At 46.0% G+C, this 72,089-nt stretch overlaps 1 protein-coding gene across 3 annotated transcripts; it reads left to right on the top strand.

Annotated features, from left to right (window-relative positions):
- The first annotated feature begins 26,601 nt into the window (after positions 1-26,601).
- Positions 26,602-67,543, top strand: LOC142498666 (cytochrome P450 2G1-like). 3 transcript variants are annotated; one of them, XM_075606922.1, is made up of 9 exons: positions 26,608-26,950; positions 42,650-42,812; positions 43,465-43,614; positions 50,664-50,824; positions 51,658-51,834; positions 52,836-52,977; positions 53,229-53,416; positions 54,002-54,143; positions 67,340-67,543. In XM_075606922.1, the coding sequence occupies exons 1-9, from the start codon at positions 26,768-26,770 to the stop codon at positions 67,519-67,521; spliced, it is 1,488 nt and encodes a 495-aa protein (XP_075463037.1). In that variant the 5' UTR covers positions 26,608-26,767; the 3' UTR covers positions 67,522-67,543. The 3 variants fall into 3 exon arrangements, with proteins under 3 accessions (XP_075463038.1, XP_075463037.1, XP_075463039.1); XM_075606924.1 differs by lacking the exon at positions 26,608-26,950 and adding an exon at positions 27,363-27,495; XM_075606923.1 differs by lacking the exon at positions 50,664-50,824 and having other exon boundaries at positions 26,602-26,950; positions 43,465-43,670.
- Positions 67,544-72,089: the final 4,546 nt, after the last annotated feature.

Below are 72,089 nucleotides of genomic sequence, written 5' to 3'. Positions count from 1 at the left end.
TAAACACCAAAAATAAAAATGTATATCTTTTATTCTATACAGTATGTATTATTTATAATTCAATGCTTTCAACTTTTGCAACAGTACTACTGTTTTTCTTTTACTGGTATGCGCATGCGTGTACTGTGCTGTGCTGTGCTATACTGTACTGTGCTGTATGTCTCATTTTGACATTTTTTTTAATAACAGGTAAGAGAAATGCCCTTGCATTACATTACAGAAGTTCATAAGAATTTCAGGTCTGCAATAGTGGGTCGGTAAAAAATAAATTTTATTTTTTTAATTCAAGTTTTACAAATACAGTATCTATTTTTTGGGGTTATCGCCATGGGCTTGCATAGCAATTATAGATATTATGAGAATCAAACAGTACTGTTGCTTTTAATTTCACACTAGTCATGTACGTTCTTTCTGAGGTGGGTGGCATACTGTAGTACTGTGATTTTTATTTGGGGGTGTGGGGATCAAAACATTATGATGACGTGTTGAGAATATGTCTTTGAACTACAGTACAAGTAATCCTTCATACAGTTCGCACCCCCTCCCCCCTGCACACACACAAGGCTCAAGGATTTCAACTTCTTATCAACACCTCTCACAAACCATGCCACGCATGCGCAAGTGCGATAAACTAAGCCCTTCTAAACTTGCCTTTTCTTAAACACAACACTCCCCCCCCCCCCCCCCACTAGTAATAAGATTGACATGTTGTGTGATATACAGGCAGAGCTAAGCCTTTCTAAAACTGCTATTGTACTGTAACAAAATAAGTCAACTTGAAGTTCAAAGCTTAACAACACCGCAACAGAGCCATTCACGTAAATGTACTGTAGCGTGATTATCATGAGCTGGGCAGAAGACATGTTGGATAATCCTTAATGCAGGAAATAGTATTTTTCTATAGAATTGTATTGCATTATTAACAGAAATTATTGATTAAACAATAAAAATATAATAATTTTTATTAAACATTTTTTGTTTTTATATATATTTTTTCCCAAACTAATGTGAAGTGCAATGCTTTGTTTGTTGAACAGTTCATAAGAATTTCAGGTCTGCAATAAGGGGTCAGTTTAAAAAATATATTTTATTTTTAATGCATAATACAGTACAAAAATACAATACAGTAGCTCTTGTTTTTCTCTTCGTTATGGCATTGCGAGATGGGGGGAGATCGGGGAGAGAGGAGGCCGCAGGTCTGAAAATACAGTATTTAAAAAAAATTTTTTAAAAACAATATTTTATTTGGCAAAAACGAATTTCTATACAGTAACTACAGAGCACAGTATTGTACAGTATTGTACAACCAGATCCAACGCTGGTTACTTGCTTTGGGATTCGTTTTAGCAAAAAGCACTGTTAGTTACTGTATCATGCGCATGGGAGAGCCAAAAACGTCAAAAGAAATCCGACCGTCACTACTGAGTAAGTACAATACTACTACAGTAGTACTTATTGTCCTCCATACTGTAACTCTAACAACGTCTTGTACTGTTCTGTATGCCTTTGTTTAACTGTGGTAACTAATTATCCTGCATTTACTGTATACACACACCTACAAAGCATCAACAGTACAGTACTGTATGTCACCAGCTTTTATGCCAGTGATTGGGTGGTACAGTAGAAGTGACTGAGTGTGTGACAGTGCAGTCTATTGGGATGCTTTATTGGAACGACGGGCAAATTATTTAATATACTGTATTCATATACTGTACAGTAGCGCTATAATCAGACAATAGGATATCAGTGCGCTATTGGGATGCTTAATTTGCCTACTGTAACAAATTGTTCTGTTTTTCTTTACACTGTAGGGTGACAACTCTTCTGGTGGACAAAATAAGTGAACAGAATGATGAGACGTGTGCCACAAGGGTAAAGAATGCACTAGAGGCAACTCACAAAATAAATGCATCTGTGTCCAGCATCAGGCAGATGAGACGGATTTGGGATGGAAATATGGGAGTGTTAAGTAAGTACTGTACTGTATACTGTACGTCACCCATGTTTTCCTCTTTTTAGTCTGCTGCTTTTTCTTTTTCCACTATGGTTGTTATTCCCCACGTTTTCCCCCCCACCTCCCTCTCCAGACTTGTGATTTCTTGTTTAGCCCTGTATTTTCATGTTAGGCTCCCTCCTAGCCTACTGTACAATAGCGTTGGCCAACTGTACTGTATGTTATACTGTACATACTGTATACTGTATTGTTTCAATACATTACTGTTAGTTTTCTATACAGTAGATGTCTTTGACTTATTTTTTCATTTTTTGAGTGCTGGGAACCATCATACTGTATCTCCAGCATTTTGTGGCTCTAACATTATTCCTTGTCATTACAGAGCGTATCCTATGATAAGGGAAGCCAACAAAATAAAAAGAGTGGACCAGGCACGGGCATGGATCGAAAGTTACGAGACTTTCCAGGATGTCATCTTTACAGACGAGACAACTGTAGCGCTTGAGAGGTTTGCCCGTTTTGGATTCTACAAAAAAGGACGTCTACAGTATCTCTGAAGCCGCGTCCCAAGCACCCAGTGAAGATGCATGTGTGGGGTGCCATCTCTAGACAACGTCCAGGATGCATCATTATCTTTGAGGGTAAAATAATGCACAAATACACATGCTGTGCCTGTGGCCTTGCCTCATGCACTGGACAGCTGTACCGTACAGTATTTTGCACCTTAATGTTACTGTACATTTTTCTTTTCTTGTAAACAGGAATCATGAATAAAGCGTTCTTCCAAGATCACATAATTACACAGGTTGTCGAATACATTAGGAATGATTTCCCATCTGGTCACCGGTTCTTCCAGGACAATGATCTGAAACACATCGCGTCAACAGCTCACATTCTTGCCAGCGGTATCAATTAGGTTAAGACGCCAGCGGAGTAAGTTGGGTTAATCATTTCTCATTGTTTTACACAGTGATATATCTCCTTAAGTAATTCACCTTTTTTCTCCCCTCCTACTGTATTCCAGATCACCAGATTTTAATCCCATCGAAATGGTATGGCATGAGTTGAAGGATTATGGGCTCTATGCAATAAGCGCCGAAAAAGTGCTCTCGGCAAGTGTTCACTATCGGCATGATTTTAGCGATTTGCATTCGCAGTATTCAATAAGGGACGAATCTCTGGCGAATCACTGCGAAAGCAAAACGCCGATTAGCCGGTGGCGAAACAGAATGTCTCCCGATAACCTGCCGATAGGCCGTTTCTGCTGATATGTGTTTGCAGCAGAGAGAGATCCGCCACTCTCTCTGCGCAAACATCGGCAAAATAAAAATCTTTCTAAACAACTTTTACTCACAGTGTACATGTGCAGGGGGTCTCCGGAACTGAACTGCATTGGTTTCAGGTCCGGGGACCCCCTGCTTCCCGAGATACAGGCCCCTTTATGAGGAGCCAGTATCCCTCTGCATTTAAATGTTCCGATCACGTGACCGCGGAATTTAAACAAAGCAAAGGGATACCGGCACCCCATAAAGGGGCCTGTATCTCGGGAAGCAGGGGGTCCACGGACCTAAAACCAAAGCGGTTCAGCTCCGGAGACCCTCTGCACATCTACACTATGAGTAAAACTCACATATAAATAAACAATCATTCCTTACCTTAGCAGGTATCCGCTATGGTAATTAAGCAGCCTTAATGTATTTTTAATAATATTGTGTGGGAGCAGGGGGTCCTCTGAGCTGAACCGCATTGATTTGTGGCTCAGGGATCCCCTGCTTCCAGAGTTACAGGCCCCGGTATGGAGCATCGGGTGCCAGTGTCGCCGCCATCTTTATAGAGCCCACGTCATGTCTATAAAGATGGCGGCGACATTGGCCTCCGATGCCCCATACCGGGGACTGTAACTCGGGAAGCAGGGGGTCCCTGAGCCACAAATCAATGCGGTTCAGCTCAGGGGACCCCCTGCTCCCGCACAATATTATTAAAAAACATTAATGCTGCTTCATTACCATAGCGGCTATCTGCTAAGGCAATGAAGGGGTTAAGGCATAATAGCATGTTTATTGGGGACAATTGCCCCCAATAAACATTGCAATAAACTACATACACCCCCTGAGCCCCCAAACAACCCCTATACCCCCATTACATATATTAATTTTTTGGGATGCACAGCAATGATACTAGAGGCCGGCGGGTGAAGGGTGTGTATCGAGCCAGCGTGGCTTAACCCCTTAATTACCTTTGCGGTTATTATCCAATAAGGTTATTAAGGGGTTAATTGATATCTGAATGTAATTGCAATGTATTGGCTATGTATTGGCGATGTATTCTGTTGGCAACGGAGGACAAGGATTTTGCTGGCGATGGGGGCTTCTTATTGATGAGGTCAGTAGGACGATATTTATTTTATTATGCTAGTTAATGTGGTTAATAATGGGCAAATAATCTATTATCCCTATCTGGATAATAGTTATTTGGCACATTATTGTACTGTATGTGTTGTGGGGGGGGAGGGGAGGGGGGTGGATTTATGTATTTAATGTATAGGTCAGGTTTATTTTTTTTACATACAGGGTTGGTTCCTCAGGTCTGCGAGAGACCTCTGGAGACCACCTGCGGTATCCTCGGGCTTCTCACGGGTATCAGGCTGGCGGGTCAATGGGGGACACCTGCGGGGAAGAACCGGTGGCCCCACATCTGTGGGGGCACCGTGGACCTGTAGGGACCACACGTAGTTCCCCAGACCCCCGTGGGAACCACCCGGGGCCCCTCAGACACCTGTGGGTCTGACCCGGGGCCCCCAGACATCCGCGGGCCTACCGTGGGGACCCAATTGTGGCCCACTGAGACCCGCTGAGACCACCTGGTGGGCCATGGCACCTGGCGGGACCCACCAACAGGCCTCCAGACCCTGTGTGAAACATGATGCTGGTAACCTGTAGGTCTGTGTGCTTACCCGTCAGGCCCACCGGGTAATTACGTGGGCCTGGGGTGTGAACCCTGTATGTAAAATAATAAACATTGTATTTATGGGGGGGGCACAGGGGGTGAGTTATATATTTAATAAATAGAATGATGTTTATTGTGGGGCAGTGTATTGTTTTTATTGTGGGTACTGGGGGTGGGGGGAGGTGGTATGTGGGTAGGCCTCCCGGCTGGGTATTGGGTGAGGGTGATTAGGCCTTACGGGGTGGGGGGGTAGTGGGGGAGGGTATGTAGGCCTCCCGAGTGGTGGATGAGGGTGGGTTAACCCCTTAATGACTGTAGCGGTTAATAACCGCTATGGTGATTAAGGGGTTAGGGGACATTACATTGGCTGTTTATATTCTTGTTTCTGTTTTGCAGCATTAGAGGGGGCATGAACGGTGATGAAGATGAGGATGGCCTTCATTGTGGCAGCCGGAAAAGGGTGAGTGCAATCCGTATTTATTGTTCTTTATGTATTTTAAATGGGCACATTCACTATTATCAATTTGTGGATAATAGTAATTGTGCCCGTTACTATACTGTATGTGTTAGGGGGGGGGGGGGTTATTTCTTTATAAGTATGTATGTGTTTTGACATTAATTGGGGGGGCACAGAATTGGTACTGCAGGCCTGTGGGTAACACCCGAGGGCCCCCGCTGGCCTATAGTATCATTGATGTGCATATATGTGTATGTTAGGGGGGTATAGGGGTTGTTGGGGTAATATATATATATATACATATATATATATATATTTATATATATATATATATATATATTTATTTTTTAAATTTATTTATTAATTTAGTGTGGGGCTGTTGTGTGTGTATTTTTTTTTATTGTGGGTAGCGGGGGTGGGTGAAGGGGGTATTTGACCCCAACGGTGGTTTGTTTAGGGCTTGTGGGCGGGTAGCGGGAGGGCTTAACCCCTTCATGACCGTAGCGCTATTAACCGCCAAATACCCCCTTCACCCACCCCCGCTACACACAATAAACCTGGCACGGCTGGTTAACCCCTTCATTGCCTTAGCGGTTAGCCGCTAAGGTAATGAAGTTGCCTTTAAATGAATTTTTCCTGCCTCGGATGCATGCCGGGGGGCTCCGGTGCAGGTATCAGCTCCAGAGACCCCCGGCATCAATCACAGACAGGAAAAAGGCCTGATTTTTTCTTTGTGTCTCCCTTGCCAATGCTTATACACCATCAGCCCGCCAACTTTAGTTGGCGAACTGGATTGGCGTTCAAATCTTAATTCTAGAGTGCCGATCAGCAGTGAAAAGATGATCGGGGCTACTAGAATACAGCCGATTTAAAAAAGTGCCGAAAAGTGGCTTATCGGCACCCGCATGCCGATAAGTTTTTATCGGGAACAAAAATTGCCGATTTTGGCCACTTTTCGGCGCTTACTGATTTGGGAAGGCATTTTTGGCGAGAAAATGGCGATAAAAAGCCTTTTCGGCGCTTACTGCATGAGGCCCTATATCGGAAAAGTATGGAAACCATCAAAAAAGCATGAATTGGAAAAGGGGATACTGAATTTCTGGAACAATATACTCACCATAGCCAGATGTAATTAATATATCGATCATATTGCGACTGTGTTGCCTATTGTTATACAATGTAATGGCCAGGCCTCGAGAAAGTAATAAGGCACAGTTAAGTATGATACAGGTAAGTATGGCCCTAAAAATAACCATGTCTGCATTTATTGTTTCTTTTCAATTTCAGAACTGCAGCAGTGAAAAAAGGAAGGGAGGGGATGTGTAAGATAATAGTACAGTGTTCATGTACAAACCAGCCTGTATCTTACACAACCCCCCCTCTCCCACCCTCTCTCAGTAGTTACTATATAGAAATTCGTTTTTGAAAAAAAAAATGTTTTTTTTTAAATACTGTATTGTTATTGTTTAATCGTTTATTTCAGTTAATCAGGCACAGGAAGGTATGATACAGGTACTTTACAGCACTGTAAATACTTTATGGCACTCAAACTAACCATGTATGCATTTATTGTTTCTTTTCATTTTCAGAACTGCAGCAGTGAAAAAAGGAAGGGTGGGGATGTGTAAGATAATAGTACGGTGTTCATGTACAAACCAGCCTGTATCTTACACAAACCCCCCTCTCCCATCCTCTCTCAGCAGTTACTGTATAGAAATTCGTTTTTGCCAAAAAAAAATTGTTTTAAAAAAAATCTTTTGAAATACTATATTTTTAGAGCTGCAGCCCCCTCTCTCCACGATCTCCCCCCATCTTGCAATGCCATAACGAAGAGAAAGACAAGAGCTACTGTACTGTATTTTTGTACTGTATTATGCATTAAAAATAAAATCTATTTTTTAAACCGACCCCCTATTGCAGACCTGAAATTCTTATGAACAGTTCAACAAACAAAGCATTGCACTTCACATTAGTTTGGGAAAATATATATAAAAACAAAAAATGTTTTATAAAAAATATTATACTTTTACTGTTTAATCAATCATTTCTATTAATAATGCAATAAAATTCTATAGAAAAATACTATTTCCTGCATTAAGGATTATCCAACATGTCTTCTGCCCAGCTCATGATAATCACGCTACAGTACATTTTCGTGAATGGCTCTGTTGGAGGGCTCTGTTGTTGTGTTGTTGATAAGCTTTGAACTTCAAGTTGACTTGTTTTGTTACAGTACAATAACAGTTTTAGAAGGGCTTAGCTCAGCCTGTATCTCACACAACATGTTAATCTTATTACTAGTGGGGGGGGGGGAGGAGTGTTGTGTTTAAGAAAAAGAAAGTTTAGAAGGGCGTAGCTTATCGCATTTGCGTGGCATAGTTTGTGAGAGGTGTTGATAAGAAGTTGAAATCGTTGAGCCTTGTGTGTGTGCGGGGGGGGGGGGAGGGGGTGCGAGCTGTATGAAGTATTACCTGTACTGTAGTTCAAAGACATATTCTCAACAGGTCATCATAATGTTTTGATCCCCACACCCCCAAATAAAAATCACAGTACTACAGTATGCCATCCACCTCAGAAAGAACGTACATGACTAGTGTGGAATTAAAAATCAACAGTCCTGTTTGATTCTCATAATATCCATAATTGCTATGCAAGCCATGGCGATAACCAAAAAAAAAAAAAAATGTTATATATATTTTTAAAACTTGAACTAACTTCTAAATTAATGGGAAGTTATACACGCATGCGAATTAATAATCAACAAGGTCCCAGGTCCCAAAGAGAATTACACGCAGGCGCAGAACTGTGAGAGCAGGCTCGGGAAGCTTAAACAAAGCCACAAAGCCAACCATTTGAAAATGAATGGTTTGTCAGAGGTGTTGATAAGAAGTTGAAATCCTTGAGCCTTGTGTGTGTGCGGGGGGGAGGGAGGGGGGGAGAGCTGTATGAATGATTACCTGTACTGTACTGTAGTTCAAATTCTCAACAGTGTATCATAATGTTTTGATCCCCACACCCCCAAATAAAAATCACAGTACTACAGTATGCCACCCATCCTCAGAAAGAACGTACATGACTAGTGTGGAATTAAAAAGCAACAGTACTGTTTGATTCTCATAATATCCATAATTGCTATGCAAGCCCATGTAGAGAAAAGAAAAATAAATACTGTAAAAAAAACAAAAACTTTTTTCAGACTTGAACTTCTACTGGGAAGTCATATACGCATGCGCAGGAATGTACTATGAGGTCACGCTTGGGAAGATTCAAGCCAGAAAGCCATCCATTACAAATGAATGGTGTGGGAGAGGTGTAGATACAAAGTTGAATTCCTTGAGCTTTGTGTGTGTGCGGGGGCGAGAGCGCTGTATGATGGATTATCAGTTCAAATAAATATTTTCAAAAGGTCATCATAATGTTTAATGCGCAGAAATGTGAAACTATGGCATGCCTATGCGTTTCACACTGCTCTGTGTATAATACAGATACAGTACACACGCTGCTCTGCGTACTGTATACAACAGATACTGCACAGTACAGTACACATGCTGCTCTGTGTATAATACAGACATTGAATTGCTATTGGAGTTTTAAGACAACAACTCGCGATTGCCAACTTGAGTTTCTCGACGGTATTGCAGACAACGCTAAAATGCCCTATTCTGATCCAGACAAAACAATAAACAAGCCGCGTGTTTGTCAGCACTATTCAAATAAATTGCGCGCCATCGCATGGGTATTCTGATCTACACACCGCGTTAAATGTTCGAATAATGGCGCTCCATCAGTAATGCTGCTAAACTTTCTGAGGTATTCATTCAAGAAATATTCTGACTCCATGGAGCTCCTCAAGTAATCGTGTCGGATCGGGGCTCTCAGGTAATTTCCAAATTCTGCCAGCAACATGAAGTATCCTTACACTTTTCGTCTGCTTATTATCCCCAGTCTAATGGACAAACAGAGCGGACTAATCAGTCCTTGGAACAATATATCCATTGTTTCATCTCGGACACTCAAGACGATTGGGCAGACCTCTCCCATAATAACTTACGGAGCGACTCATTGCAAGAATGACCATTCTTTGCTAATTATGGGTTTCCTACCCTGACCTGGATACACGACAACGAACCTGCACACCGGATGTGGCTTCTCGGCTTTGGGTCAGTGTTTACTAATCCTCACCTCAGCCTTGTGGTCCTGTCTTGTTTGTGGCAAGCACTCGTTACAGAGTAAAAGAGAGCCGGACAAACAAATATAAACAAAAAACGGTAATCAGTGCATTGTAAGTAAAAATAAAAGGTGCACTAAATAAGGAGGTTGAGTATAAAATAATCCAAAGTGGGAGATACCGAGCCGAGCACACCGCCTGATGTCCACTAGGAGGCAAACTCTGAGACCATCCTAGCGAACTCTGCATACGTGTAATCTGTTCAGATACAGGAGTGCAACTGCGCCTGGAACATGGCCACAATGTTTATTGGGACCTTTCCTTCCAAATTCTGCTTTCTGGTCTTACAAATGGTTAGCTTAGCTAATACTAAGTTGACGAGGAAATCCCTAAACTAATTGTCCCAGAGCACCCAGAAATAAAAAGTTGGGGGACAAGTGCAGCCAGAACTGCAGGAGAAGGCCCCTGAAAGTGGGGATACATTCTTGCACAGCAAAAATCAATATGGCACACGGACACCCTTTCGCCACAAAAAGGGTAGGTGGCGGAGGAGTCTGTGAAGTGGGCCAAGTACTTTTCTGTTCTCAGTGCACTATAGAGAACTCTCCAACTCAGATCCCTGGTGGGGCGGGGATCCATCACTGAATAGAGTACCCTCCATCATGGCCTCTAACCCTGCTTTGCTGGTAATACCCACCTCCGGATGGTATCAGGGCAGGCAACAAGAGCGAGATAGTGCACTGTATGGAGAACTAAAGAGTACAGGGGGGACTCATTTAAATATACTTTGTATATCCATTTGCATATCGCACAGGTATGCTCCTTTTTCCGCACAGGCTTATCTCCCTAATTTATTTGGAGGGACATTTGGGGATATATATATAATCAAAAAATAAATAGATGATACCGTTCTGTGGCTAACGAAATGCTTTTATTTGTGCGAGCTTTCGAGATACACTGATCTCTTCTTCCGGCGATGTTACAATGAATGAAGCAAGGATAACTTAAAAACAGTGTCTCTTGGAATGTTATCTGAGCTGGTTCTTCCCCCGTTGTGTATGAGATTTATGGCTGGAGGTGTCAAAGGGTAACTGAAAGCAAGTGATGAAAGAGTGTGTATGTGTATAAGTGTGAATTAACATGAATGGAGAGCCCACAGTATATACAGTGCTTTACAAAAGGTGTGTGGAGTGGGAGCGGATATAAATGGTGTGGGTGGGTGTGGAAATGTGAGAGTTAGTAGCATAACTAAAAGTGTGTGTAGATACTATGTGGTCCCTATTGGTGTATAGGGATGGAAAAACAAGGAGTATAAGAATGTGTGAGAGACAGCTGTGTGTGAATACATATAGCACAGTATGTACAGACATGGCCTATAGCGCTCATGGGAAGAGAGTTCACTTGTGTCAGTAATGACTCATAAAATTTCGATCTCTGTTTAGGCCACTGCTAAGTGTCCCGAACAGTTGCATACATTTGTATTCATGCAACCGTCTCTCTTTCGGTGTTTTAAGATTACCTTTGAGTATGGCAACCCTCAAATCGTTCATCTTATGGCCAGAGTCAGAGAAATGTTCGCCAACAGGACTGTCTCTTGTTCCGCGTGTGATGCTGTGGCGGTGCAGGTTCATTCTCTTGTTTAGCCCCTGCCCTGTCTCACCTATGTAGTAGCAGCCCCCTGGGCATTTCATGCACATGATGAGGTACACGACATTGCTGGAGGAACAGGTGAACCTTCCTCTGATTTTGTATACCCGATTCCTGTGTGGTATTTGTATTGTGTCCACTGTGTAGAGCATCGCGCAGGTTTTGCATCTTGTGTCCTGGCATGGTTTTGTCCCGCATTCAGTTGTACTGCTGAATACTTTATTCCTCACCATAATATTCTTGAGATTATGGGGTTGTCTGTATGATAATAAGGGTGCTTCAGGGAAGACCTGTTGCAGTCTTGTATCTTCCTGGAGGATGGGTTGTAGTTTCCTGGTGATCTTGCGTAGGGCTCCTAGGTGTGGGTTATATGTGACCACCAAAGGTACCCTGTCGCTTGTCTCCTTCTGTTTGTATTCAAGGAGATCAATTCTTGGTATTCTGGTGGCTTTGTGAATTTGCTGGTCTACAATTCTGTGGTTGTACCCACGGTTTATAAAGTCTGATCTCAAGGCTTTAATCCGCTGGTCTCTGTCTGCTGTGTCAGAGCATACCCGGTTGTATCGTATGGCTTGACTGTAGATGGTTGCATGTTTGGTGTGTGTCGTGTGGAAGCTGTTGTCCCTCAAATAGCTGGCTCTGTCTGTAGGTTTGCGGTACTGATACCTCTACATATATATACATTACCAGCAAAGGTAAGGAGACAACAGCACTCAGAAGGTATAACCTGTATTAAAGAAACGCACATATATCCTCAGGGAAAGGTCCCGTTCAGCGGATCGAAACGTTGGATATATGTGCAAGTTTCTTTAATACAGGTTATAGCAGCTTATACCTTCTGAGTGCTGTTGTCTCCTTACCTTTGCTGGTAATTTATGCTTTATTATTTTTTATGACATAAGCAACAGGTCATTATATCACTACAGGAGTGCCAGATATTCATGATTTGTATATATATAATACATAACTGGTGATTGCTAATAAAATTATATAGGTCTATCTCTCTCCCTCCCCTCTCTGATTCTGAATCCGTTTGCAGATTTTCATAAATTTGTTCAGGAACGGATTTTCCTTTTGGAGAGTAATCAACGGATCAAAGGAACTGTCCTATCCTAGGCGGATCCAAATTCACCAAAAAAATGTGCCCATGTCTAATTGCCCTGTGTGTCCTTTGTTTTCTGCTTTTCATAAGAGTATTTTTATGCGGAACTTGCCATAGGGATATACATTATATATATATATATATATAAAGCATAGCACTAGTGACCACATACAACCCTACCCTAGAGGGTATACGAAAAATAATCAAAGATCTGCAACCCATGCGACATTAAAAGAAATCTTTCCCAAACCTCCCATTCTTGCATTCTGGCAACCACCAAACCTCAGCAGAAACTAGTCAGCAAAAAACTTCACAAAGATTTTAAAGACATGGATAATGGCACAAAACCGTGCAGCAACAAACGCTGCAAACTCTGCAAACATATTTGCCAGGATCCCACAGCCAGTCACAACCATATAACATTCAATGTTAAAGTATCACATCCAGGAATTTAGTGTATATGATTAGGTGCAACAAATGTGACCAAGGTTGCTACATTGGGGAAACCAGCCAAAAACTACAAGGAAGAATGAATATGCACAGACACTCTATACTCCATCACAAAGAAGGAAGATACTGCTCACCTGTGGGACATCACTTCTCACAACCAGATCATTCCATAAATGATCTAAAAATCAAAGTCCTCAATGGAATGTTTAAAAGCACCTAAGAACGGAAAACATTTGAATTCAGAATGATAAGACTCTTTGACACCAAAACCAAAGGACTTAATGCGGACATGGGTTTTCTCACACCCTATCAAAATTGCTTGTAATTATCCTGCTTGCCTCTATTCTTATCCACTCTTTCTCTCCCCCCCAGTATCCCTCCCCTCCCCACCTTTCTTTGACACTGTCCCCTGGCTTCAAACACTTAACACCCTACCTTATCTACAGTTAATATCTTTTTTTCCCTCTCTCCACACTGTTTTAGCCATAGATTCCTTTGTATATCAGTATTGCTTGACCTGAAGAAAAGAGGAGAACTCTCGAAAGCTTGTCCTATGACATAAATTGTTAGTCCAATAAAAAAGGTATCACTGAATACTGAAGAACTCATTTATTCTGCACTATATATATATATAGGCAATACGATACCATGTGGACGAATATCAGAGGTAGCACTCCAGAAAGTAGTCAAAAAAGATTTGTTTTAATAAGACATCATATGATTACTTTCTGGAGTGCTGCCTCTGATATTCGTCCACATGGTATCGTATTGCCTATTTTGCTCATATAGGATTTGCACCCACCATTGTTTACCCGACGGAGTACCTATGTTCTCATTTATTTTCAATATATAAATATATATATATTTATATATATATATATATATATATATATATATATATATATATATATATATATATATATAAAGTAGATTTTACCAGATTGGAGTCCGGAAAAAACGAGACAGCACACTGTCCAGTAGTTCCAATGAAGTTGTATTCAAAGTAACATGGCACCACCTCCAACGTTTCGGTCCACTCAACGTGACCTTCCTCAGGGACGTGCAATAAGTGAATGCTAATCCACCACCTTATATACCCAAACTAATCAAAATTAAATTGAACTCTACCGTGTAGGGGAAACATTGCCCGCGAAACCGCGCCGCTGTGACACGCATACAAATGCTGGAACGCATCGCCATCTTGGATTCACTAATATGAAACATCCTATTAAACTATGGTGGCCTCAATGGTCCGCCCGTGGGTACAATCGCGCATGCACGGACTCCTAATGCCGTGACCCGCAGTGTACTGCTGGAACGCATCGCCATATTGTATCCAGAGATGCTATCTCTTTAATCTAGCTACGGTGGCCCAAATGGAGCATATGTCCACCATAGTGGCGGTTCGCGCATGCGCGAAGCTCCCCTGGCGACTTAGTAAGCACAATGCATTGCAATGCAGGATCTTTACTGTCTTTAAGCTAGTAATGGGGAATAAGGGGGGAAAGGATACAGAGCTCTAGCTACTGTCTGTGGTTAGGTGCCAGGGGTGAGAGGGTCATTAATTGTACAGAGAGACTTGCCTAGACAAGTAAGAGTACCCCTTTAGAACAAGCACTCATAACATAATTGATACAAATAATTAAAAAGTGAGTAGGTAACCTTTATTAGTGTCTATGGGTAAAATAAGTGAAATACATAAACACTCAACACAATTAAAACACGTATTAAACTGTTTGTCTCTGAGTCTGAGTCATAGACTAATGAAGCTAGTGTTTGAAGGAATATAGTGTGACTGGCACCCTATGCAATAAAATCAAAACAAGAGAGAGGATTTTAATTATTGCAGTATATTATGTATAGGGTAGGGTGCCTCAGTGTGGTGTGTATATTCTAGATGAAAGGGTCTGAAGTGTGTCACATAAATAGAGTGTAAATCACACTGCTTTCAACCACATCTGATTAATATGTGGTTCTCTGACAGTATATAGATGGTGTAATATATTTGGTACTTTTCTTTCTAGATCAATGTAATTTAATACATGATGTGGCCCGTTTTGAATCGGTTTGTCAGAGAAGCCAACAAGAGGATTAATAAATTTCCTTCAATACAACGCTGGGTGAAGTCAGGTATCAAAAAAGGGAAAGGAAGGCTACTACGTAGCTAGGGGTGGTGAGGCTAAATAGTGGAAACTATTGGTATATAGTAGTACTTATATAGTTTCCCGCTTGTCAGTAATTGTTACAATAAAGATATAGCCTCAAATGAGCTCGACAGAATTTACTTGATAAATAAATAGTGAGATAAATAGCTGCTCATGTCCCCTGTGAAGGTAGCAAGTGTGTTCATAGATAGGCTAGCTGATATCTCTGGAATAATGAAACCAATTATAAAGGGTAAACTTCAGCTGCCTATAGGATAAAAATCACTCTATATCTGCAGACCTCTATATGTGGTATAGGTGGGTGATTAATATATATACTGGCCGCCCTGGTGGATCAGTCCATGTGAAAGTTGTGGATGGGCTGGCTATATTAACATAGATAAATTTGTCACAGTAATCACTTATCATCTAGGGCTAATGCGCCCTGTCTGCTGGTTATAGGTGACTAAATATAATCTTGATGGTGCCCTGCAGCCGCTATGGCGTACCCTCTTCAATTCAAGGGGGCTGTGGGGGGGCTGCTGTCTCGGAGCGTTTAGTTCCTGCTCCCGAGTGGCGGCATCTGTTGAGTCTCCGCCCGGCATGGTGTATTCATAAACACCGCTATGTAATCAAGCAGTTGATTACATAGCGGTGTTTATGAATACACCATGCCGGGCGGAGACTCAACAGATGCCGCCACTCGGGAGCAGGAACTAAACGCTCCGAGACAGCAGCCCCCCCACAGCCCCCTTGAATTGTAGAGGGTACGCCATAGCGGCTGCAGGGCACCATCAAGATTATATTTAGTCACCTATAACCAGCAGACAGGGCGCATTAGCCCTAGATGATAAGTGATTACTGTGACAAATTTATCTATGTTAATATAGCCAGCCCATCCACAACTTTCACATGGACTGATCCACCAGGGCGGCCAGTATATATATTAATCACCCACCTATACCACATATAGAGGTCTGCAGATATAGAGTGATTTTTATCCTATAGGCAGCTGAAGTTTACCCTTTATAATTGGTTTCATTATTCCAGAGATATCAGCTAGCCTATCTATGAACACACTTGCTACCTTCACAGGGGACATGAGCAGCTATTTTTCTCACTATTTATTTATCAAGTAAATTCTGTCGAGCTCATTTGAGGCTATATCTTTATTGTAACAATTACTGACAAGCGGGAAACTATATAAGTACTACTATATACCAATAGTTTCCACTATTTAGCCTCACCACCCCTAGCTACGTAGTAGCCTTCCTTTCCCTTTTTTGATACCTGACTTCACCCAGCGTTGTATTGAAGGAAATTTATTAATCCTCTTGTTGGCTTCTCTGACAAACCGATTCAAAACGGGCCACATCATGTATTAAATTACATTGATCTAGAAAGAAAAGTACCAAATATATTACACCATCTATATACTGTCAGAGAACCACATATTAATCAGATGTGGTTGAAAGCAGTGTGATTTACACTCTATTTATGTGACACACTTCAGACCCTTTCATCTAGAATATACACACCACACTGAGGCACCCTACCCTATACATAATATACTGCAATAATTAAAATCCTCTCTCTTGTTTTGATTTTATTGCATAGGGTGCCAGTCACACTATATTCCTTCAAACACTAGCTTCATTAGTCTATGACTCAGACTCAGAGACAAACAGTTTAATACGTGTTTTAATTGTGTTGAGTGTTTATGTATTTCACTTATTTTACCCATAGACACTAATAAAGGTTACCTACTCACTTTTTAATTATTTGTATCAATTATGTTATGAGTGCTTGTTCTAAAGGGGTACTCTTACTTGTCTAGGCAAGTCTCTCTGTCTTTAAGCTAGCCCCACTATGCGCATAAAGGCACCCTCACACATTAACAACCTCAAGAACATATAGGAGGTTATGCCATAATAAATGCCCAAACACTATAAGGAAGGGCACCTAACAAATGGGACCGTTTGAGAAAGCTCATATACAAAGGCTCAATAAAGCATGTTATGTTATGTGTTGTTATTGGCTTAAAAAATACTCAAAAGGACCAGTTCCAGCATGAGAACGCGTGTATATATATACAGTGCTCGACAAACCCGGTCGCCCACTCGCCAGGCGCGAACGGAAATTGGCCCGTTGCCAGCTACTTTTTCCCCCTGCTCTGCGCAAATTTTAAAAAAATTAAAAAAAAAAATAACAAAAAAAATATCCTCCTGGCTGATTGGCCAATTGGTCGTGACGCGGAATGGAGCCCTACTCTGCAGGGGTAATGGCTTCTCCTCGCGCGCGCGGTCAGCCTCCGTCTCCTGCCCGCGCTTCCCTCCTCATCCCCTCCAGTCTCCGCTCCTGTCGGGCAAGAGATGACAGCAGGGGATTTCTCCCCCCATCTCCCCCCCCCCCTGCCCCGCTTGCCCTCCGGTTCTGCTCCTGTCCCTGTGGCTGCTCGCACGGGGCAGGAGATGACAGCGGGCGATGTTCCCCCGTCCCGGTTGCCCTACGGTCCCCGCTTTCCCCCAGTGCCAGTGGCTGCTCCCGATGCCAGCAGGGGTGTTCCCCTCGGTCCCCGTGGCTGTCTCCGCTTCCCCCTCCCTTTCTGCTCCCCCCTCCTTTCCGCTCCCCCCCCCCCCCACAAATTTAAAAAAATAAATAAATAACAAAAAAAAATATCCTCCTGGCTGATTGGCTGTGACACGGTCGTGACGCGGAATGGAGCCCTTCTCTGCAGGGGTAAGTAATGGCTGCTCCTCGCGTGCGCGGTCCCTGTCTCCTGCTCGCGCTTCCCCTCTCATCCCCTCAGTCTCCGCTCCTGTCCCCGTGGCTGCTCGCGTGGGGCAGGAGATGACGGCAGGGGATTTCCCTCCCACCCACTCCCCCGTCCCGCTTGCACTCCGGTTCCGCTCCTGTCCCCGTGGCTGCTCGCGTGGGGCAGGAGATGACGGCAGGGGATTTCCCCCCCACCCACTCCCCCGTCCCGCTTGCACTCCGGTTCCGCTCCTGTCCCTGTGGCTGCACGCCCGGGGCAGGAGATGACAGCGGGGAATGTCCCCCCCCCCCAAACTTGCTTCCCCTTTGGTCTCCGCTCCTGTCCCCGTGGCTGCTCGTGCGGGGCAGGGGATTTCCCCCCCTGTCCCGCTTGCCCTCCGGTTCCGCTCCTGTGGCTGCATCCGCTACCCCCCCCCCCCCCTACACAGAGAGTGTGTGTGTATGAGAGTGTGTGTGTGTATGTATGAGAGAGAGTGGTGTGTGTGTGCGTGTGTGTGTATGTGTGAGAGTGTGTTTGTGTGTGTGTGTAAGAGAGAGAGAGAGAACGTGTAGGACACCAAAGGTACCCCCCCACCCAGTCAGTCATCCCCCCACCCCACCCAGTCAATCATCCCCCCACCCCACCCAGTCATCCCCCCACCCCACCCAGTCAGTCATCACCCCACCCAGTCATCCCCCCACCCCACCCAGTCAGTCATCCCCCCACCCCACCCAGTCAGTCATCCCCCCACCCCACCCAGTCAGTCATACTCCCCCCCACCCAGTCAGTCATACTCCCCCCCACCCAGTCAGTCATACCCCCCCAGTCAGTCATACCCCCCCACCCAGTAAGTCATACCCCCCCAGTAAGTCATACCCCCCCACCCAGTCAGTCATACCCCCTCAGTCAGTCATACCCCCCCACCCAGACAGTCATACCCCCCCACCCAGTCAGTCATACCCCCCCACCCAGTCATAACCCCCCCACCCAGTCAGTCATACCCCCCACCCAGTCAGTCATACCCCCCCACCCAGTCAATCATACCCCCCCACCCAGTCAAACATACCCCCCCACCCAGTCAGTCATAACCCCCCCCACCCAGTCAGTCATAACCCCCCCCCACCCAGTCATACCCCCCCCACCCAGTCATACCCCCTCCCCCACCCAGTCATACCCCCTCCACCCAGTCAGTCATACACCCCCACCCAGTCAGTCATACCCCCCCACCCAGTCATACCCCCTCCACCCAGTCAGTCATACCCCCCCCACCCAGTCAGTCATACCCCCCCACCCAGTCAGTTACCCCCCCACCCAGTCAGTCATCCCACCCCCCTGCCCAGTCACCCCACCCAGTCAGACAGTTAGTAATCCCCACCCAGTCAGTCAGTAATCCCCACCCAATCACCCACCCAGTCACCCCACCCAATCACCCACCCAGTCACCCCACCCAATCACCCACCCAGTCACCCCATCCCCCCACAGTCACCCTCTCTCCGTCTCTCACCCTCTCTCTCTCCCTCTGTCTCTCCCTATCTCCCTCTCTCTCTCCCTCTCACCCTCTCTCTCACCCTCTCTCCGTCTCTCTCTCACCCTCTCTCCATCTCTCTCTCACCCTCTCTCCGTCTCTCTCTCACCCTCTCTCAGTCTCTCTCTCACCCTCTCTCCGTCCTCTCTCACCCTCTCTCCATCTCTCTCTCACCCTCTCTCGTCTCTCTCTCACCCTCTCTCCGTCTCTCTCTCACCCTCTCTCTGTCTCTCTCTCACCCTCTCTCCGTCTCTCTCTCACCCTCTCTCCGTCTCTCTCTCACCCTCTCTCCGTCTCTCTCTCACCCTCTCTCCGTCTCTCTCTCACCCTCTCTCTCTCTCTCTCTCTCACCCTCTCTCTCTCTCTCTGTCTCACCCTCTCTCTGTCTCGCCCTCTCTCTGTCTCGCCCTCTCTCTGTCTCACCCTCTCTCTGTCTCACCCTCTCTCTGTCTCACCCTCTCTCTGTCTCACCCTCTCTCTGTCTCACAATCTGGATCTGGATATTTTATTTACCCTGTATATCTTAACTGCCCTATACTACACCGAAATAACCTATACTGCTTTCTTCCAGATCTGACTCAATCTTCACACAGAAGACATTGGAATCCCCCGTAACCCAGAAGACAGGTAGGGAACACATCCCCTCCAATGTATAACATTGTGGGAATGAGGTACCTGGACATTGAGGGTTTGCGGATCAGGTAAGATCCCAGGTGGGATTGCTGCTTTAAACATTCTGAAGCGGGGGCATCCAGGCACTAGTTAAGGGGTGCAGGAAACTAGTCATTCACATCTGGCTTTTTTTTCTAGATTCGACATTTATACACACACACACATACACACACACAAAACAAGGACTAATTGTAGTATAATGTAATATAATAAATAAACTTATGTCAAAAACGAATGTTCTTACTAGAAATTTATTAAATTTATTTCATTTATGGTTTTTTTTAAATGCGGGGCTGGGGGCGGTATTAGAGGCGGGGTTGGGGGCGGGACTAGAGGCGGGGTTGGGGCGGAACTAGGTGGCGAGTAGATTTTTTGGTTCGCCGTGTAGATTTTTGGGTGATTTGTCAAGCACTGTATATATATATATATATATATATATATATATATATATATATATATATATATATATATTGTGGCAGGAAGGCCGTGGTAAGTGAGGAGACAACACGTCTTTTCCGGTGAAATTATGCTGTTGGGTTTATTTGTCCAAAAAACGGTAACTAAACAATGGGTACACTGTCCCTTTAAAATTGAAATGAAGCCAAAACCTAACCCCGGTCGGGGTACTAGCTAAACAAAAGTGCAGGCTAACTATCTGGCTGGCTAGCTAACCTATTCCAGCCCAATAAAGTACAGCAAACGCAGTTGGCTCCTTACCTGGGAGCTCTATTCTTCCCTCTTGGGACAGGATCGCTTTGGGCAGCTTGTGTCTGTCTTAACACTTCTTTGTCTTCCCTCTATGCCTCAGAGAGAGAGACTGCCGCCCCAGAGGCATTTCCTCTTCCTGTTTTTAAAGCAGGTAAAGGGGCTTTATTCAAATCACCTGTGGTTTGCTTGACAAGCTGAGTTAACCCCTCGTTTACTGGATAGCATGCATACTGCCATCTCCTATTCACATACACGGAGTCAATGACCCTATCACATATCCCCCTTCCCAGCGTAACGTTACCGAGTGGAGCGGCCCGTGCACCGAGACTGTGCACCCTAGAGAGTGCATCAGCATTACCGTGCAGTATGCCTGGCCGATGTTGGATCGTAAAGTTAAAAGGTTGCAACGACAGGAACCAACGGGTAACTCTCGAGTTCTTTTCTTTATTTCTGTGCATCCACTGTAGTGGTGCGTGATCTGTTACGAGTGTAAAAGACCTGCCTAAAAGGTAATATTTCAATGTGTCTGTTGCCCACTTTACAGCCAAACACTCTTTTTCTACTGTGGCATATCTTTGTTTGCGGGGACACAATTTGCGACTTAAATAGAGGACCGGGTGTTCCTCTTCTCCTACAAACTGGGACAGTACTGCTCCGAGACCTACTTCGGAGGCGTCCGTTTGTAAAAAAAACTCCTTTTTAAAGTCCGGGGCTACCAAGACTGGGTGACTACAGAGCGTTGTGCGTAGGCCTACAAATGCGGTCTCCGCATTACTGTTCCATTTTACAACATCAGGTGCCTTTGCCTTTACTAGATCTGAAAGCTGTGCAGCCCGGGTTGCAAAATGGGGTATAAATCGCCTGTAGTAACCTACAATGCCCAGAAATGTCCTAACCTGTTTCTTTTTTAGGGGACGGGGCCAACTCTCAATGGCTTCAACTTTATTGAGCTGGGGTTTTACTGTCCCCCTTCCCACAACATAGCCAAGATATTTTGCCTCTGCTAGGCCGACTGAACATTTAGCTGGATTGGCTGTAAGACCCGCCTCCCGAAAGGTTCTTAACACTGCTTCAACCTTTCCTAGATGTGAGTCCCAATCTGGACTATGAATTACCACCTCGTCTAAGTACGCTGAGGCGTAGTTCGAGTGTGGGTGTAGCAATTTATTCATCAACCTTTGGAAGGTAGCAGGTGCCCCATTAAGACCAAAGGGTAAAACAGTATACTGAAATAGACCATCAGGTGTGGAGAAGGCCGTTTTCTCTTTTGCTGACCTTGTTAAGGGGATTTGCCAATAACCCTTTGTAAGATCTAAAGTGGTTAGAAAACGAGCCCTCGCCAATTTCTCAATTAACTCGTCTACCCGTGGCATAGGATAGGCATCAAACTTCGAGACTTCATTTACCTTTCTAAAGTCGTTACAGAACCGTATTGTCCCATCTGTATTAGGTACCAAGACAATAGGGCTGGACCATTGACTATGGGACTCCTCAATTATGCCTAGATCTAGCATTTTCTTTACCTCCGACTGAATAGCCCCTCTTCTAGCTTCTGGGATTCTATAAGGTCTTATCTTAATGACTACCCCTGGCTTGGTGATGATATCATGAGAAATCATCCTAGTTTTCCCTGGTAAGCTGGAAAAGACATCTCTGTTCCTTTTCACCAAATCTACAGCTTCTCTGTGTTGTTCAGGCGTAAGTTCTGCCGATATTTGAACAAATGGTTCCTCCCCTTTCCTGGATTCGTTAGCTACTACCGACAGGCATACCTCTCTATCCTTCCAGGATTTTAATAGATTTATGTGATAGATTTGCTCTACCTTCCTCCGGTCTGGCTGTCGAATTTTATAACTCACCGGGCCGACCTGTTCTAGAACCTCATATGGCCCCTGCCAATGTGATAACAGCTTGCTTTCGGCCGTGGGAACAAGGACCATTACTCGGTCCCCTGGTCGGAAGTTGCGAACCGTTGCCTGTCTGTTGTACAGGTTCCATTGGACCCTCTGTGCCTCTTCTAGATGCTGTCTGACTATGGGGGTAATATGCGCAATACGGTCTTTCAAATCTTCCACAAATTGGATGACATTTTTCCCTGGCACAGCTTGTTGCTCCCACTCTTCTTTGAGGCTATCCAGAATCCCTCTTGGGCGTCTCCCATACAGGAGTTCAAATGGGGAAAACCCCGTAGAGGCCTGTGGTACCTCTCGGATAGCAAACAAGAGATAAGGCAACAAGGTGTCCCAGTTCTTCCCATCACTAGCGACTACCTTTCTCAACATCATCTTCAACGTCTTATTGAATCGTTCTACCAGTCCGTCCGTTTGTGGATGGTACACAGAGGTTCTTAGGGACTGTATTTTTAGCTCTACACATAAGTCTCGCATAAGTTTAGATGTAAACGGGGTACCCTGATCTGTCAGAATTTCTTTCGGTATCCCGAGTCGGGAAAACACCTGTAACAATTCCTTAGCTATAGCTTTGGAGGAAGTGTTACGTAAAGGTAGTGCCTCTGGATATCGAGTGGCATAGTCTAGGATCACCAGAATGTACTGATGACCCTTGGCAGATTTCTCAAAGGGACCCACTATATCCATGGCAATCCTCTCAAATGGGACCTCAATAATAGGCATAGGGATCAATGGGGCCCTCAAAGGTGGTCGGGGGGCTGTCAACTGACACTCGGGACAAGAGGCACAGAATCTCTTTACTACATTATATATCCCTGGCCAGTAAAACATTTTTAGGATTCTTTGCTGTGTCTTCTCTACGCCCAGATGACTCCCCAACAAATGAGAGTGTGCTAGCTCTAGGACCTTCCTCACTAATGAACAGGGTACTAACAATTTTTCTATTTCTTGGCCCTCCTCTTGGCTCACATGGTATAACAAATCATTCTTAATGCAGAAATATGGATAGTATTCCTTTGTGGTTCCTTCTACCGGGACCCCATTAACTTCTACCGCCTGGCTAAACCCATTTTTCAACTGGGAATCATTAGCCTGTTCTCTACCAAAGTTAGTTAGGGACAGTTCTAGACTTCCAAAACCTTCTTCATCTGGAGTTTGGTCGGTTACCTCCACGGGTAACTCAGACACCTGATCATCAACAGGCCCTGTCTTGGATAACTCTTCTCCCTCTGGTATCCCTCCGTTAGGGGTAGTGACCAGTGCTAACTGGGATGGGGGTGTACCTCTTTTTTTTTCGTTCCTACGTTCCCGTTTTGACTTAGGGGTTTTAGACACCTCGGCGACTAATTCGGGGTCTGTAAATGGAAAAAGCTCATCTGGAGTAGGATTGTTCAAGGTGAGCTGTCCTCTGATCAGGGTGTCAAAACCAGGAAAATTACAGCCTAACACTAGGGAATGGGGTAATTTTGGCACAACTGCTGCCATAGTTTCGATGACTTGCCCCTCGACTTTTACTTTTATCAGAGTCGTGGTGTACGGAAGCGTACACCCATGCACACATAATACCCGCAACTTCTCACCCTGGGGTAACCGGAGAGGCTTAACCAACTTCCAGGATACCAAGTTAATATTGCTCCCTGAGTCTACCAGTGCGGAGACTGGTTTTCCATTTAACATCACCATGGTGAGGAAGTTGTGGGTACGTTTTCCCTCGCGGGTCATACCCACCACTCCACAAAATTCAGACTTCACAGAACCATATGCACACTCCATTGGCTCAGACAACTGTGGGCAGTGAGCCTTAATATGCCCCGTCTACCCACACTCAAAACAAACAATTGGCCCAGTTCGTTCATGAAACCCTTTCTGAAATTTAGAGTTTCTGTCCTTATCCTGGTTTTCTTCCACCCGCTCAAATCATGCTAACGGTCGTGGGTCCTGGCGCCAGCGCTGGCCTCTACTGTTCGTGTTGGGACGTGGGTTGTAGTTTGTGCGAGTGGGGCGTGACAGTTCACGGGTAGCCAGAAACTGCTCCATTGCGCCTACCATGGCATCACAAGAGAGGGGATCTCCCTGCCCCACCCACTGTTGAAGGTCCTGGGGTAACGCTCGAATGAAGCGGTCCAACACCACCATCTCAAGGATCCGTGCCGGGCTATGTTCCTCGGGTTTTAGCCACTTGGACGCTAGGTGAATCAAATCCCATAACTGGGATCTGGGCGGCTTCTATTCCTGGTATTTCCACTTATGGAACCTCTGCGCACAAACTGCGGGAGTCACACCAATCCTTGCAAGGATTTCGCTTTTCAGACAGTCATAATCTGCTGCGGCTTCTTCGTCAAGGTCACAATACGCTTTTTGGGCTTCCCCCAGTAAAAAGGGTGCGATAATCCCAGCCCATTTGGAGCGGGCCCACCTTTCCCGGGAAGCGATTCGCTCAAAGGACCTGAGGTATCCCTCGACGTCATCGTGTGGCGTCATTTTCTGCAGGTACTCGTTCGCCTGGACGGGCCGCGCTGGGGCCGTACTTGACAAGGCCATTTTAATCTGGGCCAGCTGCTCAATCAGTTGCTTCTGTGTATCTGCAATAATGTCAAGCTGGGCTGCAAATAACCGGTTCGTCTCGCGTTGTGCAGCCGTGCTGTCCTGTCCCTGTTTGTTAGCTTCTTGCTGGACAGCGGTGCTGTGTACTAAGGCCTTCACAACGTCCTCCATAGTGGCAGCTACCGCGTGGACAGATTCCACCAGACGCAATCTGTAGCTCCGCCCCTTTTACAGGTTGTTCGCCATCCCACTTCCGACACCACGTATGGCAGGATGGCCATGGTAAGTGAGGAGACAACACGTCTTTTCCGGTGAAATAATGCTGTTGGGTTTATTTGTCCAAAAAACGGTAACTAAACAATGGGTACACTGTCCCTTTAAAATTGAAATGAAACCAAAACCTAACCCCGGTCGGGGTACTAGCTAAACAAAAGTGCAGGCTAACTATCTGGCTGGCTAGCTAACCTATTCCAGCCCAATAAAGTACAGCAAACGCAGTTGGCTCCTTACCTGGGAGCTCTATTCTTCCCTCTTGGGACAGGATCGCTTTGGGCAGCTTGTGTCTGTCTTAACACTTCTTTGTCTTCCCTCTATGCCTCAGAGAGAGAGACTGCCGCCCCAGAGGCATTTCCTCTTCCTGTTTTTAAAGCAGGTAAAGGGGCTTTATTCAAATCACCTGTGGTCTGCTTGACACGCTGAGTTAACCCCTCGTTTACTGGATAGCATGCATACTGCCATCTCCTATTCACATACATGGAGTCAATGACCCTATCACAATATATATATATATCACTACAATTATTAAGGTTATGGTGGGTAAAAAAAGTGACAAAAACCCTCCACAGTAAAGCATAAAGCAACTGTAAATATTCCTGTATATTCATTTGCATGTCTTAGACAGGTCTGCAACCCTGTCTTTCACCATTATCACCCAGCACACAGCACTTCCACTGCAGCAAGGGATTCTGGGAAATGACATGCAAATGAGCACACAGTGCCATATATATATATATGTCACCTGCACTCCTGTAGTATAAATATATTATACTTGGCAGTGACATTTGCCATTTACTCTAAAGTGACATTGAAATTGATTGATAACTTTTTTTTAACCACAATATGATACCTTTAAGTACTTTAAATCATTTCTGAAACGTATTTTGTAAACATCCTAAACCGAGGCTAGAGATTAGTTAGATTTACTCCGGCTGTTCCCTTTTGAGGGAGTGCACTCTCCTCTTTGTGTGCTGGGGGGAGATGGCTGTGTGACTACTGCTCGGCTGGTTTGTTCCTAACCATTTTCACAAACAAACACGATCACGTGAGCGAGTGTGTACATGACCCCCATTCAGAGGCCAATATAAACAAGCACTTTGTAATGAATTTCCAGGAAAACAAACACCCAAATCTTCCCTTTTAGCATACTGTAGTTAAAATCCTTTTAAGGAAGACAATTAGGTTGTGAAATTCTAAAGAAGGGGGTTTTATTTTGAACCGGCTACTTTCCACTGCACTTTTAAACATGTCCCTATCCGTAGTTCCCCTCAATAAAAGAGGTGTCAGAACGGCATTGCAGAGTATAATAACATATATTGCAGGTCCTTCCCCTGCACCGAAAGAGCTAAGCAGGCGCAACGCATGTTGTCTACTGTAGGAACTTCTCTTTTGAACCGGTGCATATGCGCGGGCTCTTATCTTATGCATAAAGCAGACACATCCTGTGCATACTACTGCCTTCCTTATTCCCCTGTCCTGCCTTTGTGTCCAAGCAGCTGAGCTGCAGCTATGGACTGGAGCCAGGAGTTAACTAGTTTCTCTCTCATCATACTGATAGCCAGCCTGCTGCTCTTATTAGCCAGGAAGATGTTTGCTAGCCAGGGACGCCTGCCTCCTGGCCCAAAACCTGTTCCTCTGCTAGGGAACTTGTTGCAGCTCAGGAGCAGAGACATACACAAGCGTCTGCTAGAGGTGAGTTAATGTGTGTGACTTCCACAGCTATTATAGAAGCAGTCTCTCCTTGGTCCATAGTGTATAGTACTAATGGCAGTTACATGAAGGTTACACTCTCCTAAGGGGGAGGTCCCAGTCAGCATTGTGGCACGCGCGCCCAGCAGGGCGGCGCGTGCACAGCGCTGCACCGTGATCTGCGGTCTGTGGGGGGGAGAGGGAGCGTTTGCAACAGGAGGGGGTGGGGTGGTGGGTTTGCAGGGGCGTGGCCATGACCTCACGCATCTGGTTTGCCCTCATTGGCTGAACCGCCGGGGGGCCGTGGCCACGCCTCCGTCTCAAACTCTGATCTTAAATTCCCCTTCCTGCCTGAAAACATGTCGCGCACCGCTGGGGAAAGGGGCGCGACAAGGTACCGGATTTACTGGGGGGGGGGGGGCGGAATTTGAACTCACAGCGCACGCCGAGGTGTGCGCTGTAGAAGTTACTGGGGCCGCCCCCTCCCTAAGACCAGTGTCACATGCCGGCGAGTGATGTTTTTTTGTATCCAAAATGTAACACAAACTGTAAGTATTTTTAAATATATTTTAAAAGTTAGTTAGGTAAATATGGTTAGCTGGGACTTGGGAGGGTTTTTCCCTCCCCTCTGGTGGCTTTCTTTTGCTTCATGTCAATGTGTGTTGAACAAGAGTTTGTACAGGCATCCCCCACCCCCCTCTCTCCCCTTTCCCCCTCTCTCCCGTTTCCCCCTCTCTCCCCTTCCCCTTATCTTTATTGGTTTCAACAGGGACAAGGAGGAACTAGAAGTTGAGTAAAAACTCTATTAACAAACACTCCCCCAATCAAAGTCCCAGGTGAAAAGGAAATTATTTATTTGCATAGAAACCAATAAAAGCCACATCTTTGCTTTAAGTCAAATTCCATTTGTTTATGGAAATCAAGTACTGTATATGATAAAGTTGTTACATTATGAGTGCTTTTCATGTAACCTTGTAGGGCAGAGTGTGTGCGTACAAGCCTTGCCCACCCCTCCCGGACACACCCAATGTGATCTGCTGCAGGCTTTGTATACTGTACAGTAAATTCCTGTTCTGACATGGAGAGGAGGCACTGGCGGTGTGTTGCAATGTACAAGGAAGCTTAGTGTATCAGTGGAGGGACTGTCAGGCTCTGTGTACAGTATGTCTGTGTATGGGAGAGGTCTATAAATCTTATTGGTATTTCCTGGATAAGTGGGGGGTTTTTGCAGGCTGTAATACATTTTAATTCTAATTAGGATTAAAGTGAACTAAAGACACAATGTAATTGTGTAAAGGGGGAGTTTGCGGAGGAACCGTTGTCCGAATGTGCCTAGGAGGTTGGGGTCCAGAGTTACCGGTTCCCTAATAAATGTACCCGGGAATTATGCCTGATTCTTGGATACATGTAGACACATTGTCCCAGCAATACCTCCCCTTGAAAACATAAGCACGACTCACCACTAGTGTAACTTGCTTCAGCACAACACGGAAAGGAGAATGAGGCACTGGGATAAAAATGTATTCCTTTAGCTGAAGGAATCCCTAGGTTAAGGGGGGTACCCCAGCTAGTGCCAAGGTTACCCACAACCAGTATATGGTGTGTGGGTGCCCCAATCATACATAAGGTTGGGGGACTCTGAGAGTCCAAACTGAGTCAAAGGGAAAGTGCAGGGGGAAATAAGGCAGACAGACAAAAAGAGACGGCATTTTTCCTTTTCTGTTCCCTGTACCCAAAAGACTCCAAACTTTGGGAATCTAAGTCTCAGGTAGGGTTTTGGGGTGAAAAGCAAGTCATTCTGATTGCAGGAGGTCTGGGGACAAAGTTACCGGTGGCCCTACTGTTGCGGCTGCCTTTATTCTACAACTTACCCGGAATTGTTCGGGGCTGTTTGCTTTTACAGCCGAACTTGGCCGCGGGCCAACCGCATCTCCCGTTCAGCGCTAATGGCGCTGAACAATGAAAGCGCCTGCGGCGCCGAAACTAAAACGGTTTAAAACTTCCCGCGGTGGCGGCCGATTTAGACTAAAGGCGGTCGCCACTGTATAATTCTCCCCGGCTTACTCGCACTATTTTCGGGTACGCGGGGTGAGTTACACTGGGGCCATACAGTGTCTCCCAGACTCATAGTTTTCAAATCACAAGATCCTCACCTAATGTCCCACATAGCTGAAGGGGTTCCCTGAGACTCGGTGTTTATTAAAATGTATTTCAGTGGGTTTTACATTCGGAATCAATGTCCAAACTGGCAGCCCAAGCAAACCCATAGGCGCCGTTATGTCTGCTGGACATCGGGGTTCAAAGCAGCCAGATGATGCCCAGAGGTGTGAACTGCATTTGGTTAGCGGGGAAAGGCAGAGTACTTGGTCCGGAGATCAATTGCAGTCCTCCAGGATGTCACTTGTTCTGCTAGATCTAGGGACGCCTGCCCAGCAGCTGGCATTGGGATACAGATGCAGCGGCCGTTATTCGAACAAATCTCTAAATGGATTCTCGAGATTTGCTCTCTTGGCGCCCCGACAAAACTAGTGAATATATCTCAACCTATATGCGGCATAATGCAACATTTACCCAGGTAAATGCATATGTAGCTGGGGGGAGATGTGGCAGCTTGCACATGTCTCTTGGCTATTTCAAATTCCCCGCTGACCCGGCTTTTCTACCCGACTTGGCTCCCACGTGCTGATTGGCTGTCCAGTCTGCTTCTATTTTATGAATGAAGCTAGGAATACTATAAGAAGCCCTGAGCCAATCAGATTGTGTGCTCCCCCTTAGTCAGAGCCGGAAGAGCGCGGGTGGGTTTTTCAAAGATGCTCTCTTTGTAATGGCAAAGCAACCAGCTTCGATTTTAAGCGTGAAAAGCCTGCCCACCAGAGACTACGTCCAGCATTTTGCACCCAGGTTCTCAGAATCTAACGTAGCGGCCGTGGCTGGGATTTTATGCCGATTTGAGTTCCAGGAGATTGGGGCTGACTCGTGGTCAGGAGGGACCAAGTTTTGAGAAGAGAACGTAGCGGTGGCGTATGGAATTTTAGAGGTCCCTGAACCTAGGAAAGTTTCGTTTTCAATCCCAGCCCCAAAGTAAGTGTGTCTTTTTGTCTATATTTTGGGTTTCACTGTGTGCAAGCGAATTTATGCCGAATAAATTACAAATGATTTCTCTACATTGTTTTGCTCAATGAATGATCCTGGTAAAAATGTATAACTAACCTGGTCTCCCGTGGCAGTGCATACTGGCAAAATGGAGACCGGTCAGATGATGCTATACACACATACACACACACACTGGTGGGAGGGGGGGTACTTGCAAAATAGAGACTGATCAGATGAAGCTATACACACATGCATACACGCACATTTGGGGGGTGGGGGTGGAGGAGAGCCCAGGCCCTATTGCTGAATAGGCCCAGCTGGTGCTGGAAGTTGAGCCTGGGAAGATAGCTTTGGTTGCCGCTGGAACCCACCTCTCCCACGCTGCTGCCACGGGCCTGCCTCTCGGCCTCACTGTCCCCTGCCTGGCCTCACTCTTGTCCCTGTGCATGCTGGAAGCTGAACTCAGCTTCCAACGCGCACCGACATCAAAGAGAGGCCCAGCGCAGGACAGTGAGGGAGAGAGGCAGCAGTATGAGAGAGTCAGGACCCAAACCATTTTTCAGGGCCGGCCCAGGCCCCCCCCATAACCACCGGCATGAGAGGCCGGCATGGGAGAGTGGCCTGGTGCAGGACAGCGGCCCGCAGCAGCTGGCGAGAGAGACCATCCTCATGTTAAGTGTAAGAATGTATTTGGGGGAGGAGGTAGTGTAAGAATGTATTGGGGGGTAGTGTAGGAATATATTTTTGGGGTAGTGTAATGATGTATTTGGGGGTGTAGTGCAAGAATGTATATTGTGAAGGGGGGTAATTATTGTGGGGTTTATTGTATGCGTATTGGGATGAATTGTCTGTGTAACCAGGGATTAGAGTGACCAGGTGTCCTGGTTTAGACGGGAGAGTTCTATTTTTTAGGGCTCTGTCCTGACTTTTTAGGGTGCGGTCCCGTTTTTTTAGTCCTTTGGCTGTACATGCGCGATTGGCACTTGCCAACTGTGCATGCCCGATTAGCACGTGTAGATCTCGCTTGCGCATGCACATTTGGCATTTGCTGACAGCGCATGCACAATTGTCACTTGCCAACTGCTCGTGTGCATGCACAATGGGAACTTGCCAACTGGGCATGCACGATCAGTGTTTGCAAATTGCTCATGTACATGCTCGATTGGAGCTTGACGGTCACGCAAACACTTATCGCGCATGCACAGTCAGCAAGTGCCAATCTCACATGTGCACGAGCAGCCAGCAAATTATGATTGCATATACGTGGTCGGCATGTGCTCTTCAAAAATGTGCAGTCGGCAAGCGCCAACTGTGCAAGCGTGATATTTGTCCCGGTTTTTGCCAGGACAAATCTGATCACCCTACCAGGGAGGTAGGAGGGAATGAGTTTGAAGAGGGTAATTGAATGAGAGGAGTGTGAGAGGGGTAAGTGAAGAAGAGAGGGAAGTAATAGTGAGATGGGGGAGAGAAATACATGGGGAGAGGAGGGGGAATAGAGGAGGGGGCTTGCAAGACCGCGGACATGGGGGGAAGGCTCCTAAGACTACCCACATGAGGGAGGGGGCCTGATCAAAACTGTAGTCCTGGACCCTGGGAAAACTGTTGGTGACTCTGTATGTATGTATGTATGTATGTATGTATGTATGTATGTGTATATTGTGAATCCTCCATCACGTTGCAGGGTTTTGTGTCCCATATTAAGGCTGGAAATTCTATATTTTGCTATACAGGGTTAATTTACATCTGTTAAACAACACATTAATACTGTAGGCCCACTATCACTTTATGAAAATAAATCATAAAAATAATACCTACTCCTACTCAGGACACTGTCTAAACATCAGCTCCCTCTCTCATTGGCTGGCCAACTAAACTGGTTCCCAACTTTAAATAACTCACCCAGTTAGCAACAATATCAAGAATCCTTAGGCACCCAAATATACATTATTTAGTCCTTATCTGTTGTTGGTCCCACAGGAGTCCAGGAAATCCCTCTGGATCCAATGTCCTGGACTGGACAGTCCTGCTTCCACAGCAGACTCACGTCCTTGTTTCTGCCTGGGTGTGCAAACCAGGCAGTGCCAGCAGGCCCTGCGACCAATGTCCAGCAAGCCTAGGGGACTGTGCCAGTCAGCTTCCTCCTGGCGGGGGAGAAGTCACTGTCTCTCCCCCCTCTCTAGGGAAAGCAGTCTCTGTGTGTGCAGCTCTCTGTATGCCTTTTACACTCCTGCTCACTCAGTAGACCAGGCTGATTAGCTGCACCTGCAACAAGCCTCTCCAGGGGAGGTTAACTCCCTGTAGGATGGAAAGCACACAAGCTGCACCACTACAGCCCATACAGAGACAGTGACTGTATCACATATCCCCTTCCCCAGCATAACATTGTCAAGTGAAGCAGCCTGTGCACTATTCCCGTGCATAAGCCTCTTTCTCAGAGATGTGCAACTTCCATCTTTTTTTTTTCTCGTCTTCCAGTTGACGATTTTTCCCTTTTGGGCAAATACCATTCTCTCTGGGCCGGCAGAATGGTATTTTGCCACTTCATCTTCCGTGTTACTCGAATGAGGATCTGTGTCCGGTTCCACACCATTTTGCTCCAGTTCAACTTGGGTGGGATTCTAATTAACCCCAATTGCACCCCATGGTGCCTCTCTATTACATTCTTCAGACTTGTAGGCTTGGGCCTTTCTTTCTTGATTCGTTAACTCAGCGGTGCGCAAACTGGTGGGTGCGAGACTTTATTGGGGGGCACGGTGAGAGAGGCCCCGCACTAAGAGCGCAAGGACTCTGTAAATTTACTTACCGGTTCTTGTCCACGCATCTCCATGGCAACGCGGCATCAAATGACGCCCGTTACCATGGAGACGAGACGTCAATTGACCCCACAGCATCATTTGATGCTCCATTGAAGGTAAGGGGGGGGCGATCATGAGAGCAGCAGGCAGGGGGGGTGCAGAGCAGGAAGTTTGCATATCCCTCGGGTACAGCACTGACCAGGTTAAATCCCAGTCTGAGAACAGGCTGAGTTGAATAACCTGCTCACCTGGCTCCTTAGTGTCTTACACGTCTGTATCTTTCAGTGCTCTTTGTTCTTGTCTGAACCAGAGAAACACATGCTGAAGCTCTGGAGGGAGCAAAGCATGCAATGATGCTTGTTTATATATTGGAACTCCTACTCTTCATGGACTTGAGTAGCCCTTTCTGTGTAAAGGCAACGCCCTTATCAAGGACTATCCATTTATATGCTGAAGATAAGCTCTGTTTTGTTCCACCTTTTTGGGTGCTAAATCAAAAGTCTATATTCAGATAAACCCACCAATCGTCGTGTTGTCCCTGCAACATGGTTGAATGAATTGTACTTTAATAGACAATATGTTGGTGTAGTGTGTGTGTATATAATCTCAATTATAGACAGACAAGATAGGGTTGTCTGTTAGTGATCAGTGCAAAAAAGCATGAGTGGAAATAAAATTAAAATTGATTTTAATGCAATAAAGATAAAGTCAATAGTGCTTAACTAGATGGACAGATGATACAATTATAAAAATCAAGGAAACAGTATATGGAGACCCAGGTCTAAAGAACACCAATGGTTCAGCATGTGCAATGACTAGGATCATTCTCCATTACTGCTTAGAAATAGGGCCAATAATAAATAAGTAGTTTTCACAGTCATATACGTCACTCATTATGACATTTATCTTGCAGCAATATTGCTGTAGGCTGAAAATTGCTGGCAACCACTGATATGCTGTATAGTCAGACCCAAAAGTTGTAAGTCTGAGGAATCTAGTAAACAATTGAATATAAAGTTCCTAGTCACCAAAATCTGTATACTGTAGGGCAATCATTAGGACTGCTGTATTTCATCAGCCCCTCTGTAATGTTAATGACCCAAGAGGACAAAGGACTTTTTGAAACCACAGCTGCAGAAAAGCCTAGAAGTGGAGTTTGGAAAACTAGAGGAGGAAATTCAGCACATCCGTCCAGCCTATGAGGAACAGATATCTGGTTTGCACAAGGCACAGGCAGCAGAATGTGTGAAAATGAAAAACTTCAAAAGGGAAGTGGAAGAGCTAAAACTGGCACATTCCAGCAACTCGCAGTTCTGCAGGACATCCTCAAACTTGCACAGGAGCTGGGAAGGAGCAAAGAAGAAAGATCAGTACTCAATAATCAGTTGCTAGAGATGGAAAAGAGAGAACCCTTAATAAAGAAAGTTTGAGGAAGAAAAGGCTTCTCTACAGAAATCCATCACCATCACCAATACATTGATCACAGGATAAAAAGCTTGAAAGACTGAGAAATTAGATTACAGTACTGCAGGGAGAAAAAGAGTCAGCAAAGACTTTGCAATCAGCAGTTAAAATATTGAAGCCAGAAAAGATAAAGTTGGAGAAAAAGATTACAAAACTAAAACAGACACTTGGGTCACAGTAGGAGTCCATGGAAAAGATGGCGGTAGAGTTAAAACCGAATGAGGCTCTGCGAACCAGTAAATCACAGGTGTCTCCACTACAGCAGAAGGTATAGGCCCTGCCCAAGCGTCTGTATCCCACAGAGACCAATACCCGTGAAGATAAAGGTACAGTGAGAGCTGGGGACGCAGCTAAAGTGCAAAACGAGATTGCAAAGTTTGACCCGTCTGAGCAAGTTCTGCGTTCCTGTAGGCGTATCTGCTATGCCGTTGCTGCAGCCAGGGTGACGTTGAGCGGGCCCTCGCGCTTGCCACGATAACACACATTGTTTATGCCGCTCACTGGCGCGTCAAGTGAGCGGTTTGCCGAATGAGGGTGAACCAGCTGCGTGACGTCATGGCCGTGCCCCCTGACACGCCTCCATACACACGCAACTAGCTGGCCAGGAAAAACATGTCCAACCAAAGCACATGATATCACGGCGCTCGAGCGCCATCGTGCCCGCTCCCAGCCTGGCCGCACTAAAGAAGAAGCGCATTGACATTAAGGATTAAGTGCTTATATCATGCACGCTGGGGTTAATGCATGTTGATCAAAGTTTTCAGGCTATTTCTAGCCAATTCCAAACAATCTTGAGGGACTCTCTCCCCTAACTTTGGTAGATTCATCTTAATTGTTTTCAGAAAAGAGTAAAGTTTGTGATCCAGTGAAAAAAGCGATGTTTTCCCCTTATGAACATCCGGAGTACCATATAAACCAGGAAATTCTGCCTATCAGCCACTGTGGAAATGGTTTCTCAGCATCAAGCTGAGATAGAAATGGTTTCTCAGCGTCAAGCTTGTATTCTGACAAAGCAAAAATTGAAGAATATTTTTGTCCCAAATGTAAAGTGCAGGAGACTGTCTTGAGAGGAGTGAGAGGGATAACTGATTATTTGGTGATCTTGATAGGTCATCGCGACCCAGGTAATTGGGCCTGTTTGGCAATTTTCAGCTCCAGATTGAAAGAAGTGAATCTTGGTACAGAAGCAGTATTTTGAGCTAGGTTGATCTGTATGCTTCAGTCAGCTCTGCCTAGTTTGTTGGGACTGAATGCTTTGCATTGCAGCAAACTTTTTTTTTTTTATAACTTGAATTTTATTGATGAGTACATGCTTGTTATACATTTATATATGTAGCCCTTTTTGTGAACCGGCCGACCCACCCAATCCCACATTGGCCCCTCGTGGTCTAACCGGTCCCTTTCCCTGTAACACACCTGCTCTAAGGGACTACTGGTACTGCATAACCTGTGTGGCTCCAGGAGATCTGAGCCTCCGCTAGCTGGGAGCCTGGGGAAACCCTTAACGTTACCTGGTGCAGCGCCTCCACTTACCCAGGATCCCCCGTTAGGAAAGATAGCCCTGAGTAAGAAATACAATAACACTTATAGATAAACAATACTAACTCTTTACTTAACACACATATAACACATTACATAGCATAACCATAACCAGATGCTCTACCCGCATCACATTAACCCAATGTCTGGGGTACCCCACCCAGTGTCCTGTGATCACCCCACACCCAATGTCTCGTAACTCCTACGGAGGTCGTGGGTGACTGCGCAGTCACTATTTTAAGCTAGGGCCCAGTTGGTGCACATATATTACTTCAGAGATACCTTCCGAGCACTCCGATGCTCGGGACCGCAACACACTGTCTTCTAAAAGGGTCAGACGTCCGTCTGATCCTATTCCAGGTACTCTGCCGGTGGACCCCAACGAGGGTCCCACCGCTCAACGGGAACTGCAACCGGACCACGGCAACACCAACCGCGTGGGAACAGCAACCGCCGCTATCCCTATCACTAACCACTGCTAGAGCGACAGCAACCCTAACCTAGGGCCTGTCCCTGAAGAACCTGCAACCTGGGATGGCTTGGGGAAAACTCCTAGGGCCTGTGGACAATAACCGCCCCCCTTCCCCTAGCTACCCAGTCTCAACTGTATCTGCTAATCCTAGCAGCCTAACACACCTGCAGCCAACATTCAGCTTACATTGTCAGCCTGCAGGGATTCACACCGTGCACACACACTGCACGCACTGCGCACACCACATGCAGCGACACACACCCAGACAGCTGCAATCACACACAGCCACCTGGATCCCGCAGCAATCCCACTGCTAGCACACCGTGCCTCTTTGACAGTGCCCACAGCACTCTCCGCTGTGGCACTACCAAACCAGCACTTCCCACACTCAAGGGTCACCTCCCTAGCTAAGGCGTCCCTCCTCAGTCTAAGGCGTCCCTCTTCAGTTACCCCCTACCCTTACCCGGGAATTGGGGCCTGCCTGGGGATCTAGGGAGAACCCTTACCTGATGCAGGAGCCACGCGCTCCCTGCACCCTTCCTACTCCTTCCTCTGCTCCTTCCTGACTGCTGTTGCAAAGCCCGGGAAATGTATCTCTTTTCCCGGGCTGAGCTTCCTTCAGCCCTATTGGCCACTAGGGAGCACCTGACCTCTGCCTCCCTAAGCCTCCTGGGAATTGTAGTTCCCAGGGGCTGCCTAATGCATTGGGGCCGCGTGCGCGCTTCCCTCGCGCATGCGCGAACCCCTAATGGCCGCCTCAACCTTCCTATCCTCTTCCCTACTCTCGCGCGACCTCTCCCTAGCCCTGGAGTCCTATCGCGCGCTGGCCGCCTCCTGCGCATGCGCGAACCTACGCGCAATGGCAGCGCACTCTCTCCTAGCCGCCGAGCCTGTGGCAACGCGATCGCGGCCCTAGCGACGGCCCGATCGCGTCCCCGGCAACCAGCCTGCACCGCTCCCTGCAATGGCCCCCACCCTCGCGTTCTCCCGGCGGGTCCACCGCTGCCTCCGGCGGCACCAACGACCACCCGGTAAGCGCGGAGGGAGGTCAGGGAGCCAAATTTTACCTCGGGGCTACATTCTCCCCTTCGCAGAATCCCAACGCCCTCGCTTGGGTAGCAACCATACAGTGGGTTATATAATGGAAAATGCATTGTAAACAGTACATCATACACAAGCAATTTCCCATTTGTACCCAACATCATCCCCGCATGGATACCCGAGGCCAGCTGAGTCTCAGATTGGAGTGCCCCTAACAGACTGGGTGAGGGTATCCCACCTTGACTCCTGTGAGTCTTTTGGAGCTCAAGACCTGTCCCTTGCACCAACCCACCTTCTCCCCCTCGCAGAAAAAATAGTAAGGGGTCCGGGGTATTGACCCTTTCCGGATCCTCCGGTCTCGTCTCACGGGAGACAGAGAGGCTCAGTCTCTTTCCTCGATCCACCACATGGCGAACATAGCGCTCCATCGCGCACCTGGGAGAGGCCACAACTACCAGAGCGGTCTCAACAGAGTCTTTGTCCGCTCCAACCATCCCTTTAACGGTGACTTCGTCCGCGGACGGCACCACTTCTTCGGGTAGGCTCGGGTCTTGAGAAGGCCAAGCTTGGAGACTCCTCATGCAGGGGTATGTGTCGCTCCGGTCCGCTACACCGGATACCTTCATGAGGTCGGATTCATTCCACGATCCGCAGAGATCTTCTGGGGGAGACACTTCCACCAGGACGCGATGACGGGGTGAGCCCATCGCCCGGGTGACCCTACCTCTGGAGTCACCAGGCTCCACGATCACCGGGGAGCCCACACCCGACACCCCTGGGGCAGTCAACTTACCCCGGTCGGTATTGGCAGGTACTGATCCCATGCCTGGGACCGCTGGTACCTCGTTGATAGGCCGGACTGGCCGTTGCAGGGCACACTGGCCCACATCATGGTCTGGATCAGTTGAGGCGGTTGCCTCGGTGACCTCACTGGAGTGGTCCGCCGGCAGGCGCATCACCACGCTCGGTGGGTCGCTAGAACCATCACACATAGGCGGGGGTACAAGCACCTTACCCTGGCCTTCCGGAATCTGGGGTTCTGGTCTCGGTGGTTCCTGCTCGGGAACCGGGTCTGGAACCGACATCTGGGGTTCCGACGTCTGGAGCTCCGCCTTCAGCGGCTCCGCCTCAGCGTCTGGCAAGTTCACTTGGGCACACGGGCCCTCCACCACCTCCATCGCTGAAGTGGACAATTCAGGAGCGGCTTCACCCACCTCGGTAGCACCATCAGGCGCCTCTTCCTCCGCAGGTTCCGCCATCAGAAGTTCCTGCTCCTCCACTTGCACGTCCCCTTTGAGAGGGTCTGCCACAGTGGTCTGGACACACGGGTCCCCGGCGGCCTCTGGAAGTAGAACAGACTGGGGACACTCATCACTTACTTCAGGAGAGAGGTCCGGCTCCTCCTCTTCTTCATCGGCTGGTTCCGCCGCCTGGGGCAGGATAGGCTGTAGGAACCAGGCCCCGCAGCAATCACATTGAGGCCCCCACTCCAGTGCCTCCCTAGGACAGTCACAATTTGTCATAAAACACTGGATACTCAGTTCTCCATCCAACTCGATGTTCTTGAAGTCGAGCGGTAACTGCGACAGGGCTGCTCCCGAGGCACAGGCTTTTTGCAGGCAGGGACACGCTAGCACAACTTCATCTATTCCTGGCGCTCGCCAGGACTCATACACATTGCGGTGTAACCCCTGGCAGTCTATTTCTTCCTCAGGGGAAGGACACTCCATTTCTACAACAGTGTCCCCTCCCACTGGCCGTTCGGTAGGCTGCGGCAGTTTGGGTTGCAGGGTTGGTACCCTGCAGTAGCCACATATACGTCCCCAAGCCAACTTACAAGACGAGCAGTCACCTTGGTTACAAAAACAGTCTAGGTACCCCTCCTCGTTCACGTCTTCCAATCGCATTTTTACCATGCACGCCAAAGTTTTAAGGTCCATACTACCCCAGATGCTCAAGAATTGTATCGTACATGGACACAACAAAAAGGATACGCTCCCAGCCCTGGTCTGCCAGGATCCATACGACGGCGAGCAATTTTCTCTGTGTCCAGTACTCTCTTTCAGGGAGTGGTGCGAGCTCTGTACTGAGTCACTCACAGTGTGGGGGCGGGGCTCGGGTTTTCCCGCCAGTCCTGGATGACTGTTGGCAACATTTTCCCGCGCGGCCGGGAACTTAGCACGTGGCTTCCTCCGCCTTGAGGGCTTCCCCATGGCGGAACAAAAATAGGACACAAATTTAGAAAAACATGTACAGGGCACCCCAGGTCTGATATCTCAGCAGCGCCTCCAAATGTAGCCCTTTTTGTGAACCGGCCGACCCACCCAATCCCACATTGGCCCCTCGTGGTCTAACCGGTCCCTTTCCCTGTAACACACCTGCTCTAAGGGACTACTGGTACTGCATAACCTGTGTGGCTCCAGGAGATCTGAGCCTCCGCTAGCTGGGAGCCTGGGGAAACCCTTAACGTTACCTGGTGCAGCGCCTCCACTTACCCAGGATCCCCTGTTAGGAAAGATAGCCCTGAGTAAGAAATACAATAACACTTATAGATAAACAATACTAACTCTTTACTTAACACACATATAACACATTACATAGCATAACCATAACCAGATGCTCTACCCGCATCACATCAACCCAATGTCTGGGGTACCCCACCCAGTGTCCTGTGATCACCCCACACCCAATGTCTCGTAACTCCTACGGAGGTCGTGGGTGACTGCGCAGTCACTATTTTAAGCTAGGGCCCAGTTGGTGCACATATATTACTTCAGAGATACCTTCCGAGCACTCCGATGCTCGGGACCGCAACACACTGTCTTCTAAAAGGGTCAGACGTCCGTCTGATCCTATTCCAGGTACTCTGCCGGTGGACCCCAACGAGGGTCCCACCGCTCAACGGGAACTGCAACCGGACCACGGCAACACCAACCGCGTGGGAACAGCAACCGCCGCTATCCCTATCACTAACCACTGCTAGAGCGACAGCAACCCTAACCTAGGGCCTGTCCCTGAAGAACCTGCAACCTGGGATGGCTTGGGGAAAACTCCTAGGGCCTGTGGACAATAACCGCCCCCCTTCCCCTAGCTACCCAGTCTCAACTGTATCTGCTAATCCTAGCAGCCTAACACACCTGCAGCCAACATTCAGCTTAACTGTCAGCCTGCAGGGATTCACACCGTGCACACACACTGCACGCACTGCGCACACCACATGCAGCGACACACACCCAGACAGCTGCAATCACACACAGCCACCTGGATCCCGCAGCAATCCCACTGCTAGCACACCGTGCCTCTTTGACAGTGCCCACAGCACTCTCCGCTGTGGCACTACCAAACCAGCACTTCCCACACTCAAGGGTCACCTCCCTAGCTAAGGCGTCCCTCCTCAGTCTAAGGCGTCCCTCTTCAGTTACCCCCTACCCTTACCCGGGAATTGGGGCCTGCCTGGGGATCTAGGGAGAACCCTTACCTGATGCAGGAGCCACGCGCTCCCTGCACCCTTCCTACTCCTTCCTCTGCTCCTTCCTGACTGCTGTTGCAAAGCCCGGGAAATGTATCTCTTTTCCCGGGCTGAGCTTCCTTCAGCCCTATTGGCCACTAGGGAGCACCTGACCTCTGCCTCCCTAAGCCTCCTGGGAATTGTAGTTCCCAGGGGCTGCCTAATGCATTGGTGCCGCGTGCGCGCTTCCCTCGCGCATGCGCGAACCCCTAATGGCCGCCTCAACCTTCCTATCCTCTTCCCTACTCTCGCGCGACCTCTCCCTAGCCCTGGAGTCCTATCGCGCGCTGGCCGCCTCCTGCGCATGCGCGAACCTACGCGCAATGGCGGCGCACTCTCTCCTAGCCGCCGAGCCTGTGGCAACGCGATCGCGGCCCTAGCGACGGCCCGATCGCCTCCCCGGCAACCAGCCTGCACCGCTCCCTGCAATGGCCCCCACCCTCGCGTTCTCCCGGCGGGTCCACCGCTGCCTCCGGCGGCACCCACGACCACCCGGTAAGCGCGGAGGGAGATCAGGGAGCCAAATTTTACCTCGGGGCTACATATATAAAAAAAAGAACATTTAAACAAACATTGTTCAAAATAGCATGTAGTGAACATTAATTTACGCATACTGTAACTGACCCACATGGTTTTTCGAGCCCTATTTAACCACGTGGGAAAGGATAGTCATTCATATTGTGAGGGGCTGGGGGATAATAATAACAGAAATAAATTATAATAAAAAAAAAAACACAAGAGGGGGAGGGAGGAGACAAAATGGTTGATGAGTTGCATAATAGCTTGTATCACCCAGTCAGCCACCTTTTTAGCAAAAGTGTCTGGGTTGAAATCTGCCCCCTGGAGCCTGTATTTATCTCCTATCTGTGCATATCCTCCTCTCACCAGGCTGTCTGACATCACATCAATGCCTCCTATTGCCATGACAACTGCATTGGTTTACATATACTGTGAAAAAGAATAACAAGGGGGATTTCAATGGGCAGACTACATATGCAGGAACTTGTTTGTCAGAGATTGAATCCCCCACTCTCGGCAGATATCAAGTGGCACTCCTTGAGTGTGCTCTGAATCAAGGCATCGAAGTAGACCTCACTTTGTAAAAGTATAAATGGACAACCAGGGTAGACCTAACTTAGACAATAAAGTATTTTTCGGTGAGCTCCCTTTCCGATCTGCATTGTGGCACTGTTTTTTGGTAATTTGGTGCTCCAGAAAGGAGGATCCCAGTAGATAGTGAATGGCTGGATAGAAAGAGACAAATCTAGGCATCCAGCTTGGTGGGTGTGCCTCCCAGAAGTTGACCGTGACATGTCAGGTCAGTCCCACATAGGGCAGCGGTATATTTAGTCACGTTAGTCCTCGTTGAAACTGATGCTTTAACAGATGCACATTAGAGTTCTTCATCCATGTCATTGTGTACTGACTCTTTCCATTTATGGAAGACTGCATTGAGTTTGACTTCCTTCCAGTGAATGAGACTTATTCACAGTGAGTAAAATGTTAAAGTTTTGTTCAATATTTAATCAGGTTGAAAAAGAGAAGAATACAATTATTCAATGTGCTCTGAAGCTGCATCTCTGCGGGCGGAGAAGATTTTACACATTTATTTGAGATGATCTCTTCTCAAGCACTGGGACGTGACTTCACAACATATTAAATAGGGGCTATAAACAGAGCTAGAGAGCAAGAGAAGGAGAGAGGCTTCTACTGTAGTTTCAATAACAGTTGGGTAGCAGATGAATTGTATGATGCCCTGTTAACTAAGGTACTCTATCTGTTCCCATCAGCTAAGTGAGAAGTTTGGCCCTGTGTACACATTATACCTGGGCCCACAACCTGTAGTGGTGCTGTGTGGGTACAAGGCTGTAAAGGAGGCACTGGTGGACCATGGAGAGAAGTTCAGTGGCCGTGCAGAGCTGCCAATAGTTGATCTAACCAGCCAGGGATATGGTGAGTTTGCAGTTTCATATTCATATGAATCTACCGTATGATTACTGAATCTGTATCCATCCTGTATGAGTGACATTAACCAACCAGCTTTCTCTATTCTTCTTTTTTCAGGGACTGTATATTTGAAGTTAGACAGCAGCTTTAATGAAATGCTTCATAGTAGCCATCTTAATAGGTCCCACAAATATTATTTTACATCAGTTCACTTCGCACTTTGAAGAGGAAACCTACTGGCACACTTTACTATGAAAAATACAATTGGAACTAGTAGAGATAATGAAATAGTTGTTTTTTTGTTTGTTTGTTTTTAATCATCGATAGTTCTGCTTCCATAAAGATGCAACCACTTGTAGCTGACAATAAAAAACATAATTTTGTCAAGAACTTTATGTACTGGTAATTGTCTTCATGGAACGAATGTAATTCTAAATAAAGCACTGATTTTCTTTGTAAATTCAGGGGAATGCAGGTTAATTATGTTTTTACACAATCTCTAGCTCACCTTATCAGAGCCAATAAAGAGGAGAAAGGGGGTTTGTCTGCGCCAGCTTCTGTTTAGCACAGTGACATCACAGAAAGGTTGCCCCTTTGGCTGTAAATGAGTTAATACTTTTGCTCTTATTTGGTGTACTGCCCCCCTCCCCCCTCCCAGGCATCGCTTTCAGTAATGGGGAGCGCTGGAAGGAGTTACGACGCTTCTCCATCACCACCCTGCGCAATTTTGGAATGGGAAAAAGGAACATCGAGGAGAGGATACAAGAGGAGGTACAGTTCCTGATGGAGGCATTCCAGGAAACTCAAGGTGTGGCTTTAACTCAAACCTACCATGTCTACAGATTCTGGTTCTGCAAGATAAGAGTAAATACATTATTGTTAATATTTATGTATAGACATATGCTGCAGAGCAGTAATAATAATAATAATAATAACTTTATTTTATATAGCACATTTCTCCCAATGGAACTCAATGCACGTCACAATTACACTTGTTTTTGCGGTATATAGTACATAGGATTTGTCCAGCAACCGTAAAATTAGGGTGTGAATTTAATAACAATAATTTCAGTTAGAACTAGATGTCAAACTCAGAAGCTGGATGTGGCAGGCTTAGGAGAAATGTGGAGAACTTCTTCTTCATGGAAAATTTAGTGAATTTATGGAATAGCCTTCCAACACAGGTGGTTACATAGGTACATAACAGAAGAGGTTGAAAAAAAGACATACGTCCATCAAGCTAAATTTAGACAACAGATACTTTATCCTATATATGTGTTTACAGTATATTGATCCAGAGGAAAGCAAACAAAAACCTCAGTGACATATCATCTAATGATAAGTCATAATGGGAAAAATAAATTCCTTCCGACTCCAAATATTGGCAATCAGATTTCTCCCTGGATCAACGTCCTTCCCATGTATACTTATTTGGTATATCCCTGTATACCTTTCCTTTCTAAATATATCTTTGTATCTGCCATCACAGTCTCCATAGGTAATGAATTCCACATTTTAAATGCCCTTACTGTAAAGAACCCTTTCCTTTGTTGCTGGTGAACCATAAGGGATGGCCCCGAGTCCTTAGTACTGCCCTTGGGATGAATAGTTCTTTTGAAAGCACCTTGTATTGTCCCTAAATATGTATATGCAGGGCTTAAAAAAATTACAAAAAAGCTACTCGCCCCCTGGCCCGCCCGGCTCCACCATCGTATTTTTTTTTAAATGGCATAAATTCCTAATAAGAAGAACTAATAACAACATTCAAAGAAGAAGATTTTTAATATTTAATGACATATTTAATGATTAAGAAGCGTAAAAAAAAAAAGACCCCAATCATAATTTCATTTTATTCCCGATGTGTTATTGCACTTTTCCCATTTATTGCCCCTTTATTAGGTCCCACAAACACGATGTGAGAGTGTTATTTGGGGCAGGCAGAATGCAGGGTCGGGGTTCTGGTGAAGCACTTTCCAGCTCAGTTTGTTCAGTGTCAGATCTCAGGGGCGGTCTGTGTGGGGAGCAGAGGGCGGTCTGTGTGGGGAGCAGAGGGGCGGTCTGTGTGGGGAGCAGAGGGGCTCTGTGTGGGGAGCAGGGGGTCTCTGTGTGGGGAGCAGGGGGTCTCTGTGTGGGGAGCAGGGGGGTTCTGTGTGGGGAGCAGGGGGTCCCTGTGTGGGGAGCAGGGGGGTTCTGTGTGGGGAGCAGGGGGTCCCTGTGTGGGGAGCAGGGGGGTTCTGTGTGGGGAGCAGGGGGGTTCTGTGTGGTGATCAGAAGGGCTCTGTGTGGGGATCAGAGGGTCTCTGTGTGGGGATCAGAGGGTCTCTGTGTGGGGATCAGAGGAACTCTGTGTGGGGAGCAGAGGGGCTCTGTGTGGGGATCATAGGGGCTCTGTGTGGGAGCAGGGGGGCTCTGTGTGGGGGCAAAATGGGCTCTGTGTGGGGAGAAAGGGGGCTCTGAGCAGGAGGGGCTTTGTGTGGGGATCCGAGGGGCTCTTTGTTGGGTATCTGAGGGCTCTGTGTGGGGAGCAGAATGGGCTCTGTGTGGGGAGCATGGGGGCTCTGTGTGGGGAGCAGGGGGGCTCTGTGTGGGGAGCAGGGGGGCTCTGTGTGGGGAGCAGGGGGGCTCTGTGTGGGGGAGCAGGGGGGCTCTGTGGGGAGCAAAGGGGTTTCTGTGGGGAGCAAGGCGGCTCTGTGGGGAATATAGGTGCTGTGTGGGGAGCAGAGGGGCTTTGTAGGGGAGCAGGGGAGCTCTGTGGGGAGCAGGGAGGTTATTTATGGGGAGCATAGGGGCTCGGTAGGGAGAAGAGGGTGCTCGGTAGGGAGCAGAGGGGCCTCTGTAGGGAGCAGAGGGGCCTCGGTAGGGGGCAGAGGGGCCTCGGTAGGGAGCAGAGGGTGCTCGGTAGGGAGCAGAGGGGCCTCGGTAGGGAGCAGAGGGGCCTCGGTAGGGAGCAGAGGGAGCTCGGTTGGGAGCAGAGGTGGCTCTGTATATGTGAAACTTAATCTGTACTGGAGTCTATAAAACTGAAATGCCATGATTCCCTTTGTGTGAACATGCGCAGTAGGACATAGAACTGTGACCCGGATGTAGTCAGTGTTTCCACTTCCTGGAAATCGGCCAGTGAAAAAATAGAAAGTTAACCGCAGCTCCGACTGAAGCAGAGGGAAAAGAGGAGAGATCAGAGCAGCGCTGCCTCGCCTGTGCACTCACCCCAGGCGAGTGTGTTAGTGCATTTGCCGAGCCCTGTATATTTGTATATAGTTATTATGTCCCCTCTTAGACGCCTCTTTTCTAATGTAAACAGATCTATTTAAGATAGCCTCTCATCATAAATCAGATTTGCCATCCATTTTATTAATTTGGTGGCTCTTCTCTGCACTCTCTCTAGTTCCATAATGTTATTTCTAAGGAGTGGTGCCCAAAATTGTACTCTATGTCCAAGGTGAGGTCTTACTAATGCTTTGTAAAGGGGCATAATTATGTTTACTTCCCTTCCATCCATTGCCCGTTTGATGCAAGATAAGATCTTGTTTGCCTTTGCAGCTAGTGCATGACTTTGGGCACTATTGCAAAGCCTCCTGTCTACAAGCACTCCTAAATCCTTCTCCATCAAGGATTCCCCCAATATATCTCTATTTAATTTGTAATTCGCCTTTTTATTCTTGCATCCCAAATGCATAACCTTACATTTATATGTATTAAACCTCATCTGCCATTTACCTATCCAAGATAGGTAGAGTCTTATACTATAAGGAAATTCAGAACTGCTTGAGATAGACATAAGGCTAAATATGAAAGAAAGACAATGATCTAATTGGGTCAGAGGTGTTACAGCAGGTGGAGGAACAGGCAAACAGTGGGCAAATCTTATCTGCTGTCAAACTCTATGTTAATACAATAATATTACAATATTACTAAATCGTCTAATAGTTATGGAGCGTGAATGGAAGGTATCAAAACTTCTGTTGTTGATACAAAGATCCCCTTGCTTGAGGACAGGTTGATTAATCACAGACAATAAATCCTCTGTCATTTATGGCCGCTGACCCCTAATGCCAACACTTGATGCTCTTTAACCACAGCACTAGTTCACTAACACACTTACTGTATGCACATATGACACACTTATACATACACAAGCACATTAACACACAGCTAAACGATACAGTTTACCATACAGAGTACACATACAGTATACATTTATACACATAAACACGAGCATTAATGTTTTCATACACACTGATACGCACACTGCACACACACATTAACCCAATGATACATGCACAGTACAATAACACACTGATACGCACACTGCACACACACATTAACCCAATGATACATGCACAGTACAATAACACACTGATACACACACTGCACACACACACACATTAACCCAATGATACATGTACAGTACAATAACACACAGATACACACACTGCACACACACACATTAACCCAATGATACATGCACAGTACAATAACAGACTGATATACATACAGACAGACATTTAGTAAAGCCGACAGTGAGAGTCGTAGGCCTGTTTGCTCCAGGGGCCCGTCTTGCTGAAGTAGGGACTGGAGGTCAGGCACAATTTCTGTCAGGCTGGACTCTTCTGCGTCACTCGGCTGGGCCCTCTGCTGCTGTTGGGGCCGGGCCTGCTACCCGCCTTCCCCCCCTTTGCTCAACAAACCTGTACCCCTTGCCTCTACTGTACAAGCCATGTCTCCCCCTCCCCAGCACCTCCCTTTATACAAACCATCTGCACTCAACAACTCCACCTCCCACCCCCCTCACTCCGCAAACGTTCCGTAGGGTTGTTGAGTGCGAAAGGCGGACAGGGAGAGGGTTACATAGTTACATAGTATATGAGGTTGAAAAAATACATATTTCCTTCGGTTCAACCTATGTTAAATTTAGATGACAGATACTTATCCAATATTTGTATTCACAGTGTATTGATCAAGCGAAAAGCAAACAAAAATCCCAGTGAAACATTACCCAATCATGCCTCATATGGGGACAAAATAAATTCCTTCCTGACTCTAATCTTGTAAAGTCAGGCTACTCTGTTTAAACAATCTTGATACATAGACCTCACAAAATGTTGTTGCTGCATGTTTAACCCTTTAGGGTTAGGTAGGAGATGCGTGCAGAGGTTATTAGAACAGGAATTTTTACTAAAGGGGAAAACAAATGTAGGCTTTTATTAGCCTCAACTTTAACAACATAAACAGCTTATGATCAGCCAAACAGGGTTTACAGGAAAATGAAACAAACCGCCTAACTCATTTTGGGAGTGCTCACTGCTCCTCTCCATATACCTCTACTGTTTGTGGGCTAGGCCCCTTACCAACAACAAACTTAGCAAACAGAGTTGAGGTCAGTTACCTTCCACTGGGGTACGGTTCTGTAAGTCTTTGTGCAGGGTTTCTATCTACAGCGGTCCAGTACCTTCTGGCAATAGAGAAGTCGCTCCTCTGATCTCTCCAGCAGTCCAGGGTGTGTCCTTGGACTAGAGATCTCCTTGCAGTGTATACTAGTCCGGATGTTTGGGGGAGCACAGGCATATGATATCAGAAAAAAAAACATACAAAATATAGTGCAATATGTCTGTGAATAAAGTGTATTTTCTTGGTTGTCAAAATACAACAGGGTGTGTACTCACAAATTACCAAATCTTTTATGCATATCCATAATCAGTGGCAAATTATGTGTCTTTAAGGTGTCTGTCTGTATTTGTTGGGTCCACAGGTATGGCAACCTTTGTGAAATAAGGTGAAGAACCAAACAGTGTGGACTGATAAAAAAACGTTTTATCTATAGATAATAAAATATAAGATACACTCACATGGTGTCAGATGAAATTGTGCATTTAGTACAGATAATGCAGCGCAACCGGCTGGTATGTGTGGACATTCTCCCCACTCTCCTCAACGGGGCTTGCGTTGCTCGTCTCGGCTCCTGCACATCCGGAGGGTACACTGGTTTCAGCAGGAGCTCCTGATGAAACAAGTGTACCCGGAGAAATGCGTTGAGGGGAAGACAGAGGTTCACTGAGTGGGAAGCTGAACACCGCGCTGCCTACTTGCCCGCCTGCTGATCATCCTGGGACCTTTACCCGGAAGCGTGGGAGCCGAGACAAGCAAAGCAAAGCCCACCTGAGTAGAGTGGGGAGAATGTCCACACAGCCCAGCCGGTCGCACTGCATTATTTGTAATCCAGAAAGGGTTTGAGCTGTGAATTATATTATTGAGTGCATGTCACCTTTTTTTTTTTTTGCAAATTCTTTGCACTATTCGATTTTATTCACTGAAAATATCAAATATCACGGAATATTATTCTTATTATAAGAATTTATTTGGTCAAAGCGCCTATAGGATAACATTTTCTTTTCACTTGCAGTGTATACTGCATGCTTTTTAAAAACCTAATGAGCCAGCTAAGCAGCTAATCAGAACAGTCTTCACTGAATTAACCTGCTCAAAACTGGGCTCAAACTCTGCTGTGACGACTCAGGAGATTCCTTCCCCTCCTTGTCCCTCTCTCCCATCTCCTGTTGCCCCTTCTACTCCTTCCCACTCCTCTCCTTTGCCTTTCACCTCTCTCCCTTTGCCACAGCGCGTTCCCCGCAGGTCTCGCATACCCACGCGGTCCCTGAGTCCCTCCTATGATCCTTCCCGCTCCCTCTCTCCTGCATTACCTTCCCCCGTGGTGGCATCCATCCCGTTGCCTCCTCCCTCCGTGGTGCCCGCACCGCGGCGTTCCAAGCGCCTGGTGATGCGACCGGTGCATGCGCTCCCTCAGCCCACGATGGGCACGTGCACACGCTCGTCCGCTGGTCTCCCTGATCCACCTGCTCCCTCCTCCCTGCCTCTGCATGTCGCCTCGTGGTCGCAGGTCATGCGCTCGTTCCCCTTCTCTGGGCTTCGTGCTCCTCCTGCATCCTTCCTTTGCTCCGTGCGGTCCCTCTCTGTGTTGCAACCTGTGCGCGCGCATCCCCAGCTTACAGAGGGCGCGCGCACATGCTCTTCTTATCCTGTTCCCCATGTCTCCGCCTCCCAAGCCCTCCAGGCCATTCCCCTGACTGCCCCTTCTGTCTCTTCCTCTTCTCTCCCTGTCCTATCCCTGTCATCTCCCACTTCTCTCTCTACTCCTCCCCTCTCTCCTATTGGTATGCCCTCCTTTATAACCCCTGTCTGTCCACTTCTTCCTCGCTCTGCATAGTTCCTGTTTCCCTGTGTGTACCTGACCTATGCTGTGCTCCTTCTGTGTTCCTGTTGTTTCCTGCTCCTGTGTTATCTTGGATTTCCCTGGATTTGACACCTGGTTGTCCTGGACTACTCTGCTCTCTAGTATCCCTTGAACCCTGCTACACATACTACTTCGCTTACCTCTGGCTTCCTAGGACCTGGCTTATACTCTGACGATTCTAACCTCTGGACTCCTGGACATTGGCACATGGACATGACTACTCCTACGGACATCCCCAAGCGTTGCAAGTATAACTAACAACTCTTACAACAGGCCCTGCAACGCCATACCACACTCCGGGCTTGCTCCCACTGCTGTGGGTGTGTGGTATCATACCGTTCCCACCTCAGTACTGGGGTCTAGCCAAGTCTGCGGGCATACAGGCGTGACATCTGCACACAAGTTTCCCTGCCAAGCTATTTCGACAGCGATGGCACCCTGTTACAGTTCGGAATTTCTGCATGTTACGTTGTGAGGCGTTAAAATTATGCATTAAGAAGATTATCATATCACTTATTGGAACAGAGCTGATCTCTTCCCCAGCATGGGAAAGCGGTATCACAGCACATTAAATACTGCTCATGTCTTTTCTGACCATCTTCATCTAGGTTGTATTTTCAATCCCGCTTTCTTCCTGCGTCGTTCAGTCTCCAACGTCATCTGCTCTGTGGTGTTTGGCAACCGCTTTGACTACAAGGATCAGAAGTTACAGACGCTGCTCGACCTCATGACAGAAAACCTCAGACGTGTAGATAACATTTGGGTTCAGGTAGGAAATCCAGCAGATCTGCACACGACCAGATTGTGAGACTCTACAAGGATTTTAGTCAAAAAATGAGATTACACCTGTTTTTCTTCTATGATTAACTTCTATTGATCTGCTTTAGGAGGGAGAACTTTTCTCAGTGACAACATTGAAGCAATATACATTTCAGGCAAAAACTTAAAAGTGATCAATATTGAGATGAAAACATTATGGGCGGAATCTTCAATTTCCCTTAACCTTTTCAGATCCCTATTGACGTACCTGCTCTTATTTTCGGGACATATCGGACTGACTACAACAACCGAGTGGCCAGCTGAATCTAACTACAAGTGGAGCTCCCTCCACTTCCATTTCTTGTATTCGGGCCTTTGGCACTGAAAACATTAAGCTTTTTATACTTTTGATGTTTGGAGACTATACATTATGCCATTTTGGTTTACTCTGTGACTGACCCTTTGGCCTATTAAACATTTCACTGTCATTAGGTCATTTTCGGCCTACATCTATGATACACAATAGTGTGTGCTCCCAGCTTTTAACAAAGTATGGCCCAGGTTACCTGAACCTGAAACTAAGCCTTTAAACCTGCATTAGAATATACGTACAAAGACTTACTACATCTCTTCCTCTGACCTCCAGGTTAATTTATTTAGCCTACTTATCTCAAAATAGAAGGTGCTTTGTTATTTCAGATGAATTTAGATAAATACTGACTAACTGCTGAAGGTTCCTCATGGCAAATATCAGCATACCCTTAGCATCATTACTCTAGTTACACCTTCAATACAAATTCTAGCACCTGAATCACAAAAGGCTTCATTCTGTCTCTGCTACAGCTGTACAATTTCTTCCCCACCCTCCTGAGCATCCTCCCAGGCCCTCATCACAAGCTGACAGAAAATTACCAGGAGCAGGTGCGCTACGTGGAGGAGATAGTACAAGAGCACAAGAAGTCCCTGGATCCAGCCGCTCCCCGTGATTATATTGATGCCTTCCTCATAAAGATTCAGCAGGTGAGGTTTCATACTGCAGGACACATGCCTGTATCTCTGACTTTGTAGCATATTTGCTGATTATTAAAAGCAGTAATTTATTGCAGATATGTAGTTGTGAGGGATTGATCTGTTTAATCTAATAAACATGTCACTGTCATTAGGTCACTTTGGCCCTACTTGGTACTGAGCCCCAAGCAAAAACATACAGGGGCCAGGGACCGAGCTTAACCTTTATTTTACTGGTCACTGGGCCCCTGTCCATCACACATGCATCTTTAACAAAGCACAGGATAGCGTCGCTGGCTGATACTACATATCTCAGATGCACTGACCAGAACCCTTGCACACGCACTTAACATAACACCCTCCTACTGTTTGTGTAATTTCTCCCTACTTATCACATTGATTGTAAGCTCTTCGGGTTAGGGTCTCCCTTTCCTATTGCTACTTTTATGTCTGATACGCTTATCCCCACTATGTATTATATTATTATGTCACGTATATTGCGGCTGTGAAGTGTTACTGAATGTACCTGGATGGTGCTATATAAATAAAGATATACATACATACATAAACTCTTTCCATGCATACCCTATGGCCTTTATTGTATCAGCTATTCTCTTAACTGTGTCTGTAAAAATGTCTGTGCTGCGCACCGTGCGCTTTACTGTTATTGTGAAGCGCTTTGAGTCCCATTGGGAGAAAGCGCTATATGAAATAAAGTTATTATTATTGATAATAATACCGTATTGGCCCAAAATATAGTGCTATGTTTTTTTCTCTATAAATGTCCTTCTGAAAACTGTCCTTGTATTATAAGCGCAGCCTAACACCTTTTATTTTTCATGTTGAACTTCTTCAAAACTTTAGGGTTGTATTATGTGCGAGGTCGCACTATATCTGGGCCAATACGGTAATAATAATAATAATAATAATATTATTATCTGTCTGATATGCACAGCCATCATTCTGAAAAAATGAAATTCTAATTTTGTCATCCTTTTTTGGCCTTTCTGTAGGATAATCAGAATCCTCACACAGAATTTCACAAAAAAAACCTCTGTTCGTCTGCTCTCGATATATTTTTTGCGGGACAGGAAACAACCAGCAGCACATTGGGATATGGCCTTCTCATCCTCATGAAGTATCCGCATATAAAAGGTGCAGAGAACCGAGAAAAATGACCATTTCATACTGTATATAAATATACACATTTGTTCCAAGCGGGACTGACCCTTTAACCCATGAAACATGTCACTGTCATAAGATCACTTTATCCTACTGTATGTATAACTGACCCTTTAAAGCACCTGGCCCTAACAGTTACATATATCAGATCTGCAATAAAGGGAAAACACTGAACGACATAACATTTATTGGTGTCAATTTGCATCCCCCTTCTCTGCACACAGAAAAAATCCAGGCAGAGATAGAAAGTGTGATCGGCCTAACCCGCAGCCCGTGTATGGAGGATCGGGCCAAAATGCCTTACACTGATGCCGTGATTCATGAAATCCAGAGGTTTATTGACATCCTGCCCCTTGGTGCACCCCATTCTGTGACAGGGGACACCCTTTTCAGAGGATACAGCCTACCCAAGGTACTACCATTTACCCATCTGTGCAACCCTAAAGAAAGACGGTTCCACCATGTGTCTCTACATAAATACAGATGTAGCAGGCTTAAGTGCTCCCTCAGTTGATATATACAGGGATAGGTTGTGATATTCTGCACCAACGCTGCTATTTAATATTTTTTGAAAATTTTGTGATACTATGACTTATATTGGGATATGACATTTGACAGAATCGTGATGTATTCATAACCTAATTACAGTACATCTGTAACCCCCTCTGGGATTACTGTGTGTATTTAGAAGGTTTAGGTCCCAAAAGGGCATGGGATGTTGCAAGGTACAATACCCTTTTCCATATTATGTTGCAAAGTAACTCAGCAAAGGCTTAGCCACGCCCACCTTCTGGAAGGTGCATAGCTTGTCACTTGGGTCAGAATGACTAAGCAATATTCAAACCCTTCACCCTTTATCCATGGTGATGGTGACCATATAGCTAGGTATAAATAGGGCTGCAAAAGCTTCTACATGAGCTTTCTGCAGATAAATGGTAGTAGAACTTGTGCATTTACTGTAAATGTACCCAGCTTGTCCATTGTCTTTACCTCTCAGGGCACAGTCATTTTCCCCCTGCTGCACTCCGTGCTGTTTGACTCCACACTGTTTGAGAGGCCTCAGGAGTTTGACCCCAGCCACTTCCTGAACCAGAGCGGCTCATTTAAGAAGAATGAGGGTTTTATGCCATTCTCTGCAGGTCAGGATCCCTCTGTGCACTGATCTATGTCTCCATTTTCTTTCTGCACCCTTTCTCTTCTCGCTTTCCTAATCTGTTTCTCCCCCTCTCTGTCTTTTCTATCATTCTTTTTCCCTTCTATTTCTTTCTCCCCACATTTCTATTTTTTCCATTCCACACTGTCACGATACAGAGTTGACCAGACTACCAGGGATCGCAAATCCCCAGGCAGAATAACAGAGTTATATAAACCTGAGGTTATTTGTCTGAAATCAACAGTAAAACTACAAAACAGGGTACAATGATAACTCACCAATGGGGAATATGTTGGGACTCTGTTGCAGAGTACATGCAACCACACACGCGGGTTCTCTTGATAAGGCTTCTTTATTGAGCCTTAAAAATATACAGCACACAAAAACAAAATAGCTTCTCTTCAGCATAGAAAACAAGGCAGCTTCTCTTCAGACAGTTCATCACACACATACTTTGAAAAACAGACCTTATAGCAGTAATCTCTTCAGTATTTCAGTCCTGTCTCCTGACCAGCTAGCTTGCATGTGTGTACAGCCTGGGGGTTTTAAAACGCCTTGATTATGCAGCTGAGGTGTCACACTAATTAAGCAGCCCTTCTCAACTGAAACTTAACCTCGTCACTGCTGCACTGCAAGCCTAAACATAGGTTTGCCAGGTATATGGCTGGTGACGTTCATTCACCCTGTCACATTCCTCCCCTGTTAGTGTGTGGCTGGGGCCACGCACGGCTGAAGCCCGACCATCCACCCCTTCTCTAGAAAAGAAGTCAGCATTTGCATTTTTTTTTCCAGGCCTGTGCTGAATCTCAAATGAGAAAGGTTGGAGGGCCATATACCACCTGGTCAATCTAGCATTGGAGTCCTTCATACTATTTAACCACTTCAATGGAGCATGGTCCGTCACCAGAGTAAAATGGACTCCTGCCAGGTAATGCCTCAAAGCCTCGATTGCCCACTTTACTGCGAGGCACTCCTTCTCAATCACTGAGTAATTTTTTTCCCTCGGGAACAATTTCCTACTCAGAAAAAGGAGCAAGGGATGAAGAGGAGCACAGCAGCGATTCCCAGCAGCTTCCAGCTAGTGTAGCGCCAAAAAATGAGGGTAACTCCAAATGGGGATAAGTTATAAAAATAGTATTTTATTGGTCAGTAGAGAAAAATACAATGGCAGGAACGCACCTACGCGTTTCGTCCGTAAAGGACTTTCTCAAGGTGTAGTGAGAAGTTCAGAGGTGCATCATTTTATCCAGAAACAGTTCGCGCCAAAATCACGGCATCTGTGACGTCATTTCCATGCGACTGTTAACCTCGTCGCTACTATGACGCGCGGTTCACTCCATACTCGCGCTCATAATGGAAAGAGTACCACAAACGCCGTGATTGGCTACTGAGAGAAAAAAAACATTGAATACAAGAACTTTAATCAGACAATTGTTAAAAAATATACATGTTTATACAATGTAAGCTCTAGCAGGCAAAGCTAATGGATGCATGATTATACTACTCCCCTTAGAAAATATAGGGAAAGAAGGGAGAAAAAACAAAAATATCATTATGTATACTGGGGTAGGATTGTCTGCATATAGTGGGCTATGAATTTAAACATCCAAATCACAGGTATGTGGAAATGCAAATTGACAATCCTCATCCATGTAAACATCAAGGGGAGTAGTATAATCATGCATCCATTAGCTTTGCCTGCTAGAGCTTACATTGTATAAACATGTATATTTTTTAACAATTGTCTGATTAAAGTTCTTGTATTCAATGTTTTTTTCTCTCAGTAGCCAATCACGGCGTTTGTGGTACTCTTTCCATTATGAGCGCGAGTATGGAGTGAACCGCGCGTCATAGTAGCGACGAGGTTAACAGTCGCATGGAAATGACGTCACAGATGCCGTGATTTTGGCGCGAACTGTTTCTGGATAAAATGATGCACCTCTGAACTTCTCACTACACCTTGAGAAAGTCCTTTACGGACGAAACGCGTAGGTGCGTTCCTGCCATTGTATTTTTCTCTACTGACCAATAAAATACTATTTTTATAACTTATCCCCATTTGGAGTTACCCTCATTTTTTGGCGCTACACTAGCTGGAAGCTGCTGGGAATCGCTGCTGTGCTCCTCTTCATCCCTTGCTGCTTGTGACTATCTTCAGAGGACGGCACGCTGGAACTGATCCACTAACCAAGGACACCAGAAAGGAAGGTAAAGGGCTGCAGCCCATTATATTTTTTACCATCCATTACTGGACTTATTTGAGTTATTCCTCGGGGTTGAGTACACTTCATTAGGAGACCTATTTTGGGGTACCCGCGTGGGCACCACCAGGCCTCCAGTCTCTCACCCTGAGATGTTATGCCAATATACTCTATGTCCAGTAGTTTGGATCTACTATTGGATATAATTGAATATTTATGGACTATTCATGGTGATGCACCAATACACTGTTCTATTCATCTACTCAGAAAAAGGATCGGATGTTCCACTCCCTCAAACTGTTGTGACAACACTGCCCCTAGCCTCTCGGATACATCGGTTTGCACTACAAAAGGCCTGTTGAAGTCTGGGCTTCTAAGGATGGGACCCTCTGATAGACACCTTTTTATGTCCTCAAAGGCTCACTAACACTCCCTTGACAATACCACTTGTGTAGGGGCACACTTTTTTGTGAGGTCCGTTAATGGGGCTGCAAGTTCCGAGTAGTTGGGGATGAACCGCCGATAGTACCCTGCTAAACACAGCAGAGAGCGTACCTGCGTTTTTGTTTGGGGGGTCGGAACTTCTTTCAGGGCAACTACCTTGTCGGCCAGTGGCCTTACTTTTCCACCTCCCACTGCATACCCTAAGTATTTGGTTTCCCCCTTACCTAAGGCACATTTCTTAGGGTTGGCTGTGAGCCCTGCCTCTCTTAGAGATTTGAGGACCGCTTTCAGCCTATTTAGATGGGCCCGCCAGTGTTTACTATAAATGACAATGTCATCTAGGTAGGCTGCGGCATAAGCCCTATGGGGTCTCAGCACTTTATCCACGAGTCTCTGAAATGTGGCTGGGGCTCCATGCAGTTCAAATGGCATTGTCACAAACTGGTATAAACCCATGGGAGAGGCAAAGGCTGTTTTGCACTTGGACTTTTCCTCTGATGGTATTTGCCAGTATCCTTTTGTTAAGTCCAGCGTGGATATATATTCCGCGTTACCAAGGGCGTCAATTAACTCGTCCACCCTTGGCATCGGATATGCGTCAAACTTGGATACCGCATTGACCTTTTGGAGGTCCACACAAAATCTTACCTTCCCATTGGGTTTAGGGACCATAATTAGTGGACTACACCACTCACTGCATGATTCCTCAATCACTCCTAAGTGTAACATTTCTTGTACCTCCTTCTCTACCAGGGCCCTACGACTTTCAGGCAACTTATAAGGACGGAAACGCACTTTTACCCCAGGTGCTATCTCAATCACATGTGAAATTAAATTACAGTAGTTTGCCCTGGCAAATCAGAAAAAACATCATGGAATTGTGTAATTATTTCTAACAAGTCCCCTTTTTGTTCAGAGGACAACCCATTGGGATTTTATTGTCACTCACGATGTTCTCCCATGGGGGCTGAGGACCCAAGTCCGTTTCCTCCTCTACCGGATGGATGAATAGAGACCGCTGCATCTTCCAGGATTTCAGCAAGTTCACATGGTAAATTTGTTTACCCTTCCTGGACCCTGGTTGAGCGATCTCGTAATCCACATCACCCGTGCGGTGGAGTACTTCGAATGGGCCCAGCATTTGGCTAGGAGTTTGGTCTCACAACTGGGTAACAACAACATCACCTGATCTCCTGGGTGAAACACTCTCATACGAGCATTTTGATTGTAATGTCTCTCCTGACTGTCCTGGGCTGATCTAAGATTCTCCCTAGCAAAATGCCCGACCACATCTAGGCGCTTCCTAAGGTCCAATACATATTGCAGGGTATTCTTAGAAGGGGACCGCTGTTCCTCCAAGGACTCCTTTAGGAGGTCTAGGATACCCCGGGGTTGGCGGCCATACAGCAGTTCAAATGGAGAGAATCCCGTAGAGGCCTGGGGAACTTCCCGCACTGCAAACAGCAGAAAAGGGAGAAGTTCATCCCAGGCTCTCTTCTCTGAATCTACAAATTTCCTCAGCATCCCTTTTAGAGTTCGGTTAAATCTTTCCACCAATCCGTCAGTCTGTGGATGGTAGACCGATGTCCGAACAGACTTGACCTCTAGTAATTTTAAGACATCCTGTATCAGTTTTGCCATAAAATTTGTACCTTGGTCTGTCAACATAACTTGGGGAGGTCCAACCCGTGAGAACAGCTCCAACAACTTGTTGGCTACTTGCTTCGCCGTTGCTGTTCTCAGGGGGAACGCCTCAGGATATCTTGTTGCATAGTCAGCTATTACAAGAATAAACCTGTGTCCTTTCGCAGAACGTTCTAGAGGTCCTACCAAGTCTAACCCAATTCTCTCAAAGGGAACTGACACCAAGGGTAGAGGAACCAAAGGGGCTGGTTTTTGTCCCTTCGGACTAGTTAGCTGGCACTCAGGACATGCCGCACATAACTTAGCAATATCACTATGCATCCCTGGCCAATAGAATAGGGTCCAAATACGGTTCAATGTTTTATCCCTGCCAAGGTGACCACCCCAAGGGACAGTATGGGCTAGAGTGAACACAGATTTAACACACGCCTTGGGAACCAATATCTGTCTGGTGACTTCCCCTGTTTGTGTCTGCCTATTCACCCTATACAGGATATTATTTGATAATTCAAAATTGGGGAATACTATCACCCCCTGTGCATTCAATATCTGCTCATCAATTTTTACCACCTTATCATACTCTCTAGCAAGGACTGGGTCTTCCCTTTGCCTCTGGCGAAAATCAGGGAGGTATAGGTCTGGTAAATCTCCAGGGCCCATATCCCCCTCCCTCTGGCCATCCCCAGCCATCACTTGTGACTTCTTGCTACTAGAATGGTCACCTTGAGACCCAGATTTCTGAAACCAGTCCTGTTTGTCAGAGCGTCTTTGCTTCTGAGTCTTTGGAACCCGGTGTCTACTGGGAAAAAGGTCTGCCGAGAAGGGGAATAGTTTGCCAGGGTTCTCCTGAGCCATAGAATAATTCTCCTTGTGTGAGACTGGAGCCATTGGGTCCGAAAAAAAAGGCCAGTCCCGGCTGAGCACAATGGAGGCAGGGAGCCAAGGATCGACTCCTACTTCGAGGTAGGCCTCCTGACCTTTTACCTGTAGCTGGATTTTGGCCATCTGATACCGTTTTACATCGCCGTGTATACATTCTATACTCCATGGAGAGTCAAAAGAACACACGTTAGGCGGTAACAGTTCCTGGAAGACCAGAGTTTTCCCAGAGCCTGAATCTACAAGGGCCTGGACGGTTTTTCCCCCAACCTGGGCTGAAAGTAGCCAGGGCTTGTAATTTTCTCCAGTGAAGGCTGAGGCGACGGTCCTGCTGAAGGACCAATCCATCTGTGAACAGTCCATATGCCGGTGGCCTTGTTCTCCGCAGGCAGAACATGGAGAGGGTTCCCTCGCAGGAGGGGGCCGTGGATAGCGCTCTGCTGGACCGGACACTGGAGACCAGGCATCTGGTGGGTCCTGTGGGCGACGTCCTCGGAAGTTACTCTTATTTGGCGACAAGCCGACATCAGGAAGGGGGGATGAGGGTCTCGGCGGTGCCCAGCATTTTGACTTCTTCCTTGTTGGCACTTGGCGGTTGCGCATGGAGGGGCCGTAGTTTCCCCGTTGTTCCAAACTCCCTCTTTGGGTCTCCGCAAGTGCTGGTGAAGTTGGATCCATCGGTTCCAGGGCACTCGCCTGATCCTCGGCCCCAAGGAAGTTCTCAACGAGTCGGACCGCCAAAGCTAGGGTTTCAGCAGCATGGCGTTTTACCCACGAGCGTGCGGAAGGGGGTATTATCTGTAGGAATTGTTCCAACACCACTTGCTCAAGAATTACCTCAGTGCGCTCCTCGGGTTGTATCCACCGAGTACACAAGTTCAATAACCGCTGAGCGAGGACCCGGGGTCTCATCTTAGCGGTGTACTTCAGGTTCCGGAACTGCTGCCGGTAGGTCTCTGGGGTCAGATCTAAGCGATCCAGTATGGCACCTTTTACTTGTTGGTAGTCCATTGCCTGATCTGCTGGGAGGCCCTGATATGAGGCCTGGGCTTCTCCTATGAGGAGCGGGGCCAAAGCAGTTGCCCAGCGATCTGCAGCCCAGCCCTGAGCTTCGGCAACCCTTTCAAATGTCAGTAGAAAAGCCTCAGGATCCTCATTCAGAGCCATTTTCCTCAGGAGGACTGAGGCTTTATTCGCAAGTTCTGGACTGGCAGACGTAGTTTGTATGTGTGATGGTGCTCTGAAAGTGCTGGGACCATATATAATGGAAGGGAGTATAAGCTGGGTATATAAGTGAAATAATAGTACTAGACCTTTAAGTGGGCATAGGATACCCTGAAGGTTGGGGTAGGTTGTCCAAAGACACCCCCCCCTTTCCTCATTGGGTTAGCCCCAGGTATTGTACTCACGTATTGCTTCTTCCCAGAATCTCCCTTCCAAAGCGTGCAGCTGTTCGTGTAAAAGTTCCAAAGGCCAGGGTGTGCAGCGCACAGCAAGGATGATAAGAGCAGGTCTTGCAATAAAAATCCTTTATTTATAGATCATCTGGATGTGGGACAGCAGCAAACTTCAACGCGTTTCGTTCAGAGAGAACTTTTTCAAGAAGTGCTGTATACTATAAAATCATCAGTTTAAATGCAGCTGCCCGCCGGGTTTTCGCGCCAATAGTGACGTCATTGCGCGTCATCAGACCAATGGGAATCGTGCACACCGCGCATGCGCCGCGCGCCAGAGCATTCTGGTAGTCCCCGCAAGCCCCAGCCGTGCTCATCACGATCGGCACGCCTCTCAGGACGGCCTCCACACTGAGAGCACGCCTCCGAGAGCCGCGTAGGCTCCCTTCCTACTCCCCGTATTGGCGCATGCGCAGATGCTACCTCCAATTCCACCAGTAGTAAAAACCTGACATGCGATCCACTACTGACTAGGAGGCATGTATAAACATTAAATTGTGTGAGAACATTTACAGGCTACTGAAAATCACCAGGCAGGAAACTACAAATATAACATATACAAAAATGAATATATAACTATTATATAAATACAAAACTAATCACAAAATAAATAATTATATACATTTGGATAAAACTTAACAAAAAATGTCTATAGAGAAATATTGACAAAAAATATTAAGAAAAGAATATATGAGAAAAAGTATAAGGAAAAATATGAATATATAAGAAAAATACATAATCTAACACTATTATGTGTTAGAACAAAAATTATTGTATCAAAATTAATTTTATTACTTAAAAGAATTCTAAAAGAATAATATTAAAACAAATTAAAAAGGTGTAAATGGATCTTATACCTATATCTAAAGAACAGCAAATTGCTTGCTCCTATTTATGAGATGGAGTTTATATCATATTAATCAATAAATGCATTTGTACATTTATATAATGTGGAGTACTCTATATTAGGCATATGGATTTATGTATAAAGAAATTTCTTGAACAATCTTGCTATACTGTGGTTAAGTAAATGATAGCATAGAGAAATGCATGACTTATCACAAATTATTTGGTGCAATATGCATTTTTCAGAAAAAAACAGAATACATTGATTACGCAAATGACAATAAATATGCTGAGGCAAAGAGAGCGATGTCATATGAATGTTTTTTTGTTGAGTATAAACCCTTTAACAAAGGTGGACTAATGGGTTCCTAAAATAGAATAGGATGACTTTTGGTGTACATAGGGGGATAATTGAGTAAAAAACAGTAGACAGTGAGTGTTTTTTATATATATATATTATGTCTATGATATTAACATTTTTTGTGTATTTTAAATCTTAATATATATACTGAATGGTCTTATTTCAGGAAGTGATTGATATTCCATTCAACATTCATCCCGTCTGGGTACCTTGTTTTTAAAGTGAATATCCAGTAGGATTCTCTACAGTCTAATGCTTTTACAATATTTCCCCCTCTTTCTTTTTTCATTATCTTCTCAATACCCATGAATGAGAAGCTGTTTATGCCTCCCTGTCTGCATTCCGTAAAATGCTTAGACACAGGATGATCAGTATCTTGTTAACGAATCAATCTGCAATGTTCCTGCATCCTCGTCTTTAAAGCCCTTGTGGTCCTTCCGACATATCTCTTCCCACAGCCACAGGTAATAAGATACACCACAAATGTGGTATTGCAATTAATAAAGCTATATATAGTGTGGCGTTTATGTGGGCTGTGGGAAAAGACATGTTGAGCAGGCTTCATGAAATTGCACATACTACAATGATTGCATCTAAAGGATCCTTTAGTGGAGAAACGTTCTGGATCTTTCACCGGCGTGGATATCACGCTTGGTGATAGAAATGTGGCCAATGTCTTGGCTCTTCTGTATACGAATTTTGGGCCTTTCTCTGTGTATTCACGAAGTATGGGATCCATTTTTAGTAATTCCCAATGCTTATTAACAATTTTATTTACGTGATGACTTGATCTATTAAATTGGGAAATGAATAAAGGACAAGTCCCATCTTCCTTAGTCTCTCTTTTTTTACTACTAATAGTACGAGAGCCATCCCTCATTCTGGATCCAGACGGCAATACAGTTTCACGCTCAATTTCCGTGACTTCCTGCAATGTAGTTTGGAGGGTCTCCCGATCATATCCCCTCTCAATGAATTTTTTTGTCAGTTCATTGAGAGGGGATATGATCGGGAGACCCTCCAAACTACATTGCAGGAAGTCACGGAAATTGAGCGTGAAACTGTATTGCCGTCTGGATCCAGAATGAGGGATGGCTCTCGTACTATTAGTAGTAAAAAAAGAGAGACTAAGGAAGATGGGACTTGTCCTTTATTCATTTCCCAATTTAATAGATCAAGTCATCACGTAAATAAAATTGTTAATAAGCATTGGGAATTACTAAAAATGGATCCCATACTTCGTGAATACACAGAGAAAGGCCCAAAATTCGTATACAGAAGAGCCAAGACATTGGCCACATTTCTATCACCAAGCGTGATATCCACGCCGGTGAAAGATCCAGAACGTTTCTCCACTAAAGGATCCTTTAGATGCAATCATTGTAGTATGTGCAATTTCATGAAGCCTGCTCAACATGTCTTTTCCCACAGCCCACATAAACGCCACACTATATATAGCTTTATTAATTGCAATACCACATTTGTGGTGTATCTTATTACCTGTGGCTGTGGGAAGAGATATGTCGGAAGGACCACAAGGGCTTTAAAGATGAGGATGCAGGAACATTGCAGATTGATTCGTAAACAAGATACTGATCATCCTGTGTCTAAGCATTTTACGGAATGCAGACAGGGAGGCATAAACAGCTTCTCATTCATGGGTATTGAGAAGATAATGAAAAAAGAAAGAGGGGGAAATATTGTAAAAGCATTAGACTGTAGAGAATCCTACTGGATATTCACTTTAAAAACAAGGTACCCAGACGGGATGAATGTTGAATGGAATATCAATCACTTCCTGAAATAAGACCATTCAGTATATATATTAAGATTTAAAATACACAAAAAATGTTAATATCATAGACATAATATATATATAAAAAACACTCACTGTCTACTGTTTTTTACTCAATTATCCCCCTATGTACACCAAAAGTCATCCTATTCTATTTTAGGAACCCATTAGTCCACCTTTGTTAAAGGGTTTATACTCAACAAAAAAACATTCATATGACATCGCTCTGTTTGCCTCAGCATATTTATTGTCATTTGCGTAATCAATGTATTCTGTTTTTTTCTGAAAAATGCATATTGCACCAAATAATTTGTGATAAGTCATGTATTTCTCTATGCTATCATTTACTTAACCACAGTATAGCAAGATTGTTCAAGAAATTTCTTTATACATAAATCCATATGCCTAATATATAGTACTCCACATTATATAAATGTACAAATGCATTTATTGATTAATATGATATAAACTCCATCTCATAAATAGGAGCAAGCAATTTGCTGTTCTTTAGATATAGGTATAAGATCCATTTACACCTTTTTAATTTGTTTTAATATTATTCTTTTAGAATTCTTTTAAGTAATAAAATTAATTTTGATACAATAATTTTTGTTCTAACACATAATAGTGTTAGATTATGTATTTTTCTTATATATTCATATTTTTCCTTATACGTTTTCTCATATATTCTTTTCTTAAAAATTTTTGTCAATATTTCTCTATAGACATTTTTTGTTAAGTTTTATCCAAATGTATATAATTATTTCTTTTGTGATTAGTTTTGTATTTATATAATAGTTATATATTCATTTTTGTATATGTTATATTTGTAGTTGCCTGCCTGGTGATTTTCAGTAGCCTGTAAATGTTCTAACACAATTTAATGTTTATACATGCCTCCTAGTCAGTAGTGGATCGCATGTCAGGTTTTTACTACTGGTGGAATTGGAGGTAGCATCTGCGCATGCGCCAATACGGGGAGTAGGAAGGGAGCCTACGCGGCTCTCGGAGGCGTGCTCTCAGTGTGGAGGCCGTCCTGAGAGGCGTGCCGATCGTGATGAGCACGGCTGGGGCTTGCGTGGACTCCCAGAATGCTCTGGCGCGCGGCGCATGCGCGGCGTGCACGATTCCTATTGGTCTGATGACGCGCAATGACGTCACTATTGGCGCGAAAACCCGGCGGGCAGCTGCATTTAAACTGATGATTTTATAGTATACAGCACTTCTTGAAAAAGTTCTCTCTGAACGAAACGCGTTGAAGTTTGCTGCTGTCCCACATCCAGATGATCTATAAATAAAGGATTTTTATTGCAAGACCTGCTCTTATCATCCTTGCTGTGCGGTGCACACCCTGGCCTCTGGACTGGCAGACCCCTGGAATTGGGTCAGCAGCTTGGCCATCTGCTCATCCTGTGCTGCCTGCTGCTGGGTTAGGAGCTGGGTTTGCTGCTGCAATAGTAGTTGGGCCTGCTCCTGCATTAACAGTCCCTGCTGTTTGGTCTGCACCTGCATTAACAGTCCCTGCTGTCTGGTCTGCTCGCACAGAAACTTTTAAAAATTCTTCAATTTTTCTCATTTGTGTGTGTGTGTGTGTGGCCCTTCAACTGCAGGGGCCTCTCAAAATCCCGGCACTTCTGACACCAGATGTTGCAGAGTACATGCAACCACACATGTGGGTTCTCTTGATAAGGTTTCTTTATTGAGCCTTAAAAATATACAGGACACACAAACAAAATAGCTTCTCTTCAGCATACAAAAACAAAATAGCTTCTCTTCAGCATAGAAAACAAGGCAGCTTCTCTTCAGCATGCAGGACACAGACAGTTCATCACACATGTACTTTGAAAAACAGACCTTATAGCAGTAATCTCTTCAGTATTTCAGTCCTGTCTCCTGACCAGCTAGCTTGCATGTGTGTACAGCCTGGGGGTTTTTAAACACCTTGATTATGCAGCTGGGGTCAGACTAAGCAGCCCTTCTCAACTGAAACTTAACCTCGTCACTGCTGCACTGCAAGCCTAAACATAGGTTTGCCAGGTATATGGCCGGTGACGTTCATTCACAGACTCCTAGATCGTTAGGTGGAGAGCACTGCCAAAGCTAGCTTACTCTCGTTGTCTCCCCCTTGATCTGTACTAGCTCCTGTAACAAAGGGTGACCAGCCATAGGTCCATCATTTTCATAACACGTTGTCTCTAGACAGAGACTACCCAAGAATAACTGTGGATCTCTGATTGGCCTTCGCCCTGGCCTTCATCTGAAAGCATGAAAGACCGGGTGCTGACCAATCAGTGGAGAGTATCTTTGCTGAGACAATCAGTAGTAACGGACCAATCAGGTTTGGGGGCTGGTACCATTCTTGTTGGATGTACTCAAGGAGCAGGTGTTGGGAAGAGGGAAATATGAACAGACCAATAGGGAATGAGCTGGCGGTTCTAGGACCAAGACATCGTTCCCCAATTTCAGTTTCATACCTCCCACAGAGCAAGACACCTCCCTGCTGGAGTGTGTACTCTCCCAGCAGGTGGGTACATCCCACTCGAACTCCCCATTGTCTCACAACACTAGAACAGCACAATCACAATGACCAGCACTTTGACTCATTGTGTGCCTGCCACTCAGTCAGCACACCCACACAATGGGTCACATAGTTAATCACATATATTTTGCACACAATACATAGAAACTGAAATACAACACCAACATATGTTATGCTCAATAGGGAGCCATTTTGTTCCTTAGAGATGGTAGCCATCTTGACAGGTATGAGTAAGAAGCAGGCTTAAACTTTATTATAGCTTGCCAGGCTGCCTCTGCTCTCTGCTCTCTGCCTCACTCGTCTCTCTCGTCTCTCTCGTCTCTCTCGTCTCTCTCGTCTCTCTCGTCTCTCTCGTCTCTCTCGTCTCTCTCGTCTCTCTCGTCTCTCTCGTCTCTCTCGTCTCTCTCGTCTCTTTCTCCCTCTCGCCTCTTTCTTTCTCTCTCTCCCTCTCACGCCTCTCTTTCTTTCTCTCTCTCCCTCTCACGCCTCTCTTTCTTTCTCTCTCCCTCCCACGCCTCTCTTTCTTTCTCTCTCTCCCTCCCACGCCTCTCTTTCTTTCTCTCTCTCCCTCCCACGCCTCTCTTTCTTTCTCTCTCTCTCCCACGCCTCTCTTTCTTTCTCTCTCTCCCTCCCACGCCTCTTTCTTTCTCTCTCTCCCTCCCACGTCTCTCATTCTTTCTCTCTCTCCCTCCCACGCCTCTCTTTCTTTCTCTCTCTCTCTCCCTCCCATGCCTCTCTTTCTTTCTCTCTCTCCCTCCCACGCCTCTCTTTCTTTCTCTCTCTCTCTCTCCCTCCCACGGCTCTCTTTCTTTCTCTCTCTCCCACGCCTCTCTTTCTTTCTCTCTCTCCCACGCCTCTCTTTCTTTCTCTCTCTCCCTCCCATGCCTCTCTCTCACCTTTCCCACTCATCTCCTTTTCCTGCCTATTCAAACACATACTAATTTTACATCTGCAAATCTTTGTTTTTTTGCTGTACCTCAACCATTATTTGCCCCTGCCTTTTTCTTTCCAAAACTCAGGGAAGCGAATCTGCCTTGGGGAGGGTCTGGCTCGCATGGAGCTCTTCCTCTACTTCACCTCCATCCTGCAGAGGTTCGACATCAAACCCAGCACATCTCCTAGTGATATTGACCTCTCCCCAGAATACAGTGGCTTTGGAAAAAAGCCTCCCTCATTCCAACTGGCATTGGTGCCCTATTAAAAGGTGCAATCTCAAAAATTGACCATGTGTTAGTGCCATGTTGTAATGATTAAACCGGGGTTATGGATACCTAACACTAGCTCCTGAAGCTTCGGGGTGTCACTTCCTTTGGCTACATCCCATTTTGTGATGTTATAATGCATTGTTCAATCTCTGCTCTCCTATTCCACATGCAAAGATACCTTCCCTTTAACTACTAGGTCCTATGACAAGATGATATGGGTGCTTAAATGAGGATAATAAACACACAGATACCAGCAAACTTTAAAAAATAAAAAATAAAAATTACCACATATATACATGTATCAAAAAACTCACAGCAATGAGATAGGATCCTCTGATTAAGTCGCCGGTATACTTGCGACGAACCGCGTAAGGGTGCTATCTACAAGCACCAGGTGTTTAGCTCATTGAGTAATTGCTGGACTGGAAGGGAACTGTGGTGCTGCAGAACAAAAGGAGCGTGAGTTGTCTTAGCCGGGGGGGGGGCGCTCATGTGGACGCACATCACGACGGAGACACCTGGCGGCACAGAGAAAGATTTACACGCTGCAGCCACGAGTCTACTGTTCCTGACTAACAGCATGACCATTGGTGTTCTTGTTCGATGCGCATGTCCTATCTCATTGCTGTGAGTTTTTTTATTTTAGCTCGTGATTAATAAACCTGTACTATTTTAAACTATGGAGCCCGCGCTGTCCCCTTTTGTTTTTTTTGTTTTTCAACAAAAAGTTTTTATTGAGACATGATACAGATCAAACACTATCTGTCAACCCATTGTCATACATTATTGATCATGTTCCCAATGTCTTTCTGTTTTTATCTTGAACAAATTATAACGTACCGGGAAAGACGACAGACAGACATGACGGACAAGACAAACACAAGGGGGGGGGGAGGGGTTAGGCCGTCCGAGGGGCATCTCCAATTCGGTATTGTCTAATTCTGCTATCTACCCTCTGTGGCGCTCAGCCGCTTGTGGGGGCCCCATGTTCATTTTGCGTCCACCCTACCAGTGCCCTTTGTCCCTAATATCAGTGTCACTGCTTCAGAGGAGAATGCATCAGAAACTATCATTGCAGAATATTGGTGGCATTTACCCCTGGGATGTCTGAGTGGTCTAGCCAAGGGGACCAGACTTTTAGAAAGTTTGTGCCGGTGTCATTGACCAGACTCGTCAATTGTTCCATCCGGCAAACATACCAAATTCTCTTTCGAATTTTCATCATTGTGGGTAATTCTGGTTGCTTCCACAATGCTGCGAGTTCGCACCTCATGGCTGTTGCAAAATGTGCAATCAATTTTTGCGCCGGTCTGCTTAGCCCCCGGGTGCGCCTGCCCAGCAGGAACAGCCAGGGGTCCAAGGGGACCGGGTGTCCGAGAATCCTCTCCAGCCAATCTTGGATTTCCTCCCATAAAGGAGCCACTTTGGTGCAGCCCCACAGCATGTGCAGCAAGTCTGCAGGTTCCCCACATTGTTTGGGGCACAATGGGGGGTAATCTTTTACAAACTTTGCTAATCGCTTTGGGGTAAGGTACCACCTCATTAGGACCTTATATGCATTCTCCTTCAAAGTCGTGCATATTGAGCTTTTGGCTGCTGCCGTCACTACGGTGTCCCAGTCTTTGTCCTCTAATGTCTCCCCTAAGTCTGATTCCCATGCGTGTCTGTAGCTCAGTTTAGTCTTGGCGTCAGTGCCAGGACAGACCACCTCTCTGTATATCCGAGAAGTAAGTCCCGTGGTGTTCGTTCCTCCCGAACACAGCTGCTCAAAATTTGTACGCCGAGGGCGGTTAGGGATTTTGTTATAAAATGCTCTTATCTGGAGGTATCTAAAAAATTCAGAATTTGGTAATCCGCTTTCAGATTTAATTTGGTCAAAGGATTTCAATAGTGGACTCCCCTCCAGATGTAATAATTTCGTAAGGCCTTTAGATGTCCAGGCTACTAAATTTCTGCTCGGCAGGCCCAGAGCGAAGTCAGGGTTCCCCACAAACGAGGTCATGAATGTGTGCTTGGTGGTAAGAGCACATCTATATCTGGTATCCTCCCAAGTCGCCAACGAGCTTCGCACCGTCTCCAGCGGCTCTCTTATGGTCTTGTGGACCTGTTTTGGTAGCCATATTAGGTCCTGTATTTCTACATTGACACTGCATGCCTGCTCTAACTCGACCCATCTACGTAGGTGAGTTGGCATGTGCCATTGAGCAATTTGCGTTAATTGGGCCGCTCTGAAGTATGCCAGCAAGCAAGGTACCCCTAGTCCTCCTCTTAAGGTTGGTCTAACAAGCGTACCAGACTTGATGCATGGTTTTTTATTACCCCAGACAAATTTCACCATAGAGGACTGTAACCGGAGGATGTCACCCCTGGCCACCTGCACCGGAAGGGTCTGAAAAAGGTACAGGATTCTGGGGAGGAGGTTCATCTTTAGGCTCTGGATCCTGCCGATCCATGAAATCGCATAGCCCGACCAGAGCCTGAGATCCTCCGTCAGAGTCCTAATCAGTCTGGGGTAATTAGCTTTATATAGGGCGCTATAATTTTTGGTGAGATTTACTCCGAGATATTTAATGGAGGAAGCTTGCCATTTAAAGTTGAAATTTAGCTCGATCAATTTTTCCGTGACCTTTGGCAGGTTTAGGTTTAACGCTTCCGATTTGGCTTGGTTAATTTTGAAGCCTGAAATCTTATTAAATTTATTTAGCAGACTAAAGACATTCGGCAGAGAGGTAAGGGGCTTTGACAGCATTAGTATGATGTCGTCCGCGTACAGGGTCACTTTGTGTGACTGGTCTTGGATTTGAATTCCTGCTATATCTGGGCTGTTACGGATGTGTGCCGCCAAGGGCTCTATGCATAGTGCGAAAATAAGTGGGGACAGGGGACACCCCTGTCTGGTGCCACTCCGTATCGGGAATTCCTCCGAAGGGAAGCCCTGGTGTCTGACCCTCGCCTTCGGTTCACGATAGAGAGCTAGAATGGCGCCCAACATTCTCCCCCCTATGCCGAATTCCCCCAGCGTCTCTTTGAGGTAGGCCAGTCAATTCGGTCAAAGGCTTTTTCGGCGTCTAAACTAAGTGCCATAGACGGGATGTTGTGTCTTTGCGCTATATCAATTAAGTCTATGATCCGTCTAGTATTATCCGCCGCTTGCCTCCCGCAGATGAACCCTACTTGATCTGGGTGGACCAGCCGAGGCATGACCGTGTTTAGACGGTTGGCCAGCAATTTAGAAAAGATTTTAGTGTCGGAATTGATTAATGAGATTGGGCGGTAACTTTTACAGTCAGCTGGGTCCTTCCCTGGTTTGGGGATCACTGATATAGACGCTTGGAGCATTGGGCCAGGTATGGGGGCAGTCTCTAGTAAAGAGTTAAGTAATCGAGTCAGGTGAGGGACCAAAATTTTCCGAAATTTTTTGTAATATAAATTGGAGAAGCCGTCGGGGCCGGGGGCTTTTGATGACTTTAATGCTTTGATTACCTCTGATACTTCCTCACCTGAGAAATCTGCCTGTAGCATGTCCCTTTCCAGTCTGCCTATTTTGGGCAGGTTCGCTTCCTTTAAGAATGCCCTTAGCTGCTTACCCTTGGTCTCGCAATGGGAGACCTTTGTTCCGTCGTATAGGGTCTCATAGTATTTTTTAAATTCAGCCACAATTTTTTTAGGATCGGAAGTGAGGTCACCTGTATCTGTTCGAATTGCCTGAATCTGGGAGTTACGGGTTATGTTTCGTAGTTTATTAGCAAGCGGGGTATCTGGCTTGTTTGCACGTTCATAATACTTCCGTTTGGAACAGGTAATCTCCTTCTCAGCTCGGGAGGATATCAGTAAGTGTAATCTCGTTTTGGCATCCAGCCATTCCTTAAGGGTCTGCGGCTGCTTGTTGCTCTTATGTAGGGCGGATAGGGTCGCTAATTCCGATTGTAAATTGAGGATCATTCGTTCCCTTTCTTTCTTCCGCCTACTTGCGATCCCAATGAGTTCACCGCGAAGTGTCGCCTTATGGGCCTGCCAAAGGGTGGATTGACACGCCACGCTTCCGACGTTCTCGTTAAAATAGTCCCTGATTTTTCCCCCTATTGTTTGTTCCACCTCGGGGATTTTAAGTAGAAACTCGTTGAGCTTCCAGCTCGCTCCTGGTCTGTCCAGACCAAAATCAGTGCACCGCAGCTCTATAGGTGCGTGATCTGACCACGAAATATCGTGGATTCCCATATGGGAGATCTGCGAAACCATTCTGTTGGACACAAAGAGGTAGTCTATCCTGCTGTAACGGTCGTGTGGGTGTGAATAAAATGTGTATTCCCTTTCGCCTGGGTGTTGTTCGCGCCAAATGTCTACCAAACTATTGGCGCGAAGGCCCCTGACCCATGCTGCTCTTCCTTGTGGGTTCTTACGCCCTCCTATGGTGCATCTGTCTGTATGCGGGTTCAGCGTTTGGTTAAAGTCTCCCCCTAATATAATGCCTCCTTTTGCTACTCTGTGCAGGATTGTGAAGAAGCGGTCGAGGAAGGTATCAGCGCGGTCACTGGGGGCGTATACATTCGCTATTGTAAGGGGT

The sequence above is a fragment of the Ascaphus truei genome, chromosome 7 (genome assembly GCF_040206685.1).
Source record: "Ascaphus truei isolate aAscTru1 chromosome 7, aAscTru1.hap1, whole genome shotgun sequence".
NCBI classification, from domain to species: domain Eukaryota; kingdom Metazoa; phylum Chordata; class Amphibia; order Anura; family Ascaphidae; genus Ascaphus; species Ascaphus truei.
This window is presented reverse-complemented; position numbering and strand designations above follow the sequence as displayed.

Coding starts and splice junctions, on each gene's coding strand:
- LOC142498666 (XM_075606922.1), top strand. CDS start 26,768: ATGGACTGGAGCCAGGAGTTAACTAGTTTCTCTCTCATCATACTGATA. Junction 42,813..43,464: donor TCTAACCAGCCAGGGATATG/GTGAGTTTGCAG, acceptor CCCCCCTCCCAG/GCATCGCTTTCAGTAATGGG. Junction 43,615..50,663: donor GGCATTCCAGGAAACTCAAG/GTGTGGCTTTAA, acceptor ATCTTCATCTAG/GTTGTATTTTCAATCCCGCT.